The sequence below is a fragment of the Saccoglossus kowalevskii genome, chromosome 16, assembly GCF_978046115.1.
Source record: "Saccoglossus kowalevskii chromosome 16, keSacKowa6.1, whole genome shotgun sequence".
NCBI lineage: Eukaryota > Metazoa > Hemichordata > Enteropneusta > Harrimaniidae > Saccoglossus > Saccoglossus kowalevskii.
The window spans coordinates 27670687-27733120 of NC_140656.1; the positions used below are offsets into that span (position 1 = coordinate 27670687).

The following is a 62434-nucleotide window of genomic DNA, read 5'->3' on the forward strand; positions in this document are numbered from 1 at the left end:
TTCACGTAATACGTACACTGTGTGCATTCACGTAATACGTATGCTGTGCGCATTCACATAATACGTACACTGTACACTGTACGCATTCACGTTGTACATACACATTGCGCATTCACGCAGTACGTACACTGTGCGCATTCACGTAATACGTACGTTGTGCGCATTCACGTAATACTTACACTGTGCGCATTCACGTAATACGTACACTGTGCGCATTCACGTAATACGTATGCTGTGCGCATTCACGTAATACGTACACTGTTCCCATTCACGTTGTACATACACATTGCTTATTCACGCAGTACGTACACTGTGCGCATTCACGTAATACGCACGTTGTGCGCATTCACGTAATACGTACGCTGTGTGCATTCACACAATACGTACACTATGCGCATTCACGTAATACGCACACTGTGCACATTCACGCAATACGTACACTGTGCGCGTTCATGTAGTACGTACACTGTGGGCATTCACATAATAGGCACACTGTGTGCATTCACGCATTACGTATGCTGTGCGAATTCACAAAATGCGTACATTGTGCGCATTCACGTAATACGTATGCTGTGCGCATTCACGCAATACTTACACATTTCACATTCACGTAATACGTACACTGTGCGCGTTCACGTAGTACGTACACTGTGCGCATTTACGTAATACGTATACTGTGAGCATTCACGTAATACGTATGCTGTGCGCATTCACACAATACGTACGCTGTGCGCATTCACACAATACGTATGCTGTGCGCATTCACACAATACGTACGCTGTGCCTATTCATATAATACATAGTATTCATGCATATGTGCATTCACGTAAACGTACATTGTTATACACATACAGTGCGTGCATTCACATATGCACAATGCATTTATAAACTCTGTGGGAATTAAAAATCATGCGTACAGTGCGTGTAATCACATAATACGTACACTGCGTGCATTCACACTGCTATGTATCCACACAGTAGGTATGTTATGCGCATTCACATAATACGTATACTATTTGCATTCACATAATACGTGAACTGTGTGTTCCCACATATGTATACTATATTCACAAAGTCAACGGGCACTCACCACGTACGTTGTGTACAGTCACATAATATACACACTGTTATGCATCCACACAAGATGGGCATTCACATATGTACACTGCATACAGATATTATTACACTATGGGCTTCCACATGATTCGTACACTGTGGTTGTACACGTGGTATGTACACTGTATGCATTGCCATGACACATGCTCTGTGCAATTGCATATTATGAACAATGTTGACTCACAAAATACGTACTATGTGCGCACTTACGTAATACGTAAACTTTATTGATTCATATAATATAATGATATGCGCATTTGCATGATATTGGCTTTATAAAACCATCGTACGTACAAACACATATCCGATAATGAAATATTGACATATCTAATCTCACGTCGTAAACAGTTTATCTTGGCCAACGGCTGGAGATACCCTCCCAACCAATTAAATGTTAAGACATATCCCTATACAACTATGAATTGTAATCTTAGAAACATCTTAATTAGACAGGTACTCAAGAAACCAAACATTTAACACGAAAAAATAAATAAGTATCAAAGTAACTTCGTGGAATTCGGGCGTTATCATGTTATATCCGATTAGAACAACGTACCTCTTTAAGGAACGTGAATCACTGGACGGTACAATCTGCAAAGATCGTTTTGATCGATAGTCGTTCTGCGTTCGATTGTTGCAGTGTCTGTGAATCGTTATATGGCCAGATAGATACCCGTTGGTCTTAGAAATACACAAACTTGCAATGTGTACAGCTTCATGTCTATAGTAAATAGTAAATTTTAAACTGTGCCTGGGTTTTAACATGCGTGAGTGGATCACCAATAGTGTTCATTCTGGAATTCTTACATTTTGAAAACTGCTCGTCACAAACCGTGCAAAGAATGCGTGAAAGAATTGCACTAACAACAGTTTCATGATTTCATGGAAGGGAAACCTTCTTATTCCATCCTATGTGTTAAACGAGTACTATAACTTCAAGCTATGACTGTAATTAATTTTAAAGATACTTAACATATTCTGTCATATCACTGTAATTTCACTTTGAATTTGAATCTACTCCTTGACATATTTGTAGAATCAAAATAATGCCAGGAATCCTGCGACTCATTCTTAAAAATAAGTCGTGTATTACTAATGGCAAAAAGACTTGTTTTTTTGTTTTTAATATATCTTCATATGCAAACCCCTACTTACGAATGAAAAAAATTAACCACATTTCCCAATGCTAAATTATGACGTTACCATTCTGCTCGCTATGTAACTGTAACGTAAAATGTTATACGAAACTCCTACATACCCATGTACAATTGAAGCGTGACATTTATAAGCTAAATAAATCTCAATTACGCAAGAAAACACTGTATGTAAAGCAACCTGTACTTACCGTTCCATCAGGTTCTAAATCCACAAAAAAGTAAGTAAGCCGCTATAATGTAAGAGCTATTATTTTTATTATTTCTGTTTTTGGTAATTCTACTCAAATCCGCAGTAAACAGAATGTTAATTTTGCTCAGGACGCAATATTCTAAATATTGTAATCATTCTCATAATGCATAATTACTACGCATACGTCCTTTTTAAATTTAGTGTATCGATCAGTTAGTATATGAATGCATATAGGGAAAAGAAAAGAGTGAATAGCCTAATAAAAGACTGGACGGGAAACGAAAGTAGAAGAGCTCGACATTTCGCCTCGCCTCAGAGAGGTTTTCACAAAATGATTTCTCTCTGATACCAGGGAAAACTCTGTTTTAAGCGACTTTGATATTACTGAATTACATTTTAACTATATAACTATGTCTCTTGTGGTTGATGTGTGGAATTACCTACTTAACCTCCCAAATGCCAAGCGCAGCCGTTCTGTCGTATAGTCCCAAATACTATAATCATAAGCTGAAACTTAATCGCCCGAACTAGCAATAGAAGAGGGCGACATAATACATGACTATATAAACAATAACAGATTTTATAATATATATACTGTGTTGCGTTTTTTATTGTATTTTTTTCATTGATATATTTGTAGCAAACGCGTGACAGTACACACAACACAAAGACGACTAAATTTGTGTTGATAAATATTGATTTTCCCACAATCCAATGCGCTCTTCAAATGGAAATCACAAGTATGAGGTTTGACCTGGGCGCGTCTTACACTGATTACCGCCGGTGACTCCTTCGATATCTTCCAATCACCTAAAAATTACCTAATTAAAGCTTGGGAACTTCTCAATTTGTACTCCTTTATCTGCAACGAGTACGAGCAGTCAAAGTCGTCATCTTTGTTCATATGAGACCAATATATTTCGCGCATGTATGGCGCGACGACGCGTGGCTATGATGTTTGATGCACTAGCGTAGTGTTTATTGTTCGCAAACACTGCGTACTCGTTGCTATTGGCAATAGATCGTAAGAAGAAATACAATATGAACCATGAAAAATTGATTGGAAAGACGTTTAATACAAATATCACACTGATAAGCATCGTAACCCCCACGCATTTGTGCGAGTCGCATGTAAACATACATGGTTTCAGTTCTGTTAAGTCACATTTGCCACACAATATACCAGATAAAAAAAAGCATACCGATAACGGTATCTACAGAGTATTCCGAAGTGAGTTGCGACAAAGTGGTAAAGTGTCAATGGGTTTAACCCAGTGCACGATAACACACTCACACACATATTGTGACGTTGGCAGTGTGGAAGCATCTTCGAATACCCCATCCACCAGCACAACAATCATCGTTCTCAAAAACACGGGGATGGAAAATAAATTCAAACCCAAAATAAAACATACTTTTTGATGTGGTTGTGCGAAATAACAAATGCAAATTCCGTGAATTGTTTTCACGCAGTTGAAATATAATAATATACGATGTAACATTGTTATTTAATGGTTGTTTATGAGTGTATGTAACTAGTAATATGCGACAAATACCCAATTGAAGTCATTGCAGGACAGACGTTTATCCGTGTGCAGAATTATTCTGCACATTGTGACGTCGGAGATTTGAATTGTGCATGTCCACCTCGTCATTGCAAGTACGCATTCACTGCACGTTATGAAAACCCAAACTGAAAAGAGGTGTGATGGGAATTGTCTGTGGGTGGGAAACAACATAAGTGAGCCCAGTATGGTTCAGAGACGCTTGATAGGTTGTGTTGCAGGTCAGCTCATTGGTGATATTTCTGTCTGATGAAAGAGTACTCATAATTCTCTCCCACTAAGGAATGGGAACGATCACATTTATCGTGTGTCTAACATTTCCGTCGACCTGTAATCGTTAATCACACAAATAAACCCGGTTGTTTGTTTATCCAACGTCACTCTGTCACGAGGCAACACCTCCGGTACGTGCCGCTAGGTATCGATCAGTTAAAGTCAGTACAATGTATCGATCCCACCATTTAATTGCGCTCGCACGCAATTTGCACGCTCTCTAAACAATTGAAAAAAATGAATAGATGAGTGGAGGGAAACTCTATTCGCTGCATAGAAATAATTACAGCATGAAATAACTCAGGTAATGAATGCTATATAAGCGAGAGTACGCCATGTGTAAATTGTACTGGCTGCCATGGCACCAAATCGCCTAGCTGCACACCCTAATGTGGCTCCCATTCAAACTTCGGGCATTCCCAAAAATGGGATGCTTAATAACATACGTTTAATCAGTTTATTCTACACCGATAACGTCAACCCTACAAGGCCAATTGAATGCATACAGAATATCGGGTAATTGAATTGATAAAACCCTCATAACCTAGAAGTAGTAGTATGAGAGGTGGTGAAATTGGAAGAATTGAGCAGCCGACAAACGCTATCGTATGAATAGATGATTGAAGGGAAACTCGATTAGCTGCCTAGAGTTATAGTTTCATAGTAATAACTCACCATGGCGACCATATTACCAAAACGCCTTGCTGTACGCTCTAACGTAGCTTTGTTAGAGTGCATGTTAGTTATTAAACACACTGTTTTGAGGGTGCCCAGTGGCTGAGTGAAAATTTGTAAAGGACAATTGCGATATAGTACTACTAGTGTATAGTGCAGTTTGGATAGATTCACTCACAATCAAGTAGTCCCCCAAAATTAGTCAGCAACAAAGAAAACAAAAATGTTGGAGGAAAATATACATTAAGACAATTATCTATGTATTGCAGAGAATCAATTACACAGTGATAACAGTGTGTCACAGTAAAATACATTTATTCAAATAATGCCGCAGAAACAAGGTCGTATTCTACACAATATAATTGCACAATCAAATGACGTAATATTCAAGATCCAAATCGAAGTGTGCTGCTAACATCACGCACTAACGAAGCCTATGATATGAAATTTTTCTTACTTTGCAAAACAATGATTTAATAATATATATATGGTTACATTCAAAGAATGACTCGCAACATTGATCTTAACGTCAGAGGTACAAAATACATACATACAGTAAGATATATTTCAGGGGCGGGGGATTGGATTGTCTTAACAAATCTGTCCAGTAGGATGAATCGATTAACTAGAATTAATAATCTTTGAGTTGTTGGTGGAATATGCATCATCAATGAATATGAAAGTTAATTTGTTGTTTCATCATTTATGTATCTGATTTTGAACTTGCTTACACTCATGGTGGGTATTATGAGAATGCACTCTTTGCTGCAGCATATTTGGTAATTTACATAACAGACTTGGTCTTGTACAGCAAAGTGTGCAGGTTGACGGCCGTTATAATGAGAATCATGGTGATTTATGTTGATTCAGTCTTGCGGGGTTCCACGTGAAGATGGAGTCCTGTTTCACAGCGTAATATCATACTATTTATACGACGAACACGTTTGAAGTCATCGACTGCTAAATTAAACTTTCTCAGAACAAGACCAACTGTAATTTTCATTTCATTCATCGCAAAATTCTGACCAATACAGTTTCTAAAATACATATGATTGTATTCATGTGTAGACTGTAAACTAATATGATTCTATTCATGTGTAGATTGTAAAGTGATATGGTTGTATTCATGTGTAGATTGTAAAGTGATATGGTTGTATTCATGTGTAGATTGTGAACTGATATGATTGTATTCATGTGTAGACTGTAAAGTGATATGGTTGTATTCATGTGTAGATTGTAAAGTGATATGGTTGTATTCATGTGTAGATTGTATAGTGATATGGTTGTATTCATGTGTAGATTGTAAACTGATATGATTGTATTCATGTGTAGATTGTAAAGTGATATGGTTGTATTCATGTGTAGATTGTAAAGTGATATGATTGTATTCATGTGTAGATTGTAAAGTGATATGATTGTATTCATGTGTAGATTGTAAAGTGATATGGTTGTATTCATGTGTAGATTGTAAAGCGATATGATTGTATTCATGTGTAGACTGTAAAGTGATATGATTGTATTCATGTGTAGATTGTAAAGTGATATGGTTGTATTCATGTGTAGATTGTAAAGTGATATGGTTGTATTCATGTGTAGATTGTAAAGTGATGTGGCTGTATTCATGTGTAGATTGTAAAGTGATATGATTGTATTCATGTGTAGATTGTAAAGTGATATGGTTGTATTCGTGTGTAGACTGTAAAGTGATATGATTGTATTCATGTGTAGATTGTAAAGTGATATGGTTGTATTCATGTGTAGACTGTAAAGCGATATGATTGTATTCATGTGTAGATTGTAAAGTGATATGGTTGTATTCATGTGTAGATTGTAAAGTGATATGGTTGTATTCATGTGTAGATTGTAAAGTGATATGATTGTATTCATGTGTAGACTGTAAAGCGATATGGTTGTATTCATGTGTAGATTGTAAAGTGAGATGTTTGTATTCATGTGTAGATTGTAAAGTGATATGGTTGTATTCATGTGTAGATTGTAAAGTGATATGGTTGTATTCATGTGTAGATTGTAAAGTGATATGATTGTATTCATGTGTAGACTGTAAAGCGATATGGTTGTATTCATGTGTAGATTGTAAAGTGAGATGTTTGTATTCATGTGTAGATTGTAAAGTGATATGGTTGTATTCATGTGTAGATTGTAAAGTGATGTGGTTGTATTCATGTGTAGATTGTAAAGTGATATGATTGTATTCATGTGTAGACTGTAAAGCGATATGGTTGTATTCATGTGTAGATTGTAAAGTGAGATGTTTGTATTCATGTGTAGATTGTAAAGTGATATGGTTGTATTCATGTGTAGATTGTAAAGTGATATGGTTGTATTCATGTGTAGACTGTAAAGCGATATGATTGTATTCATGTGTAGATTGTAAAGTGATATGGTTGTATTCATGTGTAGATTGTAAAGTGAGATGTTTGTATTCATGTGTAGATTGTAAAGTGATATGGTTGTATTCATGTGTAGATTGTAAAGTGATATGGTTGTATTCATGTGTAGACTTTAAAGCGATATGATTGTATTCATGTGTAGATTGTAAAGTGATATGGTTGTATTCATGTGTAGATTGTAAAGTGATATGGTTGTATTCATGTGTAGATTGTAAAGCGATATGATTGTATTCATGTGTAGACTGTAAAGCGATATGGTTGTATTCATGTGTAGATTGTAAAGTGATATGGTTGTATTCATGTGTAGATTGTAAAGTGAGATGTTTGTATTCATGTGTAGATTGTAAAGTGATATGGTTGTATTCATGTGTAGATTGTAAAGTGATATGGTTGTATTCATGTGTAGATTATAAAGTGATATGATTGTATTCATGTGTAGACTGTAAAGCGATATGGTTGTATTCATGTGTAGATTGTAAAGTGAGATGTTTGTATTCATGTGTAGATTGTAAAGTGATATGGTTGTATTCATGTGTAGATTGTAAAGTGATATGGTTGTATTCATGTGTAGATTGTAAAGTGATATGGTTGTATTCATGTGTAGATTGTAAAGTGATATGGTTGTATTCATGTGTAGATTGTAAAGTGATATGGTTGTATTCATGTGTAGATTGTAAACTGATATGATTGTATTCATGTGTAGATTGTAAAGTGATATGATTGTATTCATGTGTAGACTGTAAAGCGATATGGTTGTATTCATGTGTAGATTGTAAAGTGAGATGTTTGTATTCCTGTGTAGATTGTAAAGTGATATGGTTGTATTCATGTGTAGATTGTAAAGTGATATGGTTGTATTCATGTGTAGATTGTAAAGCGATATGATTGTATTCATGTGTAGACTGTAAAGCGATATGGTTGTATTCATGTGTAGATTGTAAAGTGAGATGTTTGTATTCATGTGTAGATTGTAAAGTGATATGGTTGTATTCATGTGTAGATTGTAAAGTGATATGGTTGTATTCATGTGTAGATTGTAAAGTGATATGATTGTATTCATGTGTAGACTGTAAAGCGATATGGTTGTATTCATGTGTAGATTGTAAAGTGATATGGTTGTATTCATGTGTAGATTGTAAAGTGATATGATTGTATTCATGTGTAGACTGTAAAGTGATATGATTGTATTCATGTGTAGATTGTAAAGTGATATGGTTGTATTCATGTGTAGACTGTAAAGCGATATGATTGTATTCATGTGTAGATTGTAAAGTGATATGGTTGTATTCATGTGTAGATTGTAAAGTGATATGGTTGTATTCATGTGTAGATTGTAAAGTGATATGATTGTATTCATGTGTAGACTGTAAAGCGATATGGTTGTATTCATGTGTAGATTGTAAAGTGAGATGTTTGTATTCATGTGTAGATTGTTAAGTGATATGGTTGTATTCATGTGTAGATTGTAAAGTGATATGATTGTATTCATGTGTAGATTGTAAAGTGATATGGTTGTATTCATGTGTGGATTGTAAAGTGATATGGTTGTATTCATGTGTAGATTGTAAACTGATATGATTGTATTCATGTGTAGACTGTAAAGTGATATGGTTGTATTCATGTGTAGATTGTAAAGTGATATGGATGTATTCATGTGTATATTGTATAGTGATATGGTTGTATTCATGTGTAGATTGTAAAGTGATATGGTTGTATTCATGTGTAGACTGTAAAGTGATATGATTGTATTCATGTGTAGATTGTAAAGTGATATGGTTGTATTCATGTGTAGATTGTAAACTGATATGATTGTATTCATGTGTAGATTGTAAAGTGATATGGTTGTATTCATGTGTAGATTGTAAAGTGATATGGTTGTATTCATGTGTATATTGTAAACTAATATGATTGTATTCATGTGTAGACTATAAAGTGATATGATTGTATTGATGTGTAGATTGTAAAGTGATATGGTTGTATTCATGTGTAGATTGTAAAGTGATATGGTTGTATTGATGTGTAGATTGTAAAGTGATATGGTTGTATTCATGTGTAGATTGTAAAGTGATATGGTTGTATTCATGTGTAGATTGTAAAGTGATATGGTTGTATTCATGTGTATATTGTAAAGTGATATGATTGTATTCATGTGTAGACTGTAAACTGATATGGTTGTATTGATGTGTAGATTGTAAAGTGATATGGTTGTATTGATGTGTAGATTGTAAAGTGATATGGTTGTATTCATGTGTAGATTGTAAACTGATATGATTGTATTCATGTGTAGATTGTAAAGTGATATGGTTGTATTCATGTGTAGATTGTAAAGTGATATGGTTGTATTCATGTGTAGATTGTAAAGTGATATGGTTGTATTCATGTGTAGATTGTAAAGTGATATGGTTGTATTCATGTGTAGATTGTAAAGTGATATGGTTGTATTCATGTGTAGATTGTAAAGTGATATGGTTGTATTCATGTGTGTATTGTAAAGTGATATGGTTGTATTCATTTTAGATTGTAAAGTGATATGATTGTATTCATGTGTGGATTGTAAAGTGATATGGTTGTATTCATGTGTAGATTGTATAGTGATATGGTTGTATTCATGTGTATATTGTAAAGTGATATGGTTGTATTCATGTGTAAATTGTAAAGTGATATGGTTGTATTCATGTGTAGATTGTAAAATGATATGATTGTATTCATGTGTAGATTGTAAAGTGAGATGTTTGTATTCATGTGTAGATTGTAAAGTGATATGTTTGTATTCATGTGTAGATTGTAAAGTGAGATGGTTGTATTCATGTGTAGATTGTAAATTGATATGGTTGTATTCATGTGTAGATGGTATAGTGATATGATTGTGTTCATGCGTAGATTGTAAAGTGAGATGGTTGTATTCATGTGTAGATTGTAAAGTGATATGGTTGTATTCATGTGTAGATTGTATAGTGATATGGTTGTATTCATGTGTAGATTGTAAAGTGATATGGTTGTATTCATGTGTAGATTGTAAAGTGATGTGGTTGTATTCATGTGTAGATTGTAAAGTGAGATGGTTGTGTTCATGCGTAGATTGTAAAGTGAGATGGTTGTATTCATGTGTAGATTGTAAAGTGATATGGTTGTATTCATGTGTAGATTGTATAGTGATATGGTTGTATTCATGTGTAGATTGTAAAGTGATATGGTTGTATTCATGTGTAGATTGTAAAGTGAGATGGTTGTATTCATGTGTAGATTGTAAAGTGAGATGGTTGTATTCATGTGTAGATTGTAAAGTGATATGGTTGTATTCATGTGTAGATTGTATAGTGATATGGTTGTATTCATGTGTAGATTGTAAAGTGATATGGTTGTATTCATGTGTAGATTGTAAAGTGATATGGTTGTATTCATGTGTAGATTGTAAAGTGAGATGGTTGTATTCATGTGTAGATTGTAAAGTGATATGGTTGTATTCATGTGTAGATTGTAAAGTGAGATGGTTGTATTCATGTGTAGATTGTAAAGTGATATGGTTGTATTCATGTGTAGATTGTAAAGTGAGATGGTTGTATTCATGTGTAGATTGTAAAGTGATATGGTTGTATTCATGTGTAGATTGTATAGTGATATGGTTGTATTCATGTGTAGATTGTAAAGTGATATGGTTGTATTCATGTGTAGATTGTAAAGTGATATGGTTGTATTCATGTGTAGATTGTAAAGTGATATGGTTGTATTCATGTGTAGATTGTAAAGTGATATGGTTGTATTCATGTGTAGATTGTATAGTGATATGGTTGTATTCATGTGTAGACTGTAAAGCGATATGATTGTATTCATGTGTAGATTGTAAAGTGATATGGTTGTATTCATGTGTAGATTGTAAAGTGATATGGTTGTATTCATGTGTAGATTGTAAAGTGATATGATTGTATTCATGTGTAGACTGTAAAGCGATATGGTTGTATTCATGTGTAGATTGTAAAGTGAGATGTTTGTATTCATGTGTAGATTGTAAAGTGATATGGTTGTATTCATGTGTAGATTGTAAAGTGATATGGTTGTATTCATGTGTAGATTGTAAAGTGATATGATTGTATTCATGTGTAGACTGTAAAGCGATATGGTTGTATTCATGTGTAGATTGTAAAGTGAGATGTTTGTATTCATGTGTAGATTGTAAAGTGATATGGTTGTATTCATGTGTAGATTGTAAAGTGATGTGGTTGTATTCATGTGTAGATTGTAAAGTGATATGATTGTATTCATGTGTAGACTGTAAAGCGATATGGTTGTATTCATGTGTAGATTGTAAAGTGAGATGTTTGTATTCATGTGTAGATTGTAAAGTGATATGGTTGTATTCATGTGTAGATTGTAAAGTGATATGGTTGTATTAATGTGTAGACTGTAAAGCGATATGATTGTATTCATGTGTAGATTGTAAAGTGATATGGTTGTATTCATGTGTAGATTGTAAAGTGAGATGTTTGTATTCATGTGTAGATTGTAAAGTGATATGGTTGTATTCATGTGTAGATTGTAAAGTGATATGGTTGTATTCATGTGTAGACTTTAAAGCGATATGATTGTATTCATGTGTAGATTGTAAAGTGATATGGTTGTATTCATGTGTAGATTGTAAAGTGATATGGTTGTATTCATGTGTAGATTGTAAAGCGATATGATTGTATTCATGTGTAGACTGTAAAGCGATATGGTTGTATTCATGTGTAGATTGTAAAGTGATATGGTTGTATTCATGTGTAGATTGTAAAGTGAGATGTTTGTATTCATGTGTAGATTGTAAAGTGATATGGTTGTATTCATGTGTAGATTGTAAAGTGATATGGTTGTATTCATGTGTAGATTATAAAGTGATATGATTGTATTCATGTGTAGACTGTAAAGCGATATGGTTGTATTCATGTGTAGATTGTAAAGTGAGATGTTTGTATTCATGTGTTGATTGTAAAGTGATATGGTTGTATTCATGTGTAGATTGTAAAGTGATATGGTTGTATTCATGTGTAGATTGTAAAGTGATATGGTTGTATTCATGTGTAAATTGTAAAGTGATATGGTTGTATTCATGTGTAGATTGTAAAGTGATATGGTTGTATTCATGTGTAGATTGTAAACTGATATGATTGTATTCATGTGTAGATTGTAAAGTGATATGATTGTATTCATGTGTAGACTGTAAAGCGATATGGTTGTATTCATGTGTAGATTGTAAAGTGAGATGTTTGTATTCCTGTGTAGATTGTAAAGTGATATGGCTGTATTCATGTGTAGATTGTAAAGTGATATGGTTGTATTCATGTGTAGATTGTAAAGCGATATGATTGTATTCATGTGTAGACTGTAAAGCGATATGGTTGTATTCATGTGTAGATTGTAAAGTGAGATGTTTGTATTCATGTGTAGATTGTAAAGTGATATGGTTGTATTCATGTGTAGATTGTAAAGTGATATGATTGTATTCATGTGTAGACTGTAAAGCGATATGGTTGTATTCATGTGTAGATTGTAAAGTGATATGGTTGTATTCATGTGTAGATTGTAAAGTGATATGATTGTATTCATGTGTAGACTGTAAAGTGATATGATTGTATTCATGTGTAGATTGTAAAGTGATATGGTTGTATTCATGTGTAGACTGTAAAGCGATATGATTGTATTCATGTGTAGATTGTAAAGTGATATGGTTGTATTCATGTGTAGATTGTAAAGTGATATGGTTGTATTCATGTGTAGATTGTAAAGTGATATGATTGTATTCATGTGTAGACTGTAAAGCGATATGGTTGTATTCATGTGTAGATTGTAAAGTGAGATGTTTGTATTCATGTGTAGATTGTTAAGTGATATGGTTGTATTCATGTGTAGATTGTAAAGTGATATGATTGTATTCATGTGTAGATTGTAAAGTGATATGGTTGTATTCATGTGTGGATTGTAAAGTGATATGGTTGTATTCATGTGTAGATTGTAAAGTGATATGATTGTATTCATGTGTAGACTGTAAAGTGATATGGTTGTATTCATGTGTAGATTGTAAAGTGATATGGATGTATTCATGTGTATATTGTATAGTGATATGGTTGTATTCATGTGTAGATTGTAAAGTGATATGGTTGTATTCATGTGTAGACTGTAAAGTGATATGGTTGTATTCATGTGTAGATTGTAAAGTGATATGGTTGTATTCATGTGTAGATTGTAAACTGATATGATTGTATTCATGTGTAGATTGTAAAGTGATATGGTTGTATTCATGTGTAGATTGTAAAGTGATATGGTTGTATTCATGTGTATATTGTAAACTAATATGATTGTATTCATGTGTAGACTATAAAGTGATATGATTGTATTGATGTGTAGATTGTAAAGTGATATGGTTGTATTCATGTGTAGATTGTAAAGTGATATGGTTGTATTGATGTGTAGATTGTAAAGTGATATGGTTGTATTCATGTGTAGATTGTAAAGTGATATGGTTGTATTCATGTGTAGATTGTAAAGTGATATGGTTGTATTCATGTGTAGATTGTAAAGTGATATGGTTGTATTCATGTGTATATTGTAAAGTGATATGATTGTATTCATGTGTAGACTGTAAACTGATATGGTTGTATTGCTGTGTAGATTGTAAAGTGATATGGTTGTATTGATGTGTAGATTGTAAAGTGATATGGTTGTATTCATGTGTAGATTGTAAACTGATATGATTGTATTCATGTGTAGATTGTAAAGTGATATGGTTGTATTCATGTGTAGATTGTAAAGTGATATGGTTGTATTCATGTGTAGATTGTAAAGTGATATGGTTGTATTCATGTGTAGATTGTAAAGTGATATGGTTGTATTCATGTGTAGATTGTAAAGTGATATGGTTGTATTCATGTGTGTATTGTAAAGTGATATGGTTGTATTCATTTTAGATTGTAAAGTGATATGATTGTATTCATGTGTGGATTGTAAAGTGATATGGTTGTATTCATGTGTAGATTGTATAGTGATATGGTTGTATTCATGTGTATATTGTAAAGTGATATGGTTGTATTCATGTGTAAATTGTAAAGTGATATGGTTGTATTCATGTGTAGATTGTAAAATGATATGATTGTATTCATGTGTAGATTGTAAAGTGAGATGTTTGTATTCATGTGTAGATTGTAAAGTGATATGGTTGTATTCATGTGTAGATTGTAAAGTGAGATGGTTGTATTCATGTGTAGATTGTAAATTGATATGGTTGTATTCATGTGTAGATGGTATAGTGATATGATTGTGTTCATGCGTAGATTGTAAAGTGAGATGGTTGTATTCATGTGTAGATTGTAAAGTGATATGGTTGTATTCATGTGTAGATTGTATAGTGATATGGTTGTATTCATGTGTAGATTGTAAAGTGATATGGTTGTATTCATGTGTAGATTGTAAAGTGAGATGGTTGTATTCATGTGTAGATTGTAAAGTGATATGGTTGTATTCATGTGTAGATTGTATAGTGATATGGTTGTATTCATGTGTAGATTGTAAAGTGATATGGTTGTATTCATGTGTAGATTGTAAAGTGAGATGGTTGTATTCATGTGTAGATTGTAAAGTGAGATGGTTGTATTCATGTGTAGATTGTAAAGTGATATGGTTGTATTCATGTGTAGATTGTATAGTGATATGGTTGTATTCATGTGTAGATTGTAAAGTGATATGGTTGTATTCATGTGTAGATTGTAAAGTGATATGGTTGTATTCATGTGTAGATTGTAAAGTGATATGGTTGTATTCATGTGTAGATTGTAAAGTGAGATGGTTGTATTATTGTGTAGATTGTAAAGTGATATGGTTGTATTCATGTGTAGATTGTAAAGTGAGATGGTTGTATTCATGTGTAGATTGTAAAGTGATATGGTTGTATTCATGTGTAGATTGTAAAGTGAGATGGTTGTATTCATGTGTAGATTGTAAAGTGATATGGTTGTATTCATGTGTAGATTGTATAGTGATATGGTTGTATTCATGTGTAGATTGTAAAGTGATATGGTTGTATTCATGTGTAGATTGTAAAGTGATATGGTTGTATTCATGTGTAGATTGTAAAGTGATATGGTTGTATTCATGTGTAGATTGTATAGTGATATGGTTGTATTCATGTGTAGATTGTAAAGTGATATGGTTGTATTCATGTGTAGATTGTAAAGTGATATGGTTGTATTCATGTGTAGATTGTAAAGTGATATGGTTGCATTCATGTGTAGATTGTAAAGTGATATGGTTGTATTCATGTGTATATTGTAAAGTGATATGATTGTATTCATGTGTAGATTGTAAACTAATATGATTGTATTCATGTGTAGATTGTAAAGTGATATGATTGTATTGATGTGTAGATCGTAAAGTGATATGGTTGTATTCATCTGTAGATTGTAAAGTGATATGACTGTATTCATGTGTAGACTGGAAAGTGATATGATTGTATTCATGTGTAGATCGTAAACTAATATGTTTGTATTAATCTGTAGATTGTCAACTAATATGATTGTATTTCATGTGTAGACTGTAAAATGATATGATTATATTCATTTTAGATTGTAAAGTGATATGATTGTATTCATGTGTAGATTGTAAAGTGACATGTTGTATTCATGTGTAGATTGTAAAGTGATATTGTTGTATTCATGTGTAGATTGTAAAGCGATATGGTTGTATTCATGTGTATATTGTAAAGTGATATGGTTGTATTTATGTGAAGACTGTAAAGCGATATGGTTGTATTCATGTGTAGATTGTAAAGTGATATGGTTGTATTCATGTGTAGATTGTAAAGCGATATGGTTGTATTCATGTGTAGATTGTAAAGTGATATGGTTGTATTCATGTGTAGATTGAAAAGTGATATGGTTGTATTCATGTGTAGATTGAAAAGTGATATGGTTGTATTCATGTGTAGATTGTAAAGTGATATGGTTGTATTCATGTCTAGATTGTAAGGTTATATGGTTGTATCCATGTGTAGATTTTAAAGTGATATGATTGTATTCATGTGTAGACTGTAAAGTGATATGGTTGTATTCATGTGTAGATTGTAAAGTGATATGATTGTATTCACGTGTAGATTGTATAGTGATATGATTGTATTCATGTGTAGATTGTAAAGTGATATGGTTGTATTCATGTGTAGATTGTAAAGTGATATTGTTGTATTCATGTGTAGATTGTATAGTGATATGGTTGTATTCATGTGTGTATTGTAAAGTGGTATGGTTGTATTCATGTGTAGATTGTAAAGTGATATGATTGTATTCATGTGTAGATTGTAAAGTGATATGGTTGTATTCATGTGTAGATTGTAAAGTGATATGGTTGTATTCATGTGTAGATTTGTAAAGTGATATGGTTGTATTCATGTGTAGATTGTAAAGTGATATGGTTGTATTCATGTGTAGATTGTATAGTGATATGGTTGTATTCATGTGTAGATTGTAAAGTGATATGGTTGTATTCATGTGTAGATTGTAAAGTGATATGGTTGTATTCATGTGTAGATTGTAAAGTGATATGGTTGCATTCATGTGTAGATTGTAAAGTGATATGGTTGTATTCATGTGTAGATTGTAAAGTGATATGATTGTATTCATGTGTAGATTGTAAACTAATATGATTGTATTGATGTGTAGATTGTAAAGTGATATGATTGTATTGATGTGTAGATCGTAAAGTGATATGGTTGTATTCATCTGTAGATTGTAAAGTGATATGACTGTATTCATGTGTAGACTGGAAAGTGATATGATTGTATTCATGTGTAGATCGTAAACTAATATGTTTGTATTCATCTGTAGATTGTCAACTAATATGATTGTATTTCATGTGTAGACTGTAAAATGATGTGATTATATTCATTTTAGATTGTAAAGTGATATGATTATATTCATGTGTAGATTGTAAAGTGACATGTTGTATTCATGTGTAGATTGTAAAGTGATATTGTTGTATTCATGTGTAGATTGTAAAGCGATATGGTTGTATTCATGTGTATATTGTAAAGTGATATGGTTGTATTTATGTGAAGACTGTAAAGCGATATGGTTGTATTCATATGTAGATTGTAAAGTGATATGGTTGTATTCATGTGTAGATTGTAAAGTGATATGATTGTATTCATGTGTAGATTGTAAAGTGACTTGGTTGTATTCATGTGTAGATTGTAAAGTGATATGGTTGTATTCATGTGTAGATTGTAAAGTGATATGGTTGTATTCATGTGTAGATTGTATAGTGATATGGTTGTATTCATGTGTATATTGTAAAGCGATATGATTGTATTCATGTGTAGACTGTAAAGTGATATGATTGTATTCATGTGTAGATTGTAAAGTGATATGGTTGTATTCATGTGTAGATTGTAAAGTGATATGGTTGTATTCATGTGTAGATTGTAAAGTGATGTTGCTGTATTCATGTGTAGATTGTAAAGTGATATGATTGTATTCATGTGTAGATTGTAAAGTGATATGGTTGTATTCATGTGTAGATTGTAAAATGATATGATTATATTCATTTTAGATTGTAAAGTGATATGATTGTATTCATGTGTAGATTGTAAAGTGACATGTTGTATTCATGTGTAGATTGTAAAGTGATATTGTTGTATTCATGTGTAGATTGTAAAGCGATATGGTTGTATTCATGTGTATATTGTAAAGTGATATGGTTGTATTTATGTGAAGACTGTAAAGCGATATGGTTGTATTCATGTGTAGATTGTAAAGTGATATGGTTGTATTCATGTGTAGATTGTAAAGCGATATAGTTGTATTCATGTGTAGATTGTAAAGTGATATGGTTGTATTCATGTGTAGATTGAAAAGTGATATGGTTGTATTCATGTGTAGATTGAAAAGTGATATGGTTGTATTCATGTGTAGATTGTAAAGTGATATGGTTGTATTCATGTCTAGATTGTAAGGTTATATTGTTGTATCCATGTGTAGATTTTAAAGTGATATGATTGTATTCATGTGTAGACTGTAAAGTGATATGCTTGTATTCATGTGTAGACTGTAAAGTGATATGATTGTATTCATGTGTAGATTGTAAAGTGATGGTTGTATTCATGTGTAGATTGTAAAGTGATATGGTTGTATTCATGTGTAGATTGTAAAGTGATATGATTGTATTAACGTGTAGATTGTATAGTGATATGATTGTATTCATGTGTAGATTGTAAAGTGATATGGTTGTATTCATGTGTAGATTGTAAAGTGATATGGTTGTATTCATGTGTAGATTGTATAGTGATATGGTTGTATTCATGTGTGTATTGTAAAGTGGTATGGTTGTATTCATGTGTAGATTGTAAAGTGATATGGTTGTATTCATGTGTAGATTGTAAAGTGATATGATTGTATTGATGTGTAGATTGTAAACTAATATGATTGTATTCATGTGTAGATTGTAAAGTGATATGATTGTATTGATGTGTAGATCGTAAAGTGATATGGTTGTATTCATCTGTAGATTGTAAAGTGATATGACTGTATTCATGTGTAGACTGGAAAGTGATATGATTGTATTCATGTGTAGATCGTAAACTAATATGTTTGTATTCATCTGTAGATTGTCAACTAATATGATTGTATTTCATGTGTAGACTGTAAAATGATATGATTATATTCATTTTAGATTGTAAAGTGATATGATTGTATTCATGTGTAGATTGTAAAGTGACATGTTGTATTCATGTGTAGATTGTAAAGTGATATTGTTGTATTCATGTGTAGATTGTAAAGCGATATGGTTGTATTCATGTGTATATTGTAAAGTGATATGGTTGTATTTATGTGAAGACTGTAAAGCGATATGGTTGTATTCATATGTAGATTGTAAAGTGATATGGTTGTATTCATGTGTAGATTGTAAAGCGATATGGTTGTATTCATGTGTAGATTGTAAAGTGATATGGTTGTATTCATGTGTAGATTGAAAAGTGATATGGTTGTATTCATGTGTAGATTGAAAAGTGATATGGTTGTATTCATGTGTAGATTGTAAAGTGATATGGTTGTTTTCATGTCTAGATTGTAAGGTTATATGGTTGTATCCATGTCTAGATTTTAAAGTGATATGATTGTATTCATGTGTAGACTGTAAAGTGATATGCTTGTATTCATGTGTAGACTGTAAAGTGATATGATTGTATTCATGTGTAGATTGTAAAGTGATGGTTGTATTCATGTGTAGACTGTAAAGGGCTATGATTGTATTCATGTGTAGATTGTAAAGTGATGGTTGTATTCATGTGTAGATTGTAAAGTGATATGGTTGTATTCATGTGTAGATTGTAAAGTGATATGATTGTATTCACGTGTAGATTGTATAGTGATATGATTGTATTCATGTGTAGATTGTAAAGTGATATGGTTGTATTCATGTGTAGATTGTAAAGTGATATGGTTGTATTCATGTGTGTATTGTAAAGTGGTATGGTTGTATTCATATGTAGATTGTAAAGTGATATGGTTGTATTCATGTGTAGATTGTAAAGTGATATGATTGTATTCATGTGTAGATTGTAAAGTGATATGATTGTATTCATGTGTAGATTGTAAAGTGACTTGGTTGTATTCATGTGTAGATTGTAAAGTGATATGGTTGTATTCATGTGTAGATTGTAAAGTGATATGGTTGTATTCATGTGTAGATTGTAAAGTGATATGGTTGTATTCATGTGTAGATTGTATAGTGATATGGTTGTATTCATGTGTATATTGTAAAGCGATATGATTGTATTCATGTGTAGACTGTAAAGTGATATGATTGTATTCATGTGTAGATTGTAAAGTGATATGGTTGTATTCATGTGTAGATTGTAAAGTGATATGGTTGTATTCATGTGTAGATTGTAAAGTGATGTTGCTGTATTCATGTGTAGATTGTAAAGTGATATGATTGTATTCATGTGTAGATTGTAAAGTGATATGGTTGTATTCATGTGTAGATTGTAAAATGATATGATTATATTCATTTTAGATTGTAAAGTGATATGATTGTATTCATGTGTAGATTGTAAAGTGACATGTTGTATTCATGTGTAGATTGTAAAGTGATATTGTTGTATTCATGTGTAGATTGTAAAGCGATATGGTTGTATTCATGTGTATATTGTAAAGTGATATGGTTGTATTTATGTGAAGACTGTAAAGCGATATGGTTGTATTCATGTGTAGATTGTAAAGTGATATGGTTGCATTCATGTGTAGATTGTAAAGCGATATGGTTGTATTCATGTGTAGATTGTAAAGTGATATGGTTGTATTCATGTGTAGATTGAAAAGTGATATGGTTGTATTCATGTGTAGATTGAAAAGTGATATGGTTGTATTCATGTGTAGATTGTAAAGTGATATGGTTGTATTCATGTCTAGATTGTAAGGTTATATGGTTGTATCCATGTGTAGATTTTAAAGTGATATGATTGTATTCATGTGTAGACTGTAAAGTGATATGCTTGTATTCATGTGTAGATTGTAAAGTGATATGGTTGTATTCATGTGTAGATTGTATAGTGATATGGTTGTATTCATGTGTGTATTGTAAAGTGGTATGGTTGTATTCATGTGTAGATTGTAAAGTGATATGGTTGTATTCATGTGTAGATTGTAAAGTGATATGATTGTATTGATGTGTAGATTGTAAACTAATATGATTGTATTCATGTGTAGATTGTAAAGTGATATGATTGTATTGATGTGTAGATCGTAAAGTGATATGGTTGTATTCATCTGTAGATTGTAAAGTGATATGACTGTATTCATGTGTAGACTGGAAAGTGATATGATTGTATTCATGTGTAGATCGTAAACTAATATGTTTGTATTCATCTGTAGATTGTCAACTAATATGATTGTATTTCATGTGTAGACTGTAAAATGATATGATTATATTCATTTTAGATTGTAAAGTGATATGATTGTATTCATGTGTAGATTGTAAAGTGACATGTTGTATTCATGTGTAGATTGTAAAGTGATATTGTTGTATTCATGTGTAGATTGTAAAGCGATATGGTTGTATTCATGTGTATATTGTAAAGTGATATGGTTGTATTTATGTGAAGACTGTAAAGCGATATGGTTGTATTCATATGTAGATTGTAAAGTGATATGGTTGTATTCATGTGTAGATTGTAAAGCGATATGGTTGTATTCATGTGTAGACTGTAAAGTGATATGGTTGTATTCATGTGTAGATTGAAATGTGATATGGTTGTATTCATGTGTAGATTGAAAAGTGATATGGTTGTATTCATGTGTAGATTGTAAAGTGATATGGTTGTTTTCATGTCTAGATTGTAAGGTTATATGATTGTATCCATGTCTAGATTTTAAAGTGATATGATTGTATTCATGTGTAGACTGTAAAGTGATATGCTTGTATTCATGTGTAGACTGTAAAGTGATATGATTGTATTCATGTGTAGATTGTAAAGTGATGGTTGTATTCATGTGTAGACTGTAAAGTGCTATGATTGTATTCATGTGTAGATTGTAAAGTGATGGTTGTATTCATGTGTAGATTGTAAAGTGATATGGTTGTATTCATGTGTAGATTGTAAAGTGATATGATTGTATTCACGTGTAGATTGTATAGTGATATGATTGTATTCATGTGTAGATTGTAAAGTGATATGGTTGTATTCATGTGTAGATTGTAAAGTGATATGGTTGTATTCATGTGTGTATTGTAAAGTGGTATGGTTGTATTCATATGTAGATTGTAAAGTGATATGGTTGTATTCATGTGTAGATTGTAAAGTGATATGATTGTATTCATGTGTAGATTGTAAAGTGATATGATTGTATTCATGTGTAGATTGTAAAGTGACTTGGTTGTATTCATGTGTAGATTGTAAAGTGATATGGTTGTATTCATGTGTAGATTGTAAAGTGATATGGTTGTATTCATGTGTAGATTGTAAAGTGATATGGTTGTATTCATGTGTAGATTGTATAGTGATATGGTTGTATTCATGTGTATATTGTAAAGCGATATGATTGTATTCATGTGTAGACTGTAAAGTGATATGATTGTATTCATGTGTAGATTGTAAAGTGATATGGTTGTATTCATGTGTAGATTGTAAAGTGATGTTGCTGTATTCATGTGTAGATTGTAAAGTGATATGATGGTATTCATGTGTAGATTGTAAAGTGATATGGTTGTATTCATGTGTAGATTGTAAAATGATATGATTATATTCATTTTAGATTGTAAAGTGATATGATTGTATTCATGTGTAGATTGTAAAGTGACATGTTGTATTCATGTGTAGATTGTAAAGTGATATTGTTGTATTCATGTGTAGATTGTAAAGCGATATGGTTGTATTCATGTGTATATTGTAAAGTGATATGGTTGTATTTATGTGAAGACTGTAAAGCAATATGGTTGTATTCATGTGTAGATTGTAAAGTGATATGGTTGTATTCATGTGTAGATTGTAAAGCGATATGGTTGTATTCATGTGTAGATTGTAAAGTGATATGGTTGTATTCATGTGTAGATTGAAAAGTGATATGGTTGTATTCATGTGTAGATTGAAAAGTGATATGGTTGTATTCATGTGTAGATTGTAAAGTGATATGATTGTATTCACGTGTAGATTGTATAGTGATATGATTGTATTCATTTGTAGATTGTAAAGTGATATGGTTGTATTCATGTGTAGATTGTAAAGTGATATGGTTGTATTCATGTGTAGATTGTATAGTGATATGGTTGTATTCATGTGTGTATTGTAAAGTGGTATGGTTGCATTCATGTGTAGATTGTAAAGTGATATGGTTGTATTCATGTGTAGATTGTAAAGTGATATGATTGTATTCATGTGTAGATTGTAAAGTGACTTGGTTGTATTCATGTGTAGATTGTAAAGTGATATGGTTGTATTCATGTGTAGATTGTATAGTGATATGGTTGTATTCATGTGTATATTGTAAAGTGATATGGTTGTATTCATGTGTAGATTGTAAAGTGATATGCTTGTATTATGTGTAGATTGTAAAGTGATATGGTTGTATTCATGTGTAGATTGTAAAGTGATATGATTGTATTCATGTGTAGATTGTAAAGTGATATGGTTGTATTCATGTGTGGATTGTAAAGTGATATGGTTGTATTCATGTGTAGATTGTAAACTGATATGATTGTATTCATGTGTAGACTGTAAAGTGATATGATTGTCTTCATGTGTAGATTGTAAAGTGATATGGTTGTATTCATGTGTAGATTGTAAACTGATATGATTGTATTCATGTGTAGATTGTAAAGTGATATGGTTGTATTCATGTGTAGATTGTAAAGTGATATGGTTGTATTCATGTGTATATTGTAAACTAATATGATTGTATTCATGTGTAGACTGTAAAGTGATATGGTTGTATTCATGTGTAGATTGTAAAGTGATATGATTGTATTCATGTGTAGACTGTAAACTGATATGGTTGTATTGATGTGTAGATTGTAAAGTGATATGGTTGTATTGATGTGTAGATTGTAAAGTGATATGGTTGTATTCATGTGTGTATTGTAAAGTGATATGGTTGTATTCATTTTAGATTGTAAAGTGATATGATTGTATTCATGTGTGGATTGTAAAGTGATATGGTTGTATTCATGTGTAGATTGTATAGTGATATGGTTGTATTCATGTGTATATTGTAAAGTGATATGGTTGTATTCATGTGTAAATTGTAAAGTGATATGGTTGTATTCATGTGTAGATTGTAAAATGATATGATTGTATTCATGTGTAGATTGTAAAGTGAGATGTTTGTATTCATGTGTAGATTGTAAAGTGATATGGTTGTATTCATGTGTAGATTGTAAAGTGAGATGGTTGTATTCATGTGTAGATTGTAAATTGATATGGTTGTATTCATGTGTAGATGGTATAGTGATATGATTGTGTTCATGCGTAGATTGTAAAGTGAGATGGTTGTATTCATGTGTAGATTGTAAAGTGATATGGTTGTATTCATGTGTAGATTGTATAGTGATATGGTTGTATTCATGTGTAGATTGTAAAGTGATATGGTTGTATTCATGTGTAGATTGTAAAGTGATGTGGTTGTATTCATGTGTAGATTGTAAAGTGAGATGGTTGTGTTCATGCGTAGATTGTAAAGTGAGATGGTTGTATTCATGTGTAGATTGTAAAGTGATATGGTTGTATTCATGTGTAGATTGTATAGTGATATGGTTGTATTCATGTGTAGATTGTAAAGTGATATGGTTGTATTCATGTGTAGATTGTAAAGTGAGATGGTTGTATTCATGTGTAGATTGTAAAGTGAGATGGTTGTATTCATGTGTAGACTGTAAAGTGATATGGTTGTATTGATGTGTAGATTGTAAAGTGATATGGTTGTATTGATGTGTAGATTGTAAAGTGATATGGTTGTATTCATGTGTGTATTGTAAAGTGATATGGTTGTATTCATTTTAGATTGTAAAGTGATATGATTGTATTCATGTGTGGATTGTAAAGTGATATGGTTGTATTCATGTGTAGATTGTATAGTGATATGGTTGTATTCATGTGTATATTGTAAAGTGATATGGTTGTATTCATGTGTAAATTGTAAAGTGATATGGTTGTATTCATGTGTAGATTGTAAAATGATATGATTGTATTCATGTGTAGATTGTAAAGTGAGATGTTTGTATTCATGTGTAGATTGTAAAGTGATATGGTTGTATTCATGTGTAGATTGTAAAGTGAGATGGTTGTATTCATGTGTAGATTGTAAATTGATATGGTTGTATTCATGTGTAGATGGTATAGTGATATGATTGTGTTCATGCGTAGATTGTAAAGTGAGATGGTTGTATTCATGTGTAGATTGTAAAGTGATATGGTTGTATTCATGTGTAGATTGTATAGTGATATGGTTGTATTCATGTGTAGATTGTAAAGTGATATGGTTGTATTCATGTGTAGATTGTAAAGTGATGTGGTTGTATTCATGTGTAGATTGTAAAGTGAGATGGTTGTGTTCATGCGTAGATTGTAAAGTGAGATGGTTGTATTCATGTGTAGATTGTAAAGTGATATGGTTGTATTCATGTGTAGATTGTATAGTGATATGGTTGTATTCATGTGTAGATTGTAAAGTGATATGGTTGTATTCATGTGTAGATTGTAAAGTGAGATGGTTGTATTCATGTGTAGATTGTAAAGTGAGATGGTTGTATTCATGTGTAGATTGTAAAGTGATATGGTTGTATTCATGTGTAGATTGTATAGTGATATGGTTGTATTCATGTGTAGATTGTAAAGTGATATGGTTGTATTCATGTGTAGATTGTAAAGTGATATGGTTGTATTCATGTGTAGATTGTAAAGTGATATGGTTGTATTCATGTGTAGATTGTAAAGTGAGATGGTTGTATTCATGTGTAGATTGTAAAGTGATATGGTTGTATTCATGTGTAGATTGTAAAGTGAGATGGTTGTATTCATGTGTAGATTGTAAAGTGATATGGTTGTATTCATGTGTAGATTGTAAAGTGAGATGGTTGTATTCATGTGTAGATTGAAAAGTGATATGGTTGTATTCATGTGTAGATTGTAAAGTGATATGGTTGTATTCATGTCTAGATTGTAAGGTTATATGGTTGTATCCATGTGTAGATTTTAAAGTGATATGATTGTATTCATGTGTAGACTGTAAAGTGATATGCTTGTATTCATGTGTAGATTGTAAAGTGATATGGTTGTATTCATGTGTAGATTGTATAGTGATATGGTTGTATTCATGTGTCTATTGTAAAGTGGTATGGTTGTATTCATGTGTAGATTGTAAAGTGATATGGTTGTATTCATGTGTAGATTGTAAAGTGATATGATTGTATTCATGTGTAGACTGTAAACTGATATGGTTGTATTGATGTGTAGATTGTAAAGTGATATGGTTGTATTGATGTGTAGATTGTAAAGTGATATGGTTGTATTGATGTGTAGATTGTAAAGTGATATGGTTGTATTCATGTGTAGATTGTAAAGTGATATGGTTGTATTCATGTGTAGATTGTAAAGTGATATGGTTGTATTCATGTGTAGATTGTAAAGTGATATGGTTGTATTCATGTGTAGATTGTAAAGTGATATGGTTGTATTCATGTGTGTATTGTAAAGTGATATGGTTGTATTCATTTTAGATTGTAAAGTGATATGATTGTATTCATGTGTGGATTGTAAAGTGATATGGTTGTATTCATGTGTAGATTGTATAGTGATATGGTTGTATTCATGTGTATATTGTAAAGTGATATGGTTGTATTCATGTGTAAATTGTAAAGTGATATGGTTGTATTCATGTGTAGATTGTAAAATGATATGATTGTATTGATGTGTAGATTGTAAAGTGATATGGTTGTATTCATGTGTAGATTGTAAAGTGATATGGTTGTATTCATGTGTAGATTGTAAAGTGATATGGTTGTATTCATGTGTAGATTGTAAAGTGATATGGTTGTATTCATGTGTAGATTGTAAAGTGATATGGTTGTATTCATGTGTAGATTGTAAAGTGATATGGTTGTATTCATGTGTGTATTGTAAAGTGATATGGTTGTATTCATTTTAGATTGTAAAGTGATATGATTGTATTCATGTGTGGATTGTAAAGTGATATGGTTGTATTCATGTGTAGATTGTATAGTGATATGGTTGTATTCATGTGTATATTGTAAAGTGATATGGTTGTATTCATGTGTAAATTGTAAAGTGATATGGTTGTATTCATGTGTAGATTGTAAAATGATATGATTGTATTCATGTGTAGATTGTAAAGTGAGATGTTTGTATTCATGTGTAGATTGTATAGTGATATGGTTGTATTCATGTGTATATTGTAAAGTGATATGGTTGTATTCATGTGTAAATTGTAAAGTGATATGGTTGTATTCATGTGTAGATTGTAAAATGATATGATTGTATTCATTTGTAGATTGTAAAGTGAGATGTTTGTATTCATGTGTAGATTGTAAAGTGATATGGTTGTATTCATGTGTAGATTGTAAAGTGAGATGGTTGTATTCATGTGTAGATTGTAAATTGATATGGTTGTATTCATGTGTAGATGGTATAGTGATATGATTGTGTTCATGCGTAGATTGTAAAGTGAGATGGTTGTATTCATGTGTAGATTGTAAAGTGATATGGTTGTATTCATGTGTAGATTGTATAGTGATATGGTTGTATTCATGTGTAGATTGTAAAGTGATATGGTTGTATTAATGTGTAGATTGTAAAGTGATGTGGTTGTATTCATGTGTAGATTGTAAAGTGAGATGGTTGTGTTCATGCGTAGATTGTAAAGTGAGATGGTTGTATTCATGTGTAGATTGTAAAGTGATATGGTTGTATTCATGTGTAGATTGTATAGTGATATGGTTGTATTCATGTGTAGATTGTAAAGTGATATGGTTGTATTCATGTGTAGATTGTAAAGTGAGATGGTTGTATTCATGTGTAGATTGTAAAGTGAGATGGTTGTATTCATGTGTAGATTGTAAAGTGATATGGTTGTATTCATGTGTAGATTGTATAGTGATATGGTTGTATTCATGTGTAGATTGTAAAGTGATATGGTTGTATTCATGTGTAGATTGTAAAGTGATATGGTTGTATTCATGTGTAGATTGTAAAGTGATATGGTTGTATTCATGTGTAGATTGTAAAGTGAGATGGTTGTATTCATGTGTAGATTGTAAAGTGATATGGTTGTATTCATGTGTAGATTGTAAAGTGAGATGGTTGTATTCATGTGTAGATTGTAAAGTGATATGGTTGTATTCATGTGTAGATTGTAAAGTGAGATGGTTGTATTCATGTGTAGATTGTAAAGTGATATGGTTGTATTTCATGTGTAGATTGTATAGTGATATGGTTGTATTCATGTGTAGATTGTAAAGTGATATGGTTGTATTCATGTGTAGATTGTAAAGTGATATGGTTGTATTCATGTGTAGATTGTAAAGTGATATGGTTGTATTCATGTGTAGATTGTATAGTGATATGGTTGTATTCATGTGTAGATATTAAAGTGATATGGTTGTATTCATGTGTAGATTGTAAAGTGATATGGTTGTATTCATGTGTAGATTGTAAAGTGATATGGTTGCATTCATGTGTAGATTGTAAAGTGATATGGTTGTATTCATGTGTATATTGTAAAGTGATATGATTGTATTCATGTGTAGATTGTAAACTAATATGATTGTATTCATGTGTAGATTGTAAAGTGATATGATTGTATTGATGTGTAGATCGTAATGTGATATGGTTGTATTCATCTGTAGATTGTAAAGTGATATGGCTGTATTCATGTGTAGACTGGAAAGTGATATGATTGTATTCATGTGTAGATCGTAAACTAATATGTTTGTATTAATCTGTAGATTGTCAACTAATATGATTGTATTTCATGTGTAGACTGTAAAATGATATGATTATATTCATTTTAGATTGTAAAGTGATATGATTGTATTCATGTGTAGATTGTAAAGTGACATGTTGTATTCATGTGTAGATTGTAAAGTGATATTGTTGTATTCATGTGTAGATTGTAAAGCGATATGGTTGTATTCATGTGCAGATTGTAAAGTGATATTGTTGTATTCATGTGTAGATTGTATAGTGATATGGTTGTATTCATGTGTGTATTGTAAAGTGGTATGGTTGTATTCATGTGTAGATTGTAAAGTGATATGATTGTATTCATGTGTAGACTGTAAAGTGATATGCTTGTATTCATGTGTAGATTGTAAAGTGTTATGGTTGTATTCATGTGTAGATTGTATAGTGATATGGTTGTATTCATGTGTGTATTGTAAAGTGGTATGGTTGTATTCATGTGTAGATTGTAAAGTGATATGGTTGTATTCATGTGTAGATTGTAAAGTGATATGATTGTATTCATGTGTAGACTGTAAACTGATATGGTTGTATTGATGTGTAGATTGTAAAGTGATATGGTTGTATTGATGTGTAGATTGTAAAGTGATATGGTTGTATTGATGTGTAGATTGTAAAGTGATATGGTTGTATTCATGTGTAGATTGTAAAGTGATATGGTTGTATTCATGTGTAGATTGTAAATTGATATGGTTGTATTCATGTGTAGATTGTAAAGTGATATGGTTGTATTCATGTGTAGATTGTAAAGTGATATGGTTGTATTCATGTGTGTATTGTAAAGTGATATGGTTGTATTCATTTTAGATTGTAAAGTGATATGATTGTATTCATGTGTGGATTGTAAAGTGATATGGTTGTATTCATGTGTAGATTGTATAGTGATATGGTTGTATTCATGTGTATATTGTAAAGTGATATGGTTGTATTCATGTGTAAATTGTAAAGTGATATGGTTGTATTCATGTGTAGATTGTAAAATGATATGATTGTATTGATGTGTAGATTGTAAAGTGATATGGTTGTATTGATGTGTAGATTGTAAAGTGATATGGTTGTATTCATGTGTAGATTGTAAAGTGATATGGTTGTATTCATGTGTAGATTGTAAAGTTATATGGTTGTATTCATGTGTAGATTGTAAAGTGATATGGTTGTATTCATGTGTAGATTGTAAAGTGATATGGTTGTATTCATGTGTGTATTGTAAAGTGATATGGTTGTATTCATTTTAGATTGTAAAGTGATATGATTGTATTCATGTGTGGATTGTAAAGTGATATGGTTGTATTCATGTGTAGATTGTATAGTGATATGGTTGTATTCATGTGTATATTGTAAAGTGATATGGTTGTATTCATGTGTAAATTGTAAAGTGATATGGTTGTATTCATGTGTAGATTGTAAAATGATATGATTGTATTCATGTGTAGATTGTAAAGTGAGATGTTTGTATTCATGTGTAGATTGTAAAGTGATATGGTTGTATTCATGTGTAGATTGTAAAGTGAGATGGTTGTATTCATGTGTAGATTGTAAATTGATATGGTTGTATTCATGTGTAGATGGTATAGTGATATGATTGTGTTCATGCGTAGATTGTAAAGTGAGATGGTTGTATTCATGTGTAGATTGTAAAGTGATATGGTTGTATTCATGCGTAGATTGTAAAGTGAGATGGTTGTATTCATGTGTAGATTGTAAAGTGATATGGTTGTATTCATGTGTAGATTGTATAGTGATATGGTTGTATTCATGTGTAGATTGTAAAGTGATATGGTTGTATTCATGTGTAGATTGTATAGTGATATGGTTGTATTCATGTGTGTATTGTAAAGTGGTATGGTTGTATTCATGTGTAGATTGTAAAGTGATATGGTTGTATTCATGTGTAGATTGTAAAGTGATATGATTGTATTGATGTGTAGATTGTAAACTAATATGATTGTATTCATGTGTAGATTGTAAAGTGATATGATTGTATTGATGTGTAGATCGTAAAGTGATATGGTTGTATTCATCTGTAGATTGTAAAGTGATATGACTGTATTCATGTGTAGACTGGAAAGTGATATGATTGTATTCATGTGTAGATCGTAAACTAATATGTTTGTATTCATCTGTAGATTGTCAACTAATATGATTGTATTTCATGTGTAGACTGTAAAATGATATGATTATATTCATTTTAGATTGTAAAGTGATATGATTGTATTCATGTGTAGATTGTAAAGTGACATGTTGTATTCATGTGTAGATTGTAAAGTGATATTGTTGTATTCATGTGTAGATTGTAAAGCGATATGGTTGTATTCATGTGTATATTGTAAAGTGATATGGTTGTATTTATGTGAAGACTGTAAAGCGATATGGTTGTATTCATATGTAGATTGTAAAGTGATATGGTTGTATTCATGTGTAGATTGTAAAGCGATATGGTTGTATTCATGTGTAGACTGTAAAGTGATATGGTTGTATTCATGTGTAGATTGAAATGTGATATGGTTGTATTCATGTGTAGATTGAAAAGTGATATGGTTGTATTCATGTGTAGATTGTAAAGTGATATGGTTGTTTTCATGTCTAGATTGTAAGGTTATATGATTGTATCCATGTCTAGATTTTAAAGTGATATGATTGTATTCATGTGTAGACTGTAAAGTGATATGCTTGTATTCATGTGTAGACTGTAAAGTGATATGATTGTATTCATGTGTAGATTGTAAAGTGATGGTTGTATTCATGTGTAGACTGTAAAGTGCTATGATTGTATTCATGTGTAGATTGTAAAGTGATGGTTGTATTCATGTGTAGATTGTAAAGTGATATGGTTGTATTCATGTGTAGATTGTAAAGTGATATGATTGTATTCACGTGTAGATTGTATAGTGATATGATTGTATTCATGTGTAGATTGTAAAGTGATATGGTTGTATTCATGTGTAGATTGTAAAGTGATATGGTTGTATTCATGTGTGTATTGTAAAGTGGTATGGTTGTATTCATATGTAGATTGTAAAGTGATATGGTTGTATTCATGTGTAGATTGTAAAGTGATATGATTGTATTCATGTGTAGATTGTAAAGTGATATGATTGTATTCATGTGTAGATTGTAAAGTGACTTGGTTGTATTCATGTGTAGATTGTAAAGTGATATGGTTGTATTCATGTGTAGATTGTAAAGTGATATGGTTGTATTCATGTGTAGATTGTAAAGTGATATGGTTGTATTCATGTGTAGATTGTATAGTGATATGGTTGTATTCATGTGTATATTGTAAAGCGATATGATTGTATTCATGTGTAGACTGTAAAGTGATATGATTGTATTCATGTGTAGATTGTAAAGTGATATGGTTGTATTCATGTGTAGATTGTAAAGTGATGTTGCTGTATTCATGTGTAGATTGTAAAGTGATATGATGGTATTCATGTGTAGATTGTAAAGTGATATGGTTGTATTCATGTGTAGATTGTAAAATGATATGATTATATTCATTTTAGATTGTAAAGTGATATGATTGTATTCATGTGTAGATTGTAAAGTGACATGTTGTATTCATGTGTAGATTGTAAAGTGATATTGTTGTATTCATGTGTAGATTGTAAAGCGATATGGTTGTATTCATGTGTATATTGTAAAGTGATATGGTTGTATTTATGTGAAGACTGTAAAGCAATATGGTTGTATTCATGTGTAGATTGTAAAGTGATATGGTTGTATTCATGTGTAGATTGTAAAGCGATATGGTTGTATTCATGTGTAGATTGTAAAGTGATATGGTTGTATTCATGTGTAGATTGAAAAGTGATATGGTTGTATTCATGTGTAGATTGAAAAGTGATATGGTTGTATTCATGTGTAGATTGTAAAGTGATATGATTGTATTCACGTGTAGATTGTATAGTGATATGATTGTATTCATTTGTAGATTGTAAAGTGATATGGTTGTATTCATGTGTAGATTGTAAAGTGATATGGTTGTATTCATGTGTAGATTGTATAGTGATATGGTTGTATTCATGTGTGTATTGTAAAGTGGTATGGTTGCATTCATGTGTAGATTGTAAAGTGATATGGTTGTATTCATGTGTAGATTGTAAAGTGATATGATTGTATTCATGTGTAGATTGTAAAGTGACTTGGTTGTATTCATGTGTAGATTGTAAAGTGATATGGTTGTATTCATGTGTAGATTGTATAGTGATATGGTTGTATTCATGTGTATATTGTAAAGTGATATGGTTGTATTCATGTGTAGATTGTAAAGTGATATGCTTGTATTATGTGTAGATTGTAAAGTGATATGGTTGTATTCATGTGTAGATTGTAAAGTGATATGATTGTATTCATGTGTAGATTGTAAAGTGATATGGTTGTATTCATGTGTGGATTGTAAAGTGATATAGTTGTATTCATGTGTAGATTGTAAACTGATATGATTGTATTCATGTGTAGACTGTAAAGTGATATGATTGTCTTCATGTGTAGATTGTAAAGTGATATGGTTGTATTCATGTGTAGATTGTAAACTGATATGATTGTATTCATGTGTAGATTGTAAAGTGATATGGTTGTATTCATGTGTAGATTGTAAAGTGATATGGTTGTATTCATGTGTATATTGTAAACTAATATGATTGTATTCATGTGTAGACTGTAAAGTGATATGGTTGTATTCATGTGTAGATTGTAAAGTGATATGATTGTATTCATGTGTAGACTGTAAACTGATATGGTTGTATTGATGTGTAGATTGTAAAGTGATATGGTTGTATTGATGTGTAGATTGTAAAGTGATATGGTTGTATTCATGTGTGTATTGTAAAGTGATATGGTTGTATTCATTTTAGATTGTAAAGTGATATGATTGTATTCATGTGTGGATTGTAAAGTGATATGGTTGTATTCATGTGTAGATTGTATAGTGATATGGTTGTATTCATGTGTATATTGTAAAGTGATATGGTTGTATTCATGTGTAAATTGTAAAGTGATATGGTTGTATTCATGTGTAGATTGTAAAATGATATGATTGTATTCATGTGTAGATTGTAAAGTGAGATGTTTGTATTCATGTGTAGATTGTAAAGTGATATGGTTGTATTCATGTGTAGATTGTAAAGTGAGATGGTTGTATTCATGTGTAGATTGTAAATTGATATGGTTGTATTCATGTGTAGATGGTATAGTGATATGATTGTGTTCATGCGTAGATTGTAAAGTGAGATGGTTGTATTCATGTGTAGATTGTAAAGTGATATGGTTGTATTCATGTGTAGATTGTATAGTGATATGGTTGTATTCATGTGTAGATTGTAAAGTGATATGGTTGTATTCATGTGTAGATTGTAAAGTGATGTGGTTGTATTCATGTGTAGATTGTAAAGTGAGATGGTTGTGTTCATGCGTAGATTGTAAAGTGAGATGGTTGTATTCATGTGTAGATTGTAAAGTGATATGGTTGTATTCATGTGTAGATTGTATAGTGATATGGTTGTATTCATGTGTAGATTGTAAAGTGATATGGTTGTATTCATGTGTAGATTGTAAAGTGAGATGGTTGTATTCATGTGTAGATTGTAAAGTGAGATGGTTGTATTCATGTGTAGACTGTAAAGTGATATGGTTGTATTGATGTGTAGATTGTAAAGTGATATGGTTGTATTGATGTGTAGATTGTAAAGTGATATGGTTGTATTCATGTGTGTATTGTAAAGTGATATGGTTGTATTCATTTTAGATTGTAAAGTGATATGATTGTATTCATGTGTGGATTGTAAAGTGATATGGTTGTATTCATGTGTAGATTGTATAGTGATATGGTTGTATTCATGTGTATATTGTAAAGTGATATGGTTGTATTCATGTGTAAATTGTAAAGTGATATGGTTGTATTCATGTGTAGATTGTAAAATGATATGATTGTATTCATGTGTAGATTGTAAAGTGAGATGTTTGTATTCATGTGTAGATTGTAAAGTGATATGGTTGTATTCATGTGTAGATTGTAAAGTGAGATGGTTGTATTCATGTGTAGATTGTAAATTGATATGGTTGTATTCATGTGTAGATGGTATAGTGATATGATTGTGTTCATGCGTAGATTGTAAAGTGAGATGGTTGTATTCATGTGTAGATTGTAAAGTGATATGGTTGTATTCATGTGTAGATTGTATAGTGATATGGTTGTATTCATGTGTAGATTGTAAAGTGATATGGTTGTATTCATGTGTAGATTGTAAAGTGATGTGGTTGTATTCATGTGTAGATTGTAAAGTGAGATGGTTGTGTTCATGCGTAGATTGTAAAGTGAGATGGTTGTATTCATGTGTAGATTGTAAAGTGATATGGTTGTATTCATGTGTAGATTGTATAGTGATATGGTTGTATTCATGTGTAGATTGTAAAGTGATATGGTTGTATTCATGTGTAGATTGTAAAGTGAGATGGTTGTATTCATGTGTAGATTGTAAAGTGAGATGGTTGTATTCATGTGTAGATTGTAAAGTGATATGGTTGTATTCATGTGTAGATTGTATAGTGATATGGTTGTATTCATGTGTAGATTGTAAAGTGATATGGTTGTATTCATGTGTAGATTGTAAAGTGATATGGTTGTATTCATGTGTAGATTGTAAAGTGATATGGTTGTATTCATGTGTAGATTGTAAAGTGAGATGGTTGTATTCATGTGTAGATTGTAAAGTGATATGGTTGTATTCATGTGTAGATTGTAAAGTGAGATGGTTGTATTCATGTGTAGATTGTAAAGTGATATGGTTGTATTCATGTGTAGATTGTAAAGTGAGATGGTTGTATTCATGTGTAGATTGAAAAGTGATATGGTTGTATTCATGTGTAGATTGTAAAGTGATATGGTTGTATTCATGTCTAGATTGTAAGGTTATATGGTTGTATCCATGTGTAGATTTTAAAGTGATATGATTGTATTCATGTGTAGACTGTAAAGTGATATGCTTGTATTCATGTGTAGATTGTAAAGTGATATGGTTGTATTCATGTGTAGATTGTATAGTGATATGGTTGTATTCATGTGTCTATTGTAAAGTGGTATGGTTGTATTCATGTGTAGATTGTAAAGTGATATGGTTGTATTCATGTGTAGATTGTAAAGTGATATGATTGTATTCATGTGTAGACTGTAAACTGATATGGTTGTATTGATGTGTAGATTGTAAAGTGATATGGTTGTATTGATGTGTAGATTGTAAAGTGATATGGTTGTATTGATGTGTAGATTGTAAAGTGATATGGTTGTATTCATGTGTAGATTGTAAAGTGATATGGTTGTATTCATGTGTAGATTGTAAAGTGATATGGTTGTATTCATGTGTAGATTGTAAAGTGATATGGTTGTATTCATGTGTAGATTGTAAAGTGATATGGTTGTATTCATGTGTGTATTGTAAAGTGATATGGTTGTATTCATTTTAGATTGTAAAGTGATATGATTGTATTCATGTGTGGATTGTAAAGTGATATGGTTGTATTCATGTGTAGATTGTATAGTGATATGGTTGTATTCATGTGTATATTGTAAAGTGATATGGTTGTATTCATGTGTAAATTGTAAAGTGATATGGTTGTATTCATGTGTAGATTGTAAAATGATATGATTGTATTGATGTGTAGATTGTAAAGTGATATGGTTGTATTGATGTGTAGATTGTAAAGTGATATGGTTGTATTCATGTGTAGATTGTAAAGTGATATGGTTGTATTCATGTGTAGATTGTAAAGTGATATGGTTGTATTCATGTGTAGATTGTAAAGTGATATGGTTGTATTTATGTGTAGATTGTAAAGTGATATGGTTGTATTCATGTGTGTATTGTAAAGTGATATGGTTGTATTCATTTTAGATTGTAAAGTGATATGATTGTATTCATGTGTGGATTGTAAAGTGATATGGTTGTATTCATGTGTAGATTGTATAGTGATATGGTTGTATTCATGTGTATATTGTAAAGTGATATGGTTGTATTCATGTGTAAATTGTAAAGTGATATGGTTGTATTCATGTGTAGATTGTAAAATGATATGATTGTATTCATGTGTAGATTGTAAAGTGAGATGTTTGTATTCATGTGTAGATTGTAAAGTGATATGGTTGTATTCATGTGTAGATTGTAAAGTGAGATGGTTGTATTCATGTGTAGATTGTAAATTGATATGGTTGTATTCATGTGTAGATGGTATAGTGATATGATTGTGTTCATGCGTAGATTGTAAAGTGAGATGGTTGTATTCATGTGTAGATTGTAAAGTGATATGGTTGTATTCATGTGTAGATTGTATAGTGATATGGTTGTATTCATGTGTAGATTGTAAAGTGATATGGTTGTATTAATGTGTAGATTGTAAAGTGATGTGGTTGTATTCATGTGTAGATTGTAAAGTGAGATGGTTGTGTTCATGCGTAGATTGTAAAGTGAGATGGTTGTATTCATGTGTAGATTGTAAAGTGATATGGTTGTATTCATGTGTAGATTGTATAGTGATATGGTTGTATTCATGTGTAGATTGTAAAGTGATATGGTTGTATTCATGTGTAGATTGTAAAGTGAGATGGTTGTATTCATGTGTAGATTGTAAAGTGAGATGGTTGTATTCATGTGTAGATTGTAAAGTGATATGGTTGTATTCATGTGTAGATTGTATAGTGATATGGTTGTATTCATGTGTAGATTGTAAAGTGATATGGTTGTATTCATGTGTAGATTGTAAAGTGATATGGTTGTATTCATGTGTAGATTGTAAAGTGATATGGTTGTATTCATGTGTAGATTGTAAAGTGAGATGGTTGTATTCATGTGTAGATTGTAAAGTGATATGGTTGTATTCATGTGTAGATTGTAAAGTGAGATGGTTGTATTCATGTGTAGATTGTAAAGTGATATGGTTGTATTCATGTGTAGATTGTAAAGTGAGATGGTTGTATTCATGTGTAGATTGTAAAGTGATATGGTTGTATTTCATGTGTAGATTGTATAGTGATATGGTTGTATTCATGTGTAGATTGTAAAGTGATATGGTTGTATTCATGTGTAGATTGTAAAGTGATATGGTTGTATTCATGTGTAGATTGTAAAGTGATATGGTTGTATTCATGTGTAGATTGTATAGTGATATGGTTGTATTCATGTGTAGATATTAAAGTGATATGGTTGTATTCATGTGTAGATTGTAAAGTGATATGGTTGTATTCATGTGTAGATTGTAAAGTGATATGGTTGCATTCATGTGTAGATTGTAAAGTGATATGGTTGTATTCATGTGTATATTGTAAAGTGATATGATTGTATTCATGTGTAGATTGTAAACTAATATGATTGTATTCATGTGTAGATTGTAAAGTGATATGATTGTATTGATGTGTAGATCGTAATGTGATATGGTTGTATTCATCTGTAGATTGTAAAGTGATATGGCTGTATTCATGTGTAGACTGGAAAGTGATATGATTGTATTCATGTGTAGATCGTAAACTAATATGTTTGTATTAATCTGTAGATTGTCAACTAATATGATTGTATTTCATGTGTAGACTGTAAAATGATATGATTATATTCATTTTAGATTGTAAAGTGATATGATTGTATTCATGTGTAGATTGTAAAGTGACATGTTGTATTCATGTGTAGATTGTAAAGTGATATTGTTGTATTCATGTGTAGATTGTAAAGCGATATGGTTGTATTCATGTGCAGATTGTAAAGTGATATTGTTGTATTCATGTGTAGATTGTATAGTGATATGGTTGTATTCATGTGTGTATTGTAAAGTGGTATGGTTGTATTCATGTGTAGATTGTAAAGTGATATGATTGTATTCATGTGTAGACTGTAAAGTGATATGCTTGTATTCATGTGTAGATTGTAAAGTGTTATGGTTGTATTCATGTGTAGATTGTATAGTGATATGGTTGTATTCATGTGTGTATTGTAAAGTGGTATGGTTGTATTCATGTGTAGATTGTAAAGTGATATGGTTGTATTCATGTGTAGATTGTAAAGTGATATGATTGTATTCATGTGTAGACTGTAAACTGATATGGTTGTATTGATGTGTAGATTGTAAAGTGATATGGTTGTATTGATGTGTAGATTGTAAAGTGATATGGTTGTATTGATGTGTAGATTGTAAAGTGATATGGTTGTATTCATGTGTAGATTGTAAAGTGATATGGTTGTATTCATGTGTAGATTGTAAATTGATATGGTTGTATTCATGTGTAGATTGTAAAGTGATATGGTTGTATTCATGTGTAGATTGTAAAGTGATATGGTTGTATTCATGTGTGTATTGTAAAGTGATATGGTTGTATTCATTTTAGATTGTAAAGTGATATGATTGTATTCATGTGTGGATTGTAAAGTGATATGGTTGTATTCATGTGTAGATTGTATAGTGATATGGTTGTATTCATGTGTATATTGTAAAGTGATATGGTTGTATTCATGTGTAAATTGTAAAGTGATATGGTTGTATTCATGTGTAGATTGTAAAATGATATGATTGTATTGATGTGTAGATTGTAAAGTGATATGGTTGTATTGATGTGTAGATTGTAAAGTGATATGGTTGTATTCATGTGTAGATTGTAAAGTGATATGGTTGTATTCATGTGTAGATTGTAAAGTTATATGGTTGTATTCATGTGTAGATTGTAAAGTGATATGGTTGTATTCATGTGTAGATTGTAAAGTGATATGGTTGTATTCATGTGTGTATTGTAAAGTGATATGGTTGTATTCATTTTAGATTGTAAAGTGATATGATTGTATTCATGTGTGGATTGTAAAGTGATATGGTTGTATTCATGTGTAGATTGTATAGTGATATGGTTGTATTCATGTGTATATTGTAAAGTGATATGGTTGTATTCATGTGTAAATTGTAAAGTGATATGGTTGTATTCATGTGTAGATTGTAAAATGATATGATTGTATTCATGTGTAGATTGTAAAGTGAGATGTTTGTATTCATGTGTAGATTGTAAAGTGATATGGTTGTATTCATGTGTAGATTGTAAAGTGAGATGGTTGTATTCATGTGTAGATTGTAAATTGATATGGTTGTATTCATGTGTAGATGGTATAGTGATATGATTGTGTTCATGCGTAGATTGTAAAGTGAGATGGTTGTATTCATGTGTAGATTGTAAAGTGATATGGTTGTATTCATGCGTAGATTGTAAAGTGAGATGGTTGTATTCATGTGTAGATTGTAAAGTGATATGGTTGTATTCATGTGTAGATTGTATAGTGATATGGTTGTATTCATGTGTAGATTGTAAAGTGATATGGTTGTATTCATGTGTAGATTGTAAAGTGAGATGGTTGTATTCATGTGTAGATTGTAAAGTGAGATGGTTGTATTCATGTGTAGATTGTAAAGTGATATGGTTGTATTCATGTGTAGATTGTATAGTGATATGGTTGTATTCATGTGTAGATTGTAAAGTGATATGGTTGTATTCATGTGTAGATTGTAAAGTGATATGGTTGTATTCATGTGTAGATTGTAAAGTGATATGGTTGTATTCATGTGTAGATTGTAAAGTGAGATGGTTGTATTCATGTGTAGATTGTAAAGTGATATGGTTGTATTCATGTGTAGATTGTAAAGTGAGATGGTTGTATTCATGTGTAGATTGTAAAGTGATATGGTTGTATTCATGTGTAGATTGTAAAGTGAGATGGTTGTATTCATGTGTAGATTGTAAAGTGATATGGTTGTATTCATGTGTAGATTGTATAGTGATATGGTTGTATTCATGTGTAGATTGTAAAGTGATATGGTTGTATTCATGTGTAGATTGTAAAGTGATATGGTTGTATTCATGTGTAGATTGTAAAGTGATATGGTTGTATTCATGTGTAGATTGTATAGTGATATGGTTGTATTCATGTGTAGATATTAAAGTGATATGGTTGTATTCATGTGTAGATTGTAAAGTGATATGGTTGTATTCATGTGTAGATTGTAAAGTGATATGGTTGCATTCATGTGTAGATTGTAAAGTGATATGGTTGTATTCATGTGTATATTGTAAAGTGATATGATTGTATTCATGTGTAGATTGTAAACTAATATGATTGTATTCATGTGTAGATTGTAAAGTGATATGATTGTATTGATGTGTAGATCGTAAAGTGATATGGTTGTATTCATCTGTAGATTGTAAAGTGATATGGCTGTATTCATGTGTAGACTGGAAAGTGATATGATTGTATTCATGTGTAGATCGTAAACTAATATGTTTGTATTAATCTGTAGATTGTCAACTAATATGATTGTATTTCATGTGTAGACTGTAAAATGATATGATTATATTCATTTTAGATTGTAAAGTGATATGATTGTATTCATGTGTAGATTGTAAAGTGACATGTTGTATTCATGTGTAGATTGTAAAGTGATATTGTTGTATTCATGTGTAGATTGTAAAGCGATATGGTTGTATTCATGTGCAGATTGTAAAGTGATATTGTTGTATTCATGTGTAGATTGTATAGTGATATGGTTGTATTCATGTGTGTATTGTAAAGTGGTATGGTTGTATTCATGTGTAGATTGTAAAGTGATATGATTGTATTCATGTGTAGATTGTAAAGTGATATGGTTGTATTCATGTGTAGATTGTAAAGTGATATGGTTGTATTCATGTGTAGATTGTAAAGTGATATGGTTGTATTCATGTGTAGATTGTAAAGTGATATGGTTGTATTCATGTGTAGATTGTAAAGTGATATGGTTGTATTCATGTGTAGATTGTATAGTGATATGGTTGTATTCATGTGTAGATTGTAAAGTGATATGGTTGTATTCATGTGTAGATTGTAAAGTGATATGGTTGTATTCATGTGTAGATTGTAAAGTGATATGGTTGCATTCATGTGTAGATTGTAAAGTGATATGGTTGTATTCATGTGTAGATTGTAAAGTGATATGATTGTATTCATGTGTAGATTGTAAACTAATATGATTGTATTCATGTGTAGATTGTAAAGTGATATGATTGTATTGATGTGTAGATCGTAAAGTGATATGGTTGTATTCATCTGTAGATTGTAAAGTGATATGACTGTATTCATGTGTAGACTGGAAAGTGATATGATTGTATTCATGTGTAGATCGTAAACTAATATGTTTGTATTCATCTGTAGATTGTCAACTAATATGATTGTATTTCATGTGTAGACTGTAAAATGATGTGATTATATTCATTTTAGATTGTAAAGTGATATGATTGTATTCATGTGTAGATTGTAAAGTGACATGTTGTATTCATGTGTAGATTGTAAAGTGATATTGTTGTATTCATGTGTAGATTGTAAAGCGATATGGTTGTATTCATGTGTATATTGTAAAGTGATATGGTTGTATTTATGTGAAGACTGTAAAGCGATATGGTTGTATTCATATGTAGATTGTAAAGTGATATGGTTGTATTCATGTGTAGATTGTAAAGCGATATGGTTGTATTCATGTGTAGATTGTAAAGTGATATGGTTGTATTCATGTGTAGATTGAAAAGTGATATGGTTGTATTCATGTGTAGATTGAAAAGTGATATGGTTGTATTCATGTGTGTATTGTAAAGTGGTATGGTTGTATTCATATGTAGATTGTAAAGTGATATGGTTGTATTCATGTGTAGATTGTAAAGTGATATGATTGTATTCATGTGTAGATTGTAAAGTGACTTGGTTGTATTCATGTGTAGATTGTAAAGTGATATGGTTGTATTCATGTGTAGATTGTAAAGTGATATGGTTGTATTCATGTGTAGATTGTAAAGTGATATGGTTGTATTCATGTGTAGATTGTATAGTGATATGGTTGTATTCATGTGTATATTGTAAAGCGATATGATTGTATTCATGTGTAGACTGTAAAGTGATATGATTGTATTCATGTGTAGATTGTAAAGTGATATGGTTGTATTCATGTGTAGATTGTAAAGTGATATGGTTGTATTCATGTGTAGATAGTAAAGTGATGTTGCTGTATTCATGTGTAGATTGTAAAGTGATATGATTGTATTCATGTGTAGATTGTAAAGTGATATGGTTGTATTCATGTGTAGATTGTAAAATGATATGATTATATTCATTTTAGATTGTAAAGTGATATGATTGTATTCATGTGTAGATTGTAAAGTGACATGTTGTATTCATGTGTAGATTGTAAAGTGATATTGTTGTATTCATGTGTAGATTGTAAAGCGATATGGTTGTATTCATGTGTATATTGTAAAGTGATATGGTTGTATTTATGTGAAGACTGTAAAGCGATATGGTTGTATTCATGTGTAGATTGTAAAGTGACATGTTGTATTCATGTGTAGATTGTAAAGTGATATTGTTGTATTCATGTGTAGATTGTAAAGCGATATGGTTGTGTTCATGTGTATATTGTAAAGTGATATGGTTGTATTTATGTGAAGACTGTAAAGCGATATGGTTGTATTCATGTGTAGATTGTAAAGTGATATGGTTGTATTCATGTGTAGATTGTAAAGCGATATGGTTGTATTCATGTGTAGATTGTAAAGTGATATGGTTGTATTCATGTGTAGATTGAAAAGTGATATGGTTGTATTCATGTGTAGATTGAAAAGTGATATGGTTGTATTCATGTGTAGATTGTAAAGTGATATGGTTGTATTCATGTCTAGATTGTAAGGTTATATGGTTGTATCCATGTGTAGATTTTAAAGTGATATGATTGTATTCATGTGTAGACTGTAAAGTGATATGCTTGTATTCATGTGTAGACTGTAAAGTGATATGATTGTATTCATGTGTAGATTGTAAAGTGATGGTTGTATTCATGTGTAGATTGTAAAGTGATATGGTTGTATTCATGTGTAGATTGTAAAGTGATATGATTGTATTCACGTGTAGATTGTATAGTGATATGATTGTATTCATGTGTATATTGTAAAGTGATATGGTTGTATTCATGTGTAGATTGTAAAGTGATATGGTTGTATTCATGTGTAGATTGTATAGTGATATGGCTGTATTCATGTGTGTATTGTAAAGTGGTATGGTTGTATTCATGTGTAGATTGTAAAGTGATATGGTTGTATTCATGTGTAGATTGTAAAGTGATATGATTGTATTGATGTGTAGATTGTAAAGTGATATGGTTGTATTCATGTGTAGATTGTAAAGTGATATGGTTGTATTCATGTGTAGATTGTAAAGTGATATGGTTGCATTCATGTGTAGATTGTAAAGTGATATGGTTGTATTCATGTGTAGATTGTAAAGTGATATGATTGTATTCATGTGTAGATTGTAAACTAATATGATTGTATTCATGTGTAGATTGTAAAGTGATATGATTGTATTGATGTGTAGATCGTAAAGTGATATGGTTGTATTCATCTGTAGATTGTAAAGTGATATGACTGTATTCATGTGTAGACTGGAAAGTGATATGATTGTATTCATGTGTAGATCGTAAACTAATATGTTTGTATTCATCTGTAGATTGTCAACTAATATGATTGTATTTCATGTGTAGACTGTAAAATGATGTGATTATATTCATTTTAGATTGTAAAGTGATATGATTGTATTCATGTGTAGATTGTAAAGTGACATGTTGTATTCATGTGTAGATTGTAAAGTGATATTGTTGTATTCATGTGTAGATTGTAAAGCGATATGGTTGTATTCATGTGTATATTGTAAAGTGATATGGTTGTATTTATGTGAAGACTGTAAAGCGATATGGTTGTATTCATATGTAGATTGTAAAGTGATATGGTTGTATTCATGTGTAGATTGTAAAGCGATATGGTTGTATTCATGTGTAGATTGTAAAGTGATATGGTTGTATTCATTTGTAGATTGAAAAGTGATATGGTTGTATTCATGTGTAGATTGAAAAGTGATATGGTTGTATTCATGTGTGTATTGTAAAGTGGTATGGTTGTATTCATATGTAGATAGTAAAGTGATATGGTTGTATTCATGTGTAGATTGTAAAGTGATATGATTGTATTCATGTGTAGATTGTAAAGTGACTTGGTTGTATTCATGTGTAGATTGTAAAGTGATATGGTTGTATTCATGTGTAGATTGTAAAGTGATATGGTTGTATTCATGTGTAGATTGTAAAGTGATATGGTTGTATTCATGTGTAGATTGTATAGTGATATGGTTGTATTCATGTGTATATTGTAAAGCGATATGATTGTATTCATGTGTAGACTGTAAAGTGATATGATTGTATTCATGTGTAGATTGTAAAGTGATATGGTTGTATTCATGTGTAGATTGTAAAGTGATATGGTTGTATTCATGTGTAGATTGTAAAGTGATGTTGCTGTATTCATGTGTAGATTGTAAAGTGATATGATTGTATTCATGTGTAGATTGTAAAGTGATATGGTTGTATTCATGTGTAGATTGTAAAATGATATGATTATATTCATTTTAGATTGTAAAGTGATATGATTGTATTCATGTGTAGATTGTAAAGTGACATGTTGTATTCATGTGTAGATTGTAAAGTGATATTGTTGTATTCATGTGTAGATTGTAAAGCGATATGGTTGTATTCATGTGTATATTGTAAAGTGATATGGTTGTATTTATGTGAAGACTGTAAAGCGATATGGTTGTATTCATGTGTAGATTGTAAAGTGATATGGTTGTATTCATGTGTAGATTGTAAAGCGATATGGTTGTATTCATGTGTAGATTGTAAAGTGATATGGTTGTATTCATGTGTAGATTGAAAAGTGATATGGTTGTATTCATGTGTAGATTGAAAAGTGATATGGTTGTATTCATGTGTAGATTGTAAAGTGATATGGTTGTATTCATGTCTAGATTGTAAGGTTATATGGTTGTATCCATGTGTAGATTTTAAAGTGATATGATTGTATTCATGTGTAGACTGTAAAGTGATATGCTTGTATTCATGTGTAGACTGTAAAGTGATATGATTGTATTCATGTGTAGATTGTAAAGTGATGGTTGTATTCATGTGTAGATTGTAAAGTGATATGGTTGTATTCATGTGTAGATTGTAAAGTGATATGATTGTATTCACGTGTAGATTGTATAGTGATATGATTGTATTCATGTGTAGATTGTAAAGTGATATGGTTGTATTCATGTGTAGATTGTAAAGTGATATGGTTGTATTCATGTGTAGATTGTATAGTGATATGGTTGTATTCATGTGTGTATTGTAAAGTGGTATGGTTGTATTCATGTGTAGATTGTAAAGTGATATGGTTGTATTCATGTGTAGATTGTAAAGTGATATGATTGTATTGATGTGTAGATTGTAAACTAATATGATTGTATTCATGTGTAGATTGTAAAGTGATATGATTGTATTGATGTGTAGATCGTAAAGTGATATGGTTGTATTCATCTGTAGATTGTAAAGTGATATGATTGTATTCACGTGTAGATTGTATAGTGATATGATTGTATTCATGTGTAGATTGTAAAGTGATATGGTTGTATTCATGTGTAGATTGTAAAGTGATATGGTTGTATTCATGTGTAGATTGAAAAGTGATATGGTTGTATTCATGTGTAGATTGAAAAGTGATATGGTTGTATTCATGTGTAGATTGTAAAGTGATATGGTTGTTTTCATGTCTAGATTGTAAGGTTATATGGTTGTATCCATGTCTAGATTTTAAAGTGATATGATTGTATTCATGTGTAGACTGTAAAGTGATATGCTTGTATTCATGTGTAGACTGTAAAGTGATATGATTGTATTCATGTGTAGATTGTAAAGTGATGGTTGTATTCATGTGTAGACTGTAAAGTGATATGATTGTATTCATGTGTAGATTGTAAAGTGATGGTTGTATTATTGTGTAGATTGTAAAGTGATATGGTTGTATTCATGTGTAGATTGTAAAGTGATATGATTGTATTCACGTGTAGATTGTATAGTGATATGATTGTATTCATGTGTAGATTGTAAAGTGATATGGTTGTATTCATGTGTAGATTGTAAAGTGATATGGTTGTATTCATGTGTGTATTGTAAAGTGGTATGGTTGTATTCATATGTAGATTGTAAAGTGATATGGTTGTATTCATGTGTAGATTGTAAAGTGATATGATTGTATTCATGTGTAGATTGTAAAGTGATATGATTGTATTCATGTGTAGATTGTAAAGTGACTTGGTTGTATTCATGTGTAGATTGTAAAGTGATATGGTTGTATTCATGTGTAGATTGTAAAGTGATATGGTTGTATTCATGTGTAGATTGTAAAGTGATATGGTTGTATTCATGTGTAGATTGTATAGTGATATGGTTGTATTCATGTGTATATTGTAAAGCGATATGATTGTATTCATGTGTAGACTGTAAAGTGATATGATTGTATTCATGTGTAGATTGTAAAGTGATATGGTTGTATTCATGTGTAGATTGTAAAGTGATATGGTTGTATTCATGTGTAGATTGTAAAGTGATGTTGCTGTATTCATGTGTAGATTGTAAAGTGATATGATTGTATTCTTGTGTAGATTGTAAAGTGATATGGTTGTATTCATGTGTAGATTGTAAAATGATATGATTATATTCATTTTAGATTGTAAAGTGATATGATTGTATTCATGTGTAGATTGTAAAGTGACATGTTGTATTCATGTGTAGATTGTAAAGTGATGTTGTTGTATTCATGTGTACATTGTAAAGCGATATGGTTGTATTCATGTGTATATTGTAAAGTGATATGGTTGTATTTATGTGAAGACTGTAAAGCGATATGGTTGTATTCATGTGTAGATTGTAAAGTGATATGGTTGTATTCATGTGTAGATTGTAAAGCGATATGGTTGTATTCATGTGTAGATTGTAAAGTGATATGGTTGTATTCATGTGTAGATTGAAAAGTGATATGGTTGTATTCATGTGTAGATTGAAAAGTGATATGGTTGTATTCATGTGTAGATTGTAAAGTGATATGGTTGTATTCATGTCTAGATTGTAAGGTTATATGGTTGTATCTATGTGTAGATTTTAAAGTGATATGATTGTATTCATGTGTAGACTGTAAAGTGATATGCTTGTATTCATGTGTAGACTGTAAAGTGATATGATTGTATTCATGTGTAGATTGTAAAGTGATGGTTGTATTCATGTGTAGATTGTAAAGTGATATGGTTGTATTCATGTGTAGATTGTAAAGTGATATGATTGTATTCACGTGTAGATTGTATAGTGATATGATTGTATTCATGTGTAGATTGTAAAGTGATATGGTTGTATTCATGTGTAGATTGTAAAGTGATATGGTTGTATTCATGTGTAGATTGTATAGTGATATGGTTGTATTCATGTGTGTATTGTAAAGTGGTATGGTTGTATTCATGTGTAGATTGTAAAGTGATATGGTTGTATTCATGTGTAGATTGTAAAGTGATATGATTGTATTCATGTGTAGATTGTAAAGTGACTTGGTTGTATTCATGTGTAGATTGTAAAGTGATATGGTTGTATTCATGTGTAGATTGTATAGTGATATGGTTGTATTCATGTGTATATTGTAAAGTGATATGGTTGTATTCATGTGTAGATTGTAAAGTGATATGATTGCATTCATGTGTAGATTGTAAAGTGACTTGGTTGTATTCATGTGTAGATTGTAAAGTGATATGGTTGTATTATGTGTAGATTGTAAAGTGATATGATTGTATTCATGTGTAGATTGTAAACTAATATGATTGTATTCATGTGTAGATTGTAAAGTGATATGGTTGTATTCATGTGTAGATTGTAAACTGATATGATTGTATTGATGTGTAGATTGTAAAGTGATATGATTGTATTGATGTGTAGATTGTAAAGTGATATGGTTGTATTCATGTGTATATTGTAAAGTGATATGATTGTATTCATGTGTAGACTGTAAACTGATATGATTGTATTGATGTGTAGATTGTAAAGTGATATGGTTGTATTCATGTGTAGATTGTAAACTGATATGATTGTATTCATGTGTAGATTGTAAAGTGATATGGTTGTATTCATGTGTAGATTGTAAAGTAATATGGTTGTATTCATGTGTAGATTGTAAAGTGATATGATTGTATTCATGTGTAGATTGTAAACTAATATGATTGTATTCATGTGTAGATTGTAAAGTGATATGGTTGTATTCATGTGTAGATTGTAAACTGATATGATTGTATTGATGTGTAGATTGTAAAGTGATATGGTTGTATTGATGTGTAGATTGAAAGTGATATGGTTGTATTCGTGTGTAGATTGTAAAAGTGATACGGTTGCATTCATGTGTAGATTGTAAAGTGATATGGTTGTATTCATGTGTAGATTGTAAAGTGATATGATTGTATTCATGTGTAGATTGTAAAGTGATATGGTTGTATTCATGTGTAGATTGTAAAATGATATGGTTGTATTCATGTGTAGACTGTAAAGTTATATGGTTGTATTCATGTGTAGATTGTAAAGTGATATGATATTATTCATGTGTAGATTGTAAAGTGATATGGTTGTATTCATGTGTAGATTGTAAAGTGATATGATTGTATTCATGTGTAGATTGTAAAGTGATATGATTGTTTTCATGTGTAGATCGTAAATTAATATGATTGTATTCAGGTGTAGATTGTAAACTAATATGATTGTATTCAGGTGTAGATTGTAAACTAATATGATTGTATTTATGTGTAGATTGTAAAGTGATATGATTGTATTCTGGTGTAGTTTGTAAACTGATATGATTGTATTTATGTGTAGATTGTAAACTGATATGGTTGTATTCATGTGTAGATTGTATAGTGATATGGTTGTATTCATGTGTAGATTGTAAAGTGATATGGTTGTATTCATGTGTAGATTGTAAACTGATATGATTGTATTCATGTGTAGATTGTAAAGTGATATGGTTGTATTCATGTGTAGATTGTAAAGTGATATGATTGTATTCATGTGTAGATTGTAAAGTGATATGGTTGTATTCATGTGTAGATTGTAAAGTGATATGGTTGTATTCATGTGTAGATTGTAAAGTGATATGGTTGTATTCATGTGTAGATTGTATGGTGATATGGTTGTATTCATGTGTAGATTGTAAAGTGATGTGGTTGTATTCATGTGTAGACTGTAAAGTTATATGGTTGTATTCATGTGTAGATTGTAAAGTGATATGATATTATTCATGTGTAGATTGTAAAGTGATATGGTTGTATTCATGTGTAGATTGTAAAGTGATATGATTGTATTCATGTGTAGATTGTAAAGTGATATGATTGTATTCATGTGTAGATCGTAAATTAATATGATTGTATTCAGGTGTAGATTGTAAACTAATATGATTGTATTCAGGTGTAGATTGTAAACTAATATGATTGTATTTATGTGTAGATTGTAAAGTGATATGATTGTATTCATGTGTAGATTGTAAACTGATATGATTGTATTCATGTGTAGACTGTAAACTAATATGATTGTATTTATGTATAGATTGTAAACTAATATGAGTGTATTCTGGTGTAGATTGTAAACTAATATGATTGTATTCTGGTGTAGACTGTAAATTGATATGATTGTATTTATGTGTAGATTGTAAACTGATATGATTGTATTCATGTGTAGATTGTAAACTGATATGGTTGTATTCATGTGTAGATTGTAAAGTGATATGATTGTATTGATGTGTAGATTGTAAACTGATATGATTGTATTCATGTGTAGATTGTAAACTGATAAGGTTGTATTGATGTGTAGATTGTAAACTGATATGATTGTATTCATGTGTAGATTGTAAACTGATATGATTGTATTTATGTGTAGATTGTAAACTGATATGGTTGTATTCATGTGTAGATTGTATAGTGATATGGTTGTATTCATGTGTAGATTGTAAAGTGATATGGTTGTATTCATGTGTAGATTGTAAAGTGATATGATTGTATTCATGTGTAGATTGTAAAGTGATATGGTTGTATTCATGTGTAGATTGTAAAGTGATATGATTGTATTCATGTGTAGATTGTAAAGTGATATGGTTGTATTCATGTGTAGATTGTAAAGTGATATAGTTGTATTCATCTGTAGATTGTAAAGTGATATGGTTGTATTCATGTGTAGATTGTATAGTGATATGGTTGTATTCATGTGTAGATTGTAAAGTGATATGGTTGTATTCATGTGTAGATTGTAAAGTGATATGGTTGTATTCATGTGTAGATTGTAAACGGATATGATTGTATTCATGTGTAGATTGTAAACTGATATGGTTGTATTCTTGTGTAGAATGTAAAGTGATATGATTGTATTCATGTGTAGACTCTAAACTGATATGTTTGTATACATGTGTAGATTGTAAAGTGATATGATTGTATTCATGTGCACATTGTAAAGTGATATGTTTGTATACATGTGTAGATTGTAAAGTGATATGATTGTATTCATGTGTAGATTGTAAACTAATATGATTGTATTCATGTGTAGATTGTAAACTGATATGATTGTATTTATGTGTAGATTGTAAACTGATATGGTTGTATTCATGTGTAGATTGTAAAGTAATATGGTTGTATTCATGTGTAGATTGTAAAGTGATATGATTGTATTCATGTGTAGATTGTAAAGTGATATGGTTGTATTCATGTGTAGATTGTAAAGTGATATGGTTGTATTCATGTGTAGATTGTAAAGTGATAAGATTGTATTCATGTGTAGATTGTAAAGTGATATGGTTGTATTCATGTGTAGATTGTAAAGTGATATAGTTGTATTCATCTGTAGATTGTAAAGTGATATGGTTGTATTCATGTGTAGATTGTATAGTGATATGGTTGTATTCATGTGTAGATTGTAAAGTGATATGGTTGTATTCATGTGTAGATTGTAAAGTGATATGGTTGTATTCATGTGTAGATTGTAAACTGATATGATTGTGTTCATGTGTAGATTGTAAACTGATATGGTTGTATTCTTGTGTAGAATGTAAAGTGATATGATTGTATTCATGTGTAGACTCTAAACTGATATGTTTGTATACATGTGTAGATTGTAAAGTGATATGATTGTATTCATGTGCACATTGTAAAGTGATATGTTTGTATACATGTGTAGATTGTAAAGTGATATGATTGTATTCATGTGTAGATTGTAAACTAATATGATTGTATTCAGGTGTAGATTGTAAACTGATATGATTGTATTCATGTGTAGATTGTAAAGTGATATGGTTGTATTTATGTGTAGATTGTAAAGTGATATGGTTGTATTCATGTGTAGATTGTAAAGTGATATGATTGTATTCATGTGTAGATTGTAAAGTGATATGGTTGTATTCATGTGTAGATTGTAAACTGATATGATTGTATGCATGTGTAGATTGTAAAGTGATATGCTTGTATTCATGTGTAGATTGTAAACTGATATGGTAGTATTCATGTGTAGATTGTAAAGTGATATGATTGTATTTGTGTGTAGATTGTAAACTGATATGGTTGTATTCATGTGTAGATCGTAAACTGATATGATTGTATTCATGTGTGGATTTTAAACTGTGCATAATCAATATGTATGTAATAAAAATATCCTAGGTTAGTGCATAACATTACTCAGGGTGGTGTAATTCCCTCACAAACTGCATCTCTTGTCAATGTCAAAGAAACACACTATAATTTACAGTAATTTGTTATCCGTATAACGAGATACCCAATGATTGAACCACATTCATCAATATCATTTTCGAATCCAAAGGTTTTTTTTAAATGTGCAGGGTGTCTCAGACAACTCTTTAACTACCTTGGTCCAGCAGAGAATGGTAAATATGCATGTGGTGAGCGTCCTTTGGAGTTCTCAGGCGTAAATCGTAACGGGTTATAAACCTCGGGATCTTCCCACACGTGGGGATTGTGATGTAAACCAATAATAGGCAAACCAATTCTCTCACCTACAAATTAAATAATATATTTTGCAGATTAGAATCGAAATACATACAGATGAGTACTACATTTGTTTGTTGTAGAACATCACCACCATTGCCATGGCTACACAGCACAACATTTTTTTGCTCTAGTTTCCTAGACATGGACATAAAAGTAATGCGGATACACGAATCAACAAGATGCAACTTTTGTTGATAAAAAAGATTTATTTGTCCTATCATGCAATGTTGGAAGTAGACACTGTGGTACCACAACCTGCAATATGTCTATTTTCAAAACATTTCTTACAAAATACAAATACAAAATTGTAAATTCATGGTTGGCAAAAGGGTTACAGATTTAAAGATGAGTAAGATTATCGTCTTGTAATTTTTTACCACAACACACGATCTCGAGAATGCACGAGGCGAGACTATATAGCCAGCTATTTACAGACCAACGAACAAGACCACCACGTGGCACGTTTTGCATTGGTTGTTATGACTTACCAGCAGGAATCGTAACTTTACCATTGCCTGTCGGTGAGGGCATTTCAATGGGTTTACTCAATTTCCTTCCAATGAAAGGGACCGGTGGATGCAATTGCAGGCTTTCTTTAATGCACATTGTCAGATAAGGCAGTTTTGATAGATCGTCCCTAGAAACACAAAATTTGATCTGAATTCAATATCAGAAACTATTATAATTAGATAAATGCATGGGTTGATGAAACCATACACTGTACTAATTTCATCCATATACTTAAAGAACTAGAAGCGGCTATGTAAAATTTTAAGATACATTACCACTCAATCACATCTTTATCTTTCTGTTCCATCAATTCGTCAATTTCTTCTTGACATTTTCGTTGATGTTCTGTGTGTTTGGCAATGTTATAGAGGATCCAAGAAATTCCACTAGCTGTGGTGTCGTGTCCCTCAAACATGAAAGTATCAACTTCATCTTGGATCTCTTGATCTGTTAGGCCTTTGCCATTTTCATCCTATAAATACAAAAGTTACCTTGTGAATATTGTTTTGTTTTAAACTGTTTTAAGAAATACGCCAATGGGTGAAATGCATACAACATTCTTAAAATTTGCATATAACGATGACGTATTATTATAAGACTTATATCTAGAGACCCATCATACTTATTCCTATTTTACATTTTGGAACATTTGAACATCGGTGTGATCAGGATCGACTATAATTTCGTAGACATTATGAAAAATAAACGAAATTACCCTGGCCTCAAGTAGAATATCTAGGAAATCAATATATTTTCTTTTGTGTTTAATTCCGAGCTCTTTTTGCTCTTCCAATGCCTGCTTTCGTTGATGTATCACTGTTTTTGAGTGTCCGTGGACTTGACGTAGAGCTCTTCGCCATTTGTAACCACTGTACGTTAAATGGAAGATGAGATCACTGAAGTATGGTGGGAAGTTGATCCGATTAACTACCATTTCTGATAACTCATAAACTGCAGTAATGTATGGATTTGTGGACCTGCGAATATGAATATTTACGTTGGTAAAAAGAGGTTATATTTACTTTTAGTTTGTGTTTCCATGTAGCAACGTTGGAGCAGAGAAACACAAAAATCCATCCTATGTAGAATAACAACAGCAATACCTCGTGTGGAGAGTAGAGAATGTATATCAAGGAATGGCACAAAGTAAAGTCAGCAGGTGTTCGACCAGTAGCGGATCCAGAGGGGGGAGCAGGGGGCCATGCCCACCCCCAACGCATGACGATTCATATCATCTGGATTACGCATAACTTCTCTGTGATTTACGCCCTGCCATGTAGTTCCAAACGTGAAAATGACAAAGTGCACTATGTGTCAGCACTTGCACTTACCAAAAAGTCAGGAGAGACAACAGTGACACTCATTGTCGCCTGGCACCAAAAAATAAATATTTTACAATTACTATTATAATCATTTACTTAATCTATCTCAACTACTGAATTAAACATGGTTTATCTCTCAAAATAGATGGCTTAACTTACACCTCAGTTTGACAATGAGTCTCAATACTAAATATGCATTTCATCAAACTGTCCAGTGTCATCAGACTGACATGTTCGAACATCTCTATCATCCCATTGTCATATTGCTTCATCCATTTGTCCTGTAAATATAAAAAAGAAGCCTAATTTAATTTCAATAACGATAACGACGGAGAACGTTACTGTATAATATACATAATAGCAATACAAGTCAATGATTACACGTTTAATAAGCAATGTACACGTAAGTTAAGGTAGACTATAAAACAAATACGTTTAATATAGTTCTTAAAAGTGGGATGAAGTATACATTAAATCTGTCATTTGTTGTATTTTGCACCCAAATTTAAACCTAAAAATGACTCAAATGATTGACACTTATAACCGCAGTCTATGGGTTATAATTTGCATCTCATTTGCTATGCGGTAGATGCATTTGCCAAGCTGTTTAAAATGTTTTAACTCACCATCATCGTATGTGTACATTCATTGAATATATGTACATAGGGTCGCAATATGTCAAAATGGAATCCCGGTGTTAATAGACGTCTATTACGAAACCATTTACTTCCTTTACTTATCAGTAGTACATCTCCTAACCACGGTTTTACCATTCCATACGTAAATTCGTCTTTTGGTTCTGTTAGTGGTTAACAATAACATTTACTACTAAATGGATATATAATGAATAACGTGTATTTGCTTCACATCTGTTATGGCATGTTGGGTATATTTTTTGAATAGCAAATAAATTTGGTATTTTTACCAAGATAACTGACGGCCAATCACCTTCTGAGTGGAGCACGATCTACTGATGTAGGATTGGTTGAAGGTTAGAACGTCCAAATGTGTTTTTAAATTCAATAGATGTTTGTTTTGGTGTTTACTTCTATTTTCGACTATTCAATAGCTAATCATAAAATGTATTCTGCATGTAACAACTTATTTTCATAATACAAAAACATTTCCATTATGTATACAGCAAAAGCCATACTTAAATACAGATATATAGGTATAGGTTTAGACAAATGGATTTATACTGTTTGATCTTTTACAAAATACAAGAGTATCTCCCTTAAATGTAAAATATCTACATAAATCAAAATATGTTTGCCAATATTAGAGTGGTCCTTAGCTACCAGTGAGGCCGTGGTGGCGCCCTACGCATAATAAATGAGTGTCGCATGTCAAAATGCTATTTGAATAACACATTTTATAAGCTACAGAATATGTGTAAATAGAATCCGAGTCAATTACATTTATTCATGAAGATATGATTTAAGGTAGCGAGACTATTATTTGTGTTGAAAATTACGATTTTCACATTTATTTATTAATTGATGAACTGCACTATAAACTTTCATCTGATAAAGTCAACGTAACCTAGAATGTCATGTAAGTTGGTTAAAATGTAGATTTTCTGAAGGGAAGCAATGCAGCTTCAGTAGTGTTTTCCAAAATCAACAACACAGGTTTAATTTGTGTGCCTATAAGTTTCAAAGATTAACTCAAGACAAAGCAATGTTAGGATGTGTTATCAGTAGCTATCTGACACACAATTAGAGTTTCCAAACATTTGAGTGGTTTGTCTCCGCCCCTGTTTATTTCACAGATTAGTCATTTGCATATGAATGTGTCAAACACAAGGTCACACAGCCACTGAAAAAAATCATTGATTTTGGTGTTTTCATCTGCCGATTTTATCGAACGATAGCTATCCCATTCCTTTATTTTTTTAGTTTCCAATAGCCTTACACATTTGGATGGTCCTACACATGTTAAAACAGACCTTGATGGGAAAACAAATCGCTTGTGCAGATAAACAAGCTTGAAAATCTTTACTGTGACTTCATCGACGTTTTCTAGGAGTTTATGTTTTTCAAAATACAAGGTCTTTAACAAAAAATAACGTATACTTATTGTCGTTGGATTAACACCAAATTGTCACAGCTTTAAGGTGACAATGAGAGGAACTTGAATGTGTCCAGACAAACTATTTCATGGATTATTTACCAATGTGTTGTGGTTTGAGTTGGGGGCAATGCGACTAAAACAGAAATTAAAATTCAGGACACTACTTTTCAAAACGCGTTGCTTGAATAAAACTGACCAGACACATTCAATTTACCAGACTATTAAACAACTAGGAAAAGTGAAAAAAAAAACTTATTATCACCAGCATAAATGCGTAATTATTTTTTTTACAAAAAAAGTAATTTTTGTTTTTTGATTAAGTAACGCACCGTAGAATGCAGATACGGGTATGGCAAACACACCTTTGAAAAGCTTGAAGTCTGGCGATTCCAAAAATATATACTTTCCTGGGTCTATTTGTAGTCATTTGGTCACAATTAGAAGATGAAAACAAGTATGCAAATAATAGTCCCGCTACCTTAAACATAAACTTAATTTCAATAAGACTTGCTTATACGATCATTTAAATGACGGCTTTATATGATATATTTAAAACTAAACATTTAAATTCACAACATAGTTTACTGTGGTGTGTTGAGCAAAACAAACACTACTAAAATAAATATGTATTAAATATATTTTTTTAACCATATAGATCGTATTGAGTTTAAAGAAAGCTGTTTTAGAACTCATTTGTCATGGGTTGCCGTGGATTTTGGTTACTAATATTGTCGCGTCAGATGAGTCGTACCGACATGTTATTTACGTCACATGACATAAGAATTTATACAAGTATTGACCAATGCATTGCAATTATTTTAATAGGTAAACATAAGATAAAGCTAGTCTCTATGTAACGCTTAACGTAATATGTATACGCACCTGAGGAAGAAAGAACTGGTTTCATTGTGTCTGGATGATAACATATCAACAGTGCATGGAACGGACCTAACCACAGCTGGTCAGTGTATGGGAATATATCTGCCCTTTCAGCAATATCCTGAATCGTTTCCTCTGAATTCAATTTGACCTGAAACAATGTATTAACATACAAACATTAATTTATGAACAATATATCATTTCATGAAAATGGATACCATGGAATGTCGTGGCAAATTTCTAATATGTAATTTTTAATATAATATGTCTTATCTTGGTAATGAATAATATGTCATGATTATATGTCGTCATGGTCTTAGTCGATCAGTCGAGCACTCTATAAGACACAGCGCCCTGGGGAAAAATCCCCAAGACTATCGCAAGGCTGACCCAAGACTCTGTCCAAGACTGTGTCTCAAGACTGCCTTAGACTCTCCAGGACTGGACTGCGTCTATCGTGCTGTACTCGCCAAGACCAACTAAAAACTCTGTATTCACTTTCAAAACATTAACCAATTACAAAGCAGTATTAAGACTCTAAGGCGTGGCCTTCAATCATACAGCCAATCACACTAAGTACTGGACACGTCATATCTTTTGATTAATCGTTCACTACATTAATAAATTGCGAATATCAAACTGTCAGAAATAGTAGTCCGAATAGCGACGGTTATCTCGTAATTAGTTCCAAATCACTGAGTCGAGTTCCGTCCAGGACCTCGCCTGCCTAAACGATGACAGACGTAACACAACAATTCGCTAGTAATCAGCTAATTAAGTCGATTAACAGATACGCAAAAACAATTTCATCATACAAGCATCGTGCTATATATGAAGTGATGTCTTAACAGGTAGTATGTCATGTAAATGAATAATATTTCAAGTCATTGTAGTGGTTATTATGTTATGTCATATGTCGTGTCATTGTGATGGGTAATATATGTCAAATCACGATATATTTTATATCAAATTACACCTTTCCAACAAACCACCCGTGACAGCTGTGTTGTCAATTTCAATGATGTCATAACGTTTGTTGTGTAAGTAAAAATTTTGATTCACATTGATTTTCAATTCTAATTTTCTATTGATTTTTATCTACACAGGCAAACACAAGTCATTCCTCAGCTCACGAGAACGAGGAATATTTGTATTTATGATGTTGATCATTGCTGTGTCGGTGGGATTGCAATAATATGGGTGATTGCATGATGGTAGTGATAAGTAAAATAATATCAAGGGTATTTTCGATTATTTGAAGAGGGAAACCCCTGCTTCATCGAAGAGCAAAGTTCAATATTACTGGGCAGAGTACCCCGCACATTAATAATTGGCCTAGACTTGTTGAAGACATTTCAGAAGGGGTGACTCGCTAGAAGTATTCACCGTGACTCCGGACTTTTCATTCGGGTTTATACAACACTTGCAGAGACATTGTTTTTGAAAGTGCCCACAACAATGAAGATACTTCATTAAGCATAATCCGGTAAATATATTTTTAAACCTTCTGTTGCATACCATGTTACAATATTTACAATATTAGGTTTAGTTTCCGAAATTCACTATTTATTGTTCATGTTTTCTAAATTTCAGATTTTATTGTTCATAATTATATACAGTAATAAAACAGTTTTCCATTCTGAAACCATTTCCAGTTATTATGATTGTGTACATGACAGTTTTCCCCCACACATAATAACAATGTGTATGTTTCATGGATTAATAGGCTACTCTTTTGCTTCTATTCCAACTATATTTCTGGAAATATCACTTGCTGTGTATCATGCATATTTCGATATCCCACAATGTCTCGATTGCGTGTCTGGTAATTCTAACTAACTAATATTTCGCAAAATGTGCCCAGCCTCGCTTCTACCAGTCATTTGAGTCAACTCCCACATTGTCATTCACGGTGAAGGGTAATGCAGATATATTGTTTATTACATTCCCTTTCATTACTTAACAGATTTCGTGCCGAGGCAGTTATGGTTCACAACCATAACCAGTTCTCTTGTTTTGTACGGGTGAAGTAATGGCGAAATGCATGTATTTCCTCAAGCAAAAGTGTCGTCAGAGGGCGCAACTCAAAAGATATCAGACCGGGCACAATGACCTGAAACGAACTTGTCAACTTAGGACATTTTTTGAAAATATTGCTATTGAGGTGGATTTGGGTCACATGGTGGGATGGGATTTAAACCTAATGCAAATAACACGATATAATTTGTTAACACAACTTACCAGAAGTACATGTCCAAATATAGGATGTCTGTTTTCAATCGGGAAATCAGCGAACGCCTTCTCACTTGCCCATCTCATTTTTAGCAGCCTATAAAAAGTCGTGACTGCGTTGATGATGAAGAGTACAGCAAACGTCACAAATATAAAATCCACATATGGATAATTGGTTATAGTCGATAAGTGGATTAACGGTTTGAACACTGAAGAACCCATTATGTCACGCAGATTGCAGTACTTAGTTTTATGAGCGGGTTCGAAGTTCGTATTGATATGTTTGGAGATATCGCGGACTAAACAATGGTCACCGTAGTCAAATATCCCGTCACAAGAAGCCAAATCTCAACAAAACAGATTTTAATTACTCTGTTAATCGTATGAACACCAAAGTCAACATAAATTCGTTATTTTGTTTTTTTCAAAAACTTGATTGTCAAAAAGAACATATAAAAATACAATAAAAAGCAGAAAATAGCACCGCAATTTTGGCGGGAAAAGATATGGCGCTCAGTGAAATTTTAACATCTCTACGGGTTTCTAATATTATGAATTGATTTGTGCATACAACTTTGTGGTCAATTTTCAATTTTTAAAATAAAATTAAGCGTCTGAAATATATGCATTATATTCTAAATATTTATGCTCACAATTGTATATCATAATCCGGATGCGGTGCGTTATAAAACACTTATTGGTTTTATTCTTGATGATCAGAAATTTGTGTTCACTATAACATGTTATGCCGTATTTTTTTCCAGTTGCTATATCCCGGCGTCAACCGAACAACACCCTGTGTTTATGTGATCGTCATTCACAAAATTCTCCGAAGTGGTTCATAGTTTCATGAATTCGTGCGATCAAGTCATACTTGTGGTACAATACATTTTGTTTCAGACTTAAAGTGACCCTATTTGCCCACAATATCCTATAAATCATTTCAACGGCCACTAGTACTCTATAATTTATAATTTATGTGGTCATCCACTTAATGTTCACCACTCCTAAGCACGTTCAATCAAAAATTGTGGATCAGTATTGAGCATATTGTCGGTTGGTTCATTCAAATAATAGTTTTATTTTCCAGTTATATTCATTTAGGTTCCGTCTGTCCATTTATACGTCCAAATCCGTTTCTCGTGCTTGGATTTGCCGTCAAACTCAATCATAAGTTATTCGAAGCTTTGGTCCAACAAGCAAGCGTGTCCACAAACTTGTGTTTTCAAAAACAGAATCCAAGAAATTATTGGTCTGATTTTAGTGAATTTTTAAACTAGCTCGCACGTTGCACGTCGATTTTTCTATTAGAATTCTCTGTTCATTTCCGAGCATTCTCTTAATATGATATATTTAAAACTAAAAACGTCAACTCACAACATAGTTTACTACGGTGTATTGAGCTAAACAAACACTACTATAGATATAGATATAGATATAGTTTTATAGAAAGCAGTTTAGAACTCATTAGTTGTGCGTTGCAATGGATTCTTTCACCTAGAATGTACAATTAGCAATACTAGTCCCGTGAACAAAAAATAATAATTAAATACTTTCCCTGATCATGACAGTATTACAACAAGAAAAAAATACTTACAAATGGTCCAGCTACAAGCAACGCCATATCACCCCAGGTTGTTAAATCGGATTGAGGTATTCCCAACAAATACAGATCAGAAAAACATAGGCATGAGTTGAAAGACACATACGGTATCAACCAATCTGATTAAAATCTGATGTAGTGTACGGGCTTTAATTATTTTGGCTATAAACTTATTTTAATTTTCTTTGTTATTATATTTGTTATTAATGCCCTTTTATTTTATTATTTTACTTTGATTTTGATTTTGTGATTTTTTTTAATTCCGCCCTACCTACATCAGATGTAGGTAGGGCGGAATTTAAAAAAAAAATCAAAGTAAAATAATAAAATAAAAGGGCATTAATAACAAAAGTAATGAAAAATAAAATTAAAATAACTTCATAGCTAAAATAATTAAAGCCCGTACACTACATCAGATTTTAATCAGATTGGGTATCAACAAGTTGTTAATATACGCCGGTTTCTGCTTTAAATATTGAGATTTAAAAAGTAAAATTTTGAGTTACTTTTTTTAATTTTACAGGCAACCAAGGTGTTATCATATTTCGTACTCCCGGTGATAAACCTAACTACAACATAGATAATATCACCATGTATTACACATTGACATAAATACAGCAATAGTTTAGTTGAAGGAATGCAGTAGGTTAAATTGAACACGAGATAGCTATTATTTGGCAACAAACGTGAACATATTAACTAAATTTAGTGCATGCTAGTGTTTCCTGTCGGAAAATAATTTTATAACTGTATAGTTTCGTTCCAATTATATTGAAAATTAAAACTAATTATGATTAACATAAAAAATATTAATATATGCTTTGGGTCAGTCCACCACTGTACTCGACAGTATGACGTTTTGCGGCAGTTTTCTATTGCCCATCTGTTATTAATATTGTCTGCCAGCTTTGCACTGGTTGGGCAGGTTAGCTTCCGGTTTGGCTGTTTCGTTAATAATGAATTTCTGTCTCAGAT

At 31.4% G+C, this 62434-nt stretch overlaps 1 protein-coding gene across 1 annotated transcript; it reads right to left on the bottom strand.

The window, feature by feature from the left end:
• Positions 1 to 5832: 5832 nt before the first annotated feature.
• Positions 5833 to 60078, bottom strand: LOC100366418 (cytochrome P450 4F3-like). Its single transcript, XM_085490972.1, has 9 exons — positions 59866 to 60078; positions 57628 to 57775; positions 55299 to 55471; positions 54832 to 54953; positions 54066 to 54327; positions 53626 to 53822; positions 53329 to 53477; positions 52698 to 52845; positions 5833 to 6013 (listed from the first exon to the last, which is right to left on the bottom strand). The coding sequence occupies exons 1-9, from the start codon at positions 60076 to 60078 to the stop codon at positions 5833 to 5835; spliced, it is 1593 nt and encodes a 530-aa protein (XP_085347098.1).
• Positions 60079 to 62434: the final 2356 nt, after the last annotated feature.

Bases quoted from the DNA above. Each gene is read 5' to 3' on its own strand.
- LOC100366418 (XM_085490972.1), bottom strand. From the start codon at position 60,078: ATGGGTTCTTCAGTGTTCAAACCGTTAATCCACTTATCGACTATAACC. The intron at 55,472-57,627 runs GTGCGTATACAT...AACCACTAACAG, and splicing joins ACCAGTTCTTTCTTCCTCAG to AACCAAAAGACGAATTTACG. The intron at 53,478-53,625 runs GTAATGTATCTT...TTGTGTTTCTAG, and splicing joins GATAAAGATGTGATTGAGTG to GGACGATCTATCAAAACTGC.